The sequence below is a fragment of the Oryctolagus cuniculus genome, unplaced genomic scaffold, assembly GCF_964237555.1.
Source record: "Oryctolagus cuniculus unplaced genomic scaffold, mOryCun1.1 SCAFFOLD_64, whole genome shotgun sequence".
NCBI lineage: Eukaryota > Metazoa > Chordata > Mammalia > Lagomorpha > Leporidae > Oryctolagus > Oryctolagus cuniculus.
The window spans coordinates 65,312-137,400 of NW_027208232.1; the positions used below are offsets into that span (position 1 = coordinate 65,312).

The following is a 72,089-nucleotide window of genomic DNA, read 5'->3' on the forward strand; positions in this document are numbered from 1 at the left end:
TTAAGGGCTGATTATGAGGCCAGAGTGCTGTTTAGGACATCTGCCATTCTATGAGTCTGCTGTGTATCTCACTTCCCATGTTGGATCGTTCTCTCCCTTTTTGATTCTATCAGCTAGTATTTGCAGACACTGTTCTTGTTTATATGATCCCTTTGGTTCTTAGTCCTATCATTATGATCAATTGTGAACAGAAATTGATCACTGGGACTAGTGAGATGGCATTGGTACATGCCACTTTGATGGGATTGAATTGGAATCCCCTGGTATGTTTCTAACTCTACCATTTGAGGTAAGTCAGCTTGAGCATGTCCTGAATTGCACATCTCTTCCCTCTCTTATTCCCACTCTTATATTTAACAGCAATCACTTTTCAGTTAAGTTTCAGCACTTAAGAAGAATTGTGTATTGATTACAGTATTCAACTAAAAGTATTAAGTAGAAAAAAACAAAAACAATACTAAGAGGGATAACATATTAAGTTGCTCATCAACAGTCAGGGTGAGGGCTGATCAAGTCACCATTTCTCATAGTGTTCATTTCACTTTAACAGGCTTCCTTTTTGGTGCTCAGTTAGTTGTCACCAATCAGGGAGAACATATGGTATTTGTCCCTTTGGGATTGGCTTATTTCACTCAGCATAATGTTTTCCAAATTCCTAACAGGGATCACTTTTCAGTTAAAATTTAAACACCTAAGAATAATTGTGTGTTAATCACATTAGGAGTTTTATTGTTAATAACAGAGAGAATCAAAGAGGCAGGTACACCATGCCTGCCTTCAGGAGCAGCACTCTTGATGTGAGGAAAGCAAAGGCTTTACTTTTCTTTTTGCTTAAGATCTCTGGCTTACAGGAATAATCAGGCATGTCTTTTGAGTACACCTGTGAGGACTTGAGAGGTAGACATTTAATCCTAATTTTACCGAGGTAGTCATGTTCAGTAGCACCTGGTAAGGTCCCTTCCATTTAAGCTGTAGCCCATCTGAAGAGGATCTTTGTATGAATGGCTTGTTCAGGGAAAGGTGCTGAAGTTGGTTTGTAGAGGGTCAGCTTTCAGAGACTGGGTCCAGCATTTGGCATTTCAGGCTGCTATCCACACAGGCTGCAGAGTGATCTCTGGAAAGCACAAGCAAAATGTTTGCCCATCATTATGAGGGGATCAGGCCCCTTCCATTGTTGGGTGGTTGGGTCCCTCCATCAAACCAGAGGCAATTGGGTTGCACCTGTGAAAGGTCTCCAGTGTCTCACTGCTGTGGCTCTCCAGGGGGTGAGACCTGTAAGAACTTTATGGTGAAAGGAGCAAAGTTAACACACTGATAGTGGGGGTACCGTACTCTCCCCTCTGTTTTTTAAGCATAGTCTTAAGGCCCTGCATGGGAAATTAGTGCACAGTGACTCCTATGGTTAATTTCACAATTCACACTCTTTTGTTTGCTGTCAGTGATCACCCAAGGCTCTTGACATGAGCTGTCTAGGCTATGGAAGCCTTCTGAATCCACAAACTCAATCAATATTTAGAGAAGGCTGTAAGCAAAGTGACAGTTCTCCCTTTGAAGAGAGTACATCCTTCTTTGATGACCACTTCTTTCCACAGGAGTCTCACCCAGGGAGACTCTCCATGTATGCACACCTTTTTGCATAAGTGTCCTAACTTTCCACACCTGAAATGCTCTTTTGGGCTTTTTAGCCAGACCAGAATGCCTTTAGGGATGACTCTGAGGTCATTGAGCGTTACTTAGAGCAATTGCCATTCTATGAGTCTGCTGTATGGACTGCTTCCCATGTTCAAGCATTTACTACTCTTTAATTCTATTGATATGATCACTTTAACAATTAGTGCCTCCTATATGACCAATCTAAAACTTAATGGAATCAAATACAATCACTTTTAAACTTAATCATATATATATATATAAATATGTTAAAACTTAAAATGTCACTTTCACCATCTAGCCCAAGGGGATTTGGGATCCCATGGTGAAGTAAATCCAGATGCGAAATTATGATTTAAGCTCTCATTTTGGCTATGTTGTTACGCAGAATATGTTAGTCACTCCTTTCATAAGATCTAAAAATCAAACTACATCTTGAGGAATCCCTCAGGACAGAGTCAGTGTCACATCTTAAAGAGAATAGAGAAATGTGGGAGCAAGTCAGGCTTGCCAGAATGCCCACTGACAATGTCAAATGGACTCTTAGCAAGTGGTTTTAACCATTAAATAATAGCTTATAAAATTTTTACCGTAGGTCCAATGCCTTCTATAAATTTTAAGAATACATGTATTTAAATATATCTTAAATATCTAACATGATGTGGCTTGTTTAAACAGCAAACAGAAACATAAAACATTTTTTAGTTTCTTTCTATTATTTTTTATCTTTTATTTAATGAATATAAATTTCCAAAGTACGACTCATGGGTTACAATGGCTTTCCCCCCCATACCGTCCCTCCCACCCACAACCCTCCCCTTTCCCACTCCCTCTCCCCTTCCATTCACATCAAGATTCATTTTTGATTATCTTAATATACAGAAGATCAGCTTAGTATACCTTAAGTAAGGATTTCAACAGTTTGTTCCCACACAGAAACATAAAGTGAAAAATAATAGATGATTTTTTTTAAATGATGATGAAATCAGATCAGACCTATTGTCATGCTTAATCCCAGTGAGAGTCAAGTTGGGAATTGATAATTTCTTTTTTTTTTTTTACAGAAGATCAGTTTAGTGTACATTAAGTAAAGATTTCAATCGTTTGCACCCCCATAGAAACACAAAGTGAAATATACTGTTTGAGTACTCGTTATAGCATTAAGCCTCAGTGTACAGCACATTAAGGACAGAGATCCTACATGAGGAGTAAGTGCACAGTGACTCCTGTTGTTGACTTTACAAATTGACACTCCTGTCTATGGCATCAATAATCTCCCTATGCACCAGTCATGAGTTTCCAAGGCTATGGAAGCCCCTTGAGTTCTCCGACTCTTATCTTGTTTAGACAAGGTCATAGTCAAAGTGGAGGTTCTCTCCTCCCTTCAGAGAAAGGCACCTCCCTCTTTGAAGACCTGTTCTTTCCACTGGGATCTCACTCACAGAGATCTTTTTGCCAGAGTGTCTTGGCTTTCCATGCCTGAAATACTCTCATGGGCTTTTCAGCCAGATCCGAGTGCCTTTAGGGCTGATTCTGAGGCCAGAGTGCTATTTAGGACATCCGCCATTCTATGAGTCTGCTGAGTATCTCGCTTCCCCTGTTGGATCACTCTCCCCTTTATTTATTCTATCGGTTAGTATTAGCAGGTACTAGACTTGTTTGTGTGCTCCCTTTGACTCTTAGTCCTTTCATTATGATCAATTGTGAACTGAAATTGATCACTTGGAATAGTGAGATGGCATTGGCACATGCCACCTTGATGGGATTGAATTGGAATCCCCTGGTATGTTTCCAACTCTACCAATTGGGGCAAGTCAGCCCGAGCATGCCCCAAATTATACATCTCTTCCCTCTCTTATTCCCACTTTTATGTTTAACAGGGATCACATTTCAGTTAATTTTCAACACTTAAGAATAACTGTGTGATAATTACAGAATTAAACCAGTCATATTAAGTAGAACAGACAAAAAAAAATACTATGAGGGATAATGTATTAAGTTGTCCATTAGCAGTCAGGGCTATGCTGATCAAGTCACCATTTCTCATAGTGTCCATTTCACTTCAGGAGGTTTCCTTTTTGGTGTTCAGTCAGTTGTCACCGATCAGGGAGAACATATGGTATTTGTCCCTTTGGGACTGGCTTACTTCACTCAGCATGATGTGTTCCAGATTCCATTTTGTTGCAAATGACTGGATTTCGTTGTTTCTTACTGCAGTATAGTATTCTAAAGAATACATATCCCATAATTTCTTTATCCAGTCTACCATTGATGGGCATTTAGGTTGGTTCCAGGTCTTGGCTATTGTGAATTGTGCTGCAATAAACATTAGGGTGCAGACCGCTTTTTTGTTTATCAATTTAAACTCCCTTGGGTAAATTCCAAGGAGTGGGATGGCTGGGTCGAACGGTAGGGTTATATTCAGGTTTCTGAGGAATCTCCAGACTGATTTCCATAGTGGCTTGACCAGTTTGCATTCCCACCAACAGTGGGTTAGTGTCCCTTTTTCCCCACATCCTCGCCAGCATCTGTTGTTGGTAGATTTCTGTATGTGAGCCATTCTAACCGGGGTGAGGTGAAACCTCATTGTGCTTTTGATTTGCATTTCCCTGATTGCTAGTGACCTTGAACATTTTTTCATGTGCCTGTTGGCCATTTGGATTTCCTCTTTTGAAAAATGTCTATTGAAGTCCTTGGCCCATCTCTTAAGTGGGTTGTTGGTTTTGTTTTTGTGGAGTTTCTTGATCTCTTTGTAGATTCTGGTTATTAACCCTTTATCTGTTGCATAGTTTGCAAATTTTTTTCCCATTCTGTTGGTTAAATTTTAAAATTTTTAAATTTTAAGAATACATGTATTTAAATATATCTTAAATATCTAACATGATGTGGCTTGTTTAAACAGCAAACAGAAACATAAAACATTTTTTAGTTTCTTTCTATTGACAATTTAAAACATCTGACAAAGAGATTCAGGTCACATGAATCAAATGTATCTTCAATTAATTTTAACTATTAAATTTATGAGCAATCTTTCCTTTATAAACCAATTAAGACAGAGCTCAAAATAAATTTTCCCATGTAGACATACAATATGAACACACACATAACACAACATACAAGGCAGAACAATAAAGAAGTTTTAGTAATAGTTTCCTAAAATCTTTAGCTTTTTTTTATTACCAACCAATTAAAATTACTTTCTGTTCTTGGTCAACTTGATTAACCATACTTTCTTCCAGTTGGAACCTGTAGTGCATTATTCACTTCATCTGTTTACAGAACAATTCAAAACTACTGAATTCAATAGAAGTGGCTGGGAAAAAATCCATCAGAACCTCTAGGAGGGCAGCTAAACACAGAACCAACAATGTTTTAGTTTAGAGCAGCAAATCTGATATACAAAACTGTGGATGAGAAAAGACTTTAAATAGCTATGTTTAACATGATAAACTCATTAACCAATAAGAAGCATTTGCTTACTTTACACAGTATTTTCAAAAGTACCTGTAGGATTTTACAAAACATTTAATTCTTTTAGGCCTCTGGGCCTTTCTCATTGATAACCACCATGTCTAGTAACACAAGATCATTAGACTTTTTAACTTTCAGACATTTGTATCAGTGGCATTTTATATTATCAAAACTTAAAATTTAGCATGACTTCACATTTTAACAATACCTGTATATATGAAATATATCAAACTTATCTTAAATAAAATTTTAAAAGGAAGTAAATATTTAAAATTCAAAAAATTTATACCAATAACATGGAGAATTTTAAAGGTTTTTATATATAATATATATGTGTGTGTGTTTAATTTATGACATTACAATATAAATGTACATATATATAATTTGTAATATAAATATATAGAGAGCAACATTTTGAAATTTTTATAATGTATTTATCATCAGAAAAGAATAGTTCAGCTTTCTGTAATAATCCAGTTTCTGATCATTACAAGAATGAAGAGTAAGCCACCAAGTTGTAGCTCATAATCTCTGTTTCTCTGTGTCTCCAAGTCTACCAACCTCTAAAATTAAATAAACATACATAATTCTGGGATAGAAATCACATTAAGATCCCACTATTTTCCCACATAATTTTCAGAAAATATACTAGTATCTAAACACACAGTGGCAAATTTATCTACGTATAAAATATATGTATGCTATATATGTTACATATATTCATATATATGAATTATATATAATATATAAATTATATATATATAAATTGTATATAAAAGAATTATTACCCTTGGCTAAAATGGCCTTGAGACACTGTGTACCTGACAGTTTCCAGGGCAACTTACAGAATGTTGGGGGTGATGATGATCTTACAATAAAAGTGAAATCACCATGGCCACAGAGTCACAGAGCTAGGATTGGCCTAGAATAAAATATTTGTGCAAAAGAGTGACTCCAGTGAATTAAAAATTTTACTTAAATTTTCATTATTAATTTCAAGTTCCATGAATGTCTGTAGGCGAAGAATGAAATCTCCTGCTAATGAGTGATGGAATTGGCCTTAAATTGTTCTCATATACTGTGAAAATAAAATTTGTACATCTTCCAGAATTTGATGGCCTTACAATGTTAAAGTAAATCATGGTAGACTGAAGTTCCCTGTACTAGAATTGGCACAAATTAGGTTATTATTTATTGAGGTGGTAATAATAAATTTGAATCAACATGAAAAATAGAGAAATGTATTCAATATATTGGCAGTTGTGTGTACAAATGGTAAATTTAGTAGAAGCAGGAATAAGGTTACAAGGAGATGTAACAGATATTAATAAAAATAGCCCTAAATACACATTTAAATACAGAAAATTTGTGCTCTCTTAAATCAAAGAAAGCTTATGCCATTGAATTCAGTAATTTTAAAACCAAGATAAAATTGTCTTGATCCAATGCATGGAAATTTTAAAGAGAATGACAATTTTGATTCTCGAAACATAAAGAAGCTATAAAAAAAGTGTCCTTGAAAGTGTAAAAGAATGTAATGTTCTAAAATTATTTGATAGGCCATAAAGATGGAGGTTGCTAAGACAACTTGAACATTTAGTGCATTCGTGATATGAAAATGTAAGTGCCCAAGAGAATCATCATTCCTTGGCAGTGCTAAGATTGCTTTCCATGTGGATATTGACATACTCAGATGAAATTAATAAAATGAAAGACAAAATAAAAAATAGAAACCTGATGCACATGGAAATTAAAACTTTGCCTTGCCATTAGTAACAATGTGTATTTTAATGTGAGCCATAACTAAAAAATATGTGGATGAATATTTGGTGAAAAAACAGTCCGGAATAAACTGGAAAAATTACAGTATGATACAGACTTGCAGTTTGGAAAATTTCCACAATCAGAAAATAATTTACAGTTCCAGGAGCATCTAGAAACATTAAGAATATCCTATGCTGATGACCATGATGGTGCTGGCACTGCAATGTACTCAAATCCTATACACATGACAGTTGCTTGGACAACTTCCAGCATTTAGAGTGAGTTGATGACCACACAATTATAAATCAAACCATGGTACCCATCATTTCCCTGTTAGGAATGTCACAAATTGGGTTATTCATTACACATGCAGGTGATAGTAGTAAATGAAAAAATAAATATGCATTCAATGGAAGACATTTAATTTTGATTATATGGTGTATAAATTAGTAATTTGGAAGAAACACAGTCATAATCATATAGAGATGGGCTAATAATTGGATGGTAGAGTAGGGAGGGAGCTTACTGCTCTAGCCCAGGAGAAGATAGTTTTAAAAAAGTGGAAATAGAGTAGTCTCAGGGAAGAGTTAGGGAAAAAATGACAGAGGAAATTCTACTGACATGAGAGGGACATGGTGGACCCACATGGAGGGCATGGTGCCCACTGCTCATGACTCCAACAGTTGAGAGTCTATGCACTAGAACTGGAAAGTGAGGTGAGACAAGACCACAGTAGCCTGAGCCACCAGCAAAAATGTGGCAGGAACCTAGAGGGAATGAGGCTTATATATCTGAGGGAAAGTGTGCCAGCCAAACTAGAGGAGAGGAAAAAAAGGGACAGTACAGACACGTTTCTCTCTCTCCAATCACCTCACAAAGGCATGCAAGCTGATAGAGCAGGAGCCATTTTGGACATACATAACATCTGTGCCAGCTTGTGTCTACACCAGGCAAGCAGCCAAGTGGAGACTCCTGATGCTGGTAGGGAAAAATAACAGGAAACTAGGAACTTGTGACTGTGTGAAACTTCTGAAGCAGGACTGTGAAAAAATAAAAAACTGAGGGTGTGTAGGAAGATTCACGGTGTGACTGGGACTTTGAGCACTCTCAGTGGGAGAGGCCACAAGCTTGGGGGTTCCTGGTTACCTGATGAGAGACATTTCTGGAGAATCTGAATTTATACTGAGGACTACACAGATCCTTTATGTGGTTCTTTGGACAGAGCGGACAAATATTATACCTGCTGTGAGTCTAATTGGAGATCCTCTGAGAGTAATCTGATGTTTCTCTTATGCATTTTAGAATCTTCTCTTTTTGTTTCACTGTGGCAGTTTGATTACAATGTGTCATGGCAAGGTTGTTTTCTGATCATGTCTATTCAAAGTTCTGTTTGCTTCCTGTACTTGGATGTCTCTTTCTTTTTCCAAACCCGGAAAGTTTTCTGCTAGTATTTCACTAAAAATGTCTTCTAATCCTTTCTCTCTCACCATGCCTGCAGGAACTCCTAGAACCAGAATGTTGGTCTTATTTTTTTTTATATAGTATCCTGTAGATTCCCAACAGTCTTTTTTAGATTTCTAATCTCCTGTTCTTGTGTTTGGTTTGACTGTATACTTTCCTGTACTCTGTCTACTAAGTCTGGTATTCTCTCTTCTGCCTCACTGATTCTGTTTTTAAGGCTCTCCATTGCATTTTTTATTTGTTGTATTGAATTCTTCATTTCATTTTGATTTCTTTTTAATATCTCAGTTTCATGTTCTGTTGAATTCTTCATTTCATCTTGATTCCTCCTGATAATTTTTATTTCATGGGAGAGATTTTCTTTCATGTCCTTCATGGATTTCAGTAGTTTGTGCATTTGCTTTTGCTTACTTCTATGAAATCTTATGACCAAATTTTTGAGTTCTATTTCTTGCATTTCTTCTCTCATCATCTTCATGACCTAGTATTGGAATGTCATGTTCTTTTGGGAGCATGATGATGTTTTCCTTATTCTTGCTTCTTGGATTCTTGCATTTGGCATTTGTGGAAATACTCATCTTTTTTTTTTTTCCTGGCAGTTTTTATCATTGTATTATGACTGTAGATAAATGGACTTTCTGCTTTCACTGAATCTCTAGAGGCTTGTAGTGGGTGTGGCCAGAGAGCTCTGTTCAGTTTTCAAGGGGAAAGGGTATGCCTAAGGTGACACACCCAGGTTTGACATGGTAAATCTTTTTTTAATCAGAAGGGAGTTATATTCTGTTCAGCTGAGTTCTTCTCTTCAATGGAGACCAGTGCCTGAGTACTAAATCAAGTGGGTATAATATTCACTATGTCCCAAGGACCACATAAGGATCTGTGCTCTCAATGTGGGACCTCTGTCCTTAGTGAGAATTAACAGTAAATCTAGTCTTCAAACACCTGTTTAGCTGGGAGCCTAGGAAAAAGTGCTCAGGCAAGTAATATTGTGAAAAATTAGTTCTAAGTAATATGAAAGATAACCCAGACAAAACAGCAGTCCAGCAAATCATTCAACCTCACTGAAACTACCAGAGGCTACATCATTCATTTTCTATTAAATCTGTTTATAATAAGATTTAATTTGATGAACACTTACAAGAAGCTGTGGGGACTTAAACAGGGATGAAGAGCTATTTCTTATGGGTAGTAATGGAGGTGGAATGGATTAGTTGCACAGCTATTATCTAGATGGGAAATAAAAGAGTTACTGAAGCTAGATGCATCATAGCATTTGTAGCCCTGTTATCATGGGATAGCCAAGCAACCTAGGAAAAGTGTTCCTCCTGAGGGTATCCTGAGGAACTAACTGAATGTAAATCAGATTTATATCAATCCAGAAAGGACTTTGTAAATTGGAAGGAATAAAAGTACACATTTTCAATAAAAATGAGGGCCACCTGCAAGAGCAGGGAATAATGCAACAAAAAAAGGTTGTAAAAAATTACAAGTTAAATTAATACAAAAATGTACTACAGGGGCCAGCACTGTGTCACAGCAGGTTAATGTCCTGACCTGAAGTGCTGGCATCCCATATGGGTGCTGGTTCGAGACCCGGCTGCTCCACTTCCAATCTAACTCTCTGCTATGGCCTGAGAAATAGTAGAAGGCCCAAGTGCTTGGGTCCCTGCACCTACATGGGAGATCTGGAGGAAGCTCCTGGTTTTGGATCAGCACAGTTCTGGCCATTGTGGCCAACTAGGGAGTGAACCATTGGATGGAAAATTCTCTCTCTCTGCTTCTGCTCTTTCTGTGTAACTCTTTCAAATAAATAAACCCTTTTTTTAAAAAATTACTACATTTATGCTCCTGCTTCTCTATTGCAACGGGTACCACATGGATAGACTTCATTCCATGTTCTTGTCTCAAGGCAATTAGGAATAGAATGAAAAAGAGTAGAAAAGTGGCATCATGAATGAAAAAGGTATTATGCACTCAGTTGTCGCTCCCCCTCTTCATAGAGGAACGACACTAAACCCTGCCTAGGTTTCCTATCTGAGTCACGGCACCATTATGTCACTCCCCCTCTTCGTGGAGGAACGACACAGGACCCTGCGTTGTTCTTTTGTCTGCTCGGCCCTTCCTGGGTTTGCTGCTGGTTCTTCCCGGGTTGGCTACCGACCCTTCCACCTCCGTGGAAGGGCGGTTCCCCCTGCCACTTTCCCCACTTCCACGGGGGAGCGGCACACCGCCAGCCGACTCTCTCGGGGGCTGCTCAGATGTTATTTGGATAGATGTTCCCCTTAGATGTTCCTGGTGCATGTTGTCTCTCTCCTCCTTTATAGTCCTCTTCCACCAATCCCAACTCTGCTACCCACATGCCGAGTATGCTGCTCTCCTCCAATCAGGAGCAGGATCAGCTCCTGCAGGTCATCACTCAAGTTGGCGAGAGGCAGCTGCGTAGAAGTTGTTACTCCCTTCTCAGCGCCATATTGTGGGAGAGCAGATGCATAGAATAAGTCTTAATTCCAGTAACAGTCTAGTCCGAGTTGCTCCCCACACTCAGTAATACAGGAAAATTCAGATGAGTGTTGCAACTTATAGGGTTTCAGGTTGTCCCTTTAAAGAATGAGAGTAATGAGTGTGGCAACATCTACTTGCATATTCAAATAGACCTTGGGTAGTGGAGTCTAATCCAGATGTGCACACAGATAAGTTGAAATTTCTCATGGGTATATAGGTCACCACACACTCATTCCATTGTGTTGCACACAACACTTATTATCCAGGGCCGGGGTACACTATTCTGGCTGGAACATGTGTCACTTGATATGCCTATGGTCACATCATTGGTTTCCACTACAATAATGTGGGGAAAGAGTCCTGGGTGGCCAAAAAAGCAGCTATAAAACAAGTAACTTTGTAATTGATGAAGATGGTATTCCAAATAACTGTTGAAATAACTGTTACTCAACTTTTAAATATTTATTAACAAAATTTACACAAGAGAGCACAGTTCAGTTCATATACTTCATTCCACTCAGAATAATGAGAAACCAAAAGTTCCGGTTGAATAAGAGAAAAATTTCTGAAGAGCGGTTAACCACTCTCTGTCACAATTCATCATGAAAATTGCCCAATATTCACTAAGGTGTGATTCCACCAAAGAATTCTTCCAAACAAATTATACTTCAGGGACTTCTCTCTGTAATCTTGCTATGTTTTGGGGAAGTTTGCCTAATAATAAAGGTATTTCCCATTACAATAAATCATAGGATTTTTTCTTTCTGTGAGTTGTCAGGTAACCATTGACAGGTGACATATGGTACATGACTTTTCTATACATGTATGTTTTCTCATTTTGGAGTCTCTTCATGTGAATTGATTAATGGCAGAAAAATTTTTTCACATTCATTAAATTGACATTTTACTGTATGAATTCTCTGGTGTTAGTTGATGTTTAATTTCTTTTTTTTAAGATTTTTATTTATTTGACAGAGTTACAGACAGTGAGAGAGACAGAGATAAAGGTCTTCCTTCTGTTGGTTCACTCCTCAAATGGCCACAGTGGCCAGAGATGCACTGATCTGAAGCCAGAAGCCAGGTGCTTCTTCCTAGTCTTCCATGTGGGTGCAGAGGCCCAAGCACTTGGGCTGTCTTCTACTGCTTTCCCAGGCCACAGTAGAGATCTGGATTGAAGAGGGGCAGCTGGGACTAGAACTCGCACCCATATGGGATGCCAGCATAGCAGGTGGAGGATTAATCTATTGCTCCACGGCGCCGGCCTGATGTTTAATTTCTGGCTATGGTTTTTTGAGGTCTATTGCACTTGAAGGATATCACCTTTTTTGAGTTGCATATTTATGCAAGCCTGAATTCTATGAAAATATACTTCCACATTCATTACACTCCTAAGAAATCACTTGTGTGAATTTTCTGATGTATAATGCCATTTCTGACAAATGGCTTTTTGTCACACTAATAATATTTCTGAACTTCTTCATTTTCTTTAAAAATTTATGTTATTTATTTGAAAGACAGAGTTAGAGAGAGACAGAGAAGCAGAAAGAGGTCTTCCAACTGCTAGTTCACTCCCCAGATGGATGCAATGGCTGGAGTTGCAGCGATCCAAAACCAGGAGTCAGGAGTTTCTTCTGGGTCTCCCACGTGGGTGCAGGGCCATCTTCTACTGCTTTCCCAGGCCATAGCAGAGAGCTGGATCAGAAGAGGAGCAACTGGGACTAGAACCAGTGCCCACATGGTATGCCAGCATTTCAGGCCAGGGCTTTAACCTACTGTGCCACAGCGCTGGTCCCAACCTTTCTTCCTTATGGGAGTGCCTATTGTATGGGATGTAATTTCCAGCAAAAGGCTCTGTCACATGGTTATGTTGATTTTGCAAAAAGTCCTTCACATTCATTATATTCTTAAGTTCTCTCCCTTGTTTGATCTACATGTTATGAGGTATTCCTTCTGACAAAAGGCTTTCCCACATTTATTACAAGATTTCCACCATGTAATAAATTCTCTGATGTTATATTGTGTGATTTTGGCAGAGTTTTCCAACATTCATTCCATTCATAAGGTTTCTCCCCCATGTGAATTCTGATGTTTTATGAGGTGTTACTTATGGATAAAGGCTTTTCCATATGCATTATATCCGAAGTGTTTTCTCCCATATGAATTAGATGATGTGCAATGAGGGCTGAATTATGGGGAAAAGCTTTCCAAGTCATTATGTCCAAAAGGTTTCTCTTCCTGTGCATTTTCTGATGCATTCTGAGATGTGACTTATTGCCAAGGGCTTTTCTACAGTCATTGCATTCATGAAGTCTCTCCCTGGTGTGAATTCTGTGGTGTGATATGAGCTATGATTTATAACATATGATTTATAAAGGCTTTTCCACACTTACTAGATTCATAAGGTTTCTGCCCTGTGTGAACTGTTTTGATATGAGTATAACTTATACAAAAAGGCTTTTCCACAGTCATTACATTTATGAGCTTTCTCCCCTGTGTGAATTCACTGGTGTATGATGAGGTTTGACTTTCGTCCAAAGGCTTTTCCACAGTCATTACATTCATGAGGTTTCTCCCCTGTGTGAATTCGCTGATGTTTCCTTAGGCCTGACTTGTGTCCAAAGGCTTTTGCACAGTCATTACATTTATGAGGTTTCTCCCCTGTGTGAATTCGCTGGTGTATGAGGAGGTCTGGCTTTCGTCCAAAGGCTTTTCCACAGTCATTACATTCATGAGGTTTCTCCCCCGAGTGAATTTGCTGATGTATGATGAGGTCTGGCTTTCGTTCAAAGGCTTTTCCACAGTCATTACATTTATAAGGTTTCTCCCCCGAGTGAATTTGCTGATGTATTATGAGGTCTGGCTTTCGTCCAAAGGCTTTTCCACAGTCATTACATTTATGAGGTTTCTCCCCTGTGTGAATTTGCTGGTGTATGATGAGGTTTGACTTTCGTCCAAAGGCTTTTCCACAGTCATTACATTCATGAGGTTTCTCCTCTGTGTGAATTCGCTGGTGTATGAGGAGGGATGACTTGCTTCCAAAGGCTTTTCCACAGTCATTACATTTATGAGGTTTCTCCCCTGTGTGAATTCGCTGGTGTATGAGGAGGGATGACTTGTGTCCAAAGGCTTTTCCACAGTCATTACATTTATGAGGTTTCTCCCCTGTGTGAATTCGCTGGTGTATGATGAGGTTTGACTTGTGTCCAAAGGCTTTTCCACAGTCATTACATTTATGAGGTTTCTCCCCTGTGTGAATTCGCTGGTGTATGAGGAGGGATGACTTGTGTCCAAAGGCTTTTCCACAGTCATTACATTTATGAGGTTTCTCCCCTGTGTGAATTCGCTGGTGTATGAGGAGGGATGACTTGCGTCCAAAGGCTTTTCCACATTCATTACATTTATGAGGTTTCTCTCCTGTGTGAATTCTCTGGTGTACTATGAGGTCTGACTTCCACAGAAAGCCTTTTCCGCATTGAAGGCATTTATAAAGTTTCTCTCTTGTGTGAATTTGCTGATGGTTTATGAGGTATGACTTCTGTGTAAAGGCTTTTCTACAGTCACTACATTCATGAGGTTTCTCCCCTGTGTGAATTTGCTGATGTTTCCTGAGGACTGAATTTTGTCTAAAGGCTTTTCCACAGTCATTACATTCAGAAGGTGAATTAAAACTGAGTGATTTTCCACAAGGTTTACATGTGTAAAGTTTTTCCCTTGTATTTAGTTTCTGGTTTATTGCAAGATGTGACTGGTGAATGACAGGTTCAACATACATAATGTACTTATAAAATTTCTTTCTTGTGTGAGTTTGTTGATGCATATTGAGGCTAGAATTTTCATGGATAGCTTTTTCTATTTGCGTTGCTTTTCCAAAAGTGACAGTTGATTTATTACAGTTTTCTGCCATATGAACCCTCTCAGATTTACAGAACATCTTTCTTGTGAAGACTTTTGCTTGTCCAGTGGGTCCAAATGGCTGCTTCATGATGTGAATATTGTCAAGCTGGCTAAGAGGCTCACAGAACTGGAGAGATTTTCCAGGTATCTTAGTGTTATCAAATTTCTCTCCAGCCTGTAGTTGATCAGGCCCACTGGGGGGATACACAGTGTGACATTTATTGCATTCCTCAGGCTTCAATCCTGAATAGATTCCCTTTTTAATAATCAGTGTTGGAACATGGCTTGAATTTAAACTAAGTGTTTTCCTTAATTCAATTCTCTTGAGAGCTGATGTCTTGTTATTTTTCATAAAATCCTGATTCAGATTTTTGTCCTGACTTTCCTGGTTGATCCTAATCAGGTCATCCCTTTTCATGACCACTGAAATGAGAAAAAAGCAATCATGTCACTGAATCACATGTAACTGTTTCTCCTGCCATACTCATGTAAAGGGAATGAAGTTACTTGTTATCCAAGTGGCATAAGATGTTCACAAAATCAGTATGAGGTAATTATTTGTGACCATTATATGGTTTTTCTCCTTAATACATTAATATACCATGACGTTTCCCAGTGTTCAAACATGATCCTTTTTACTATGGGAATTTGTCAAGGATGGTAGAATGACATTTGTGCTATGATGTGTGGGATACCTGCATCTCAAAACAGTGTCAGTTTGAGCCCTGGCTACTCTGCTTTCAGTACAGCTCTCTGCCTATGTAAACTGGAAGGAAGCAGATAATGGTTCATGTGCCTGGGAACCTGTGAGAAACCAGGGAAGACTAGAGGGATTCTAGAGTTTTGGCTTCAGACTAGTTAGACCTAAGTGTTGCAGGCATCTGGGAAGTGAGCTAATAGAGGACCTCTTTCTCTCTCTTTCTCTCTCTCACTATCACTCTGCCTTTCACAAAGATGAAATAACTATAAAATATTTTAAAGAATGGGCAAATATTTAATAAAAATATTCACCCACTACCTAGCAACCATTTTTTTCCCTGTCCTTTTTTCCCAGTTTATTTTTATAAAAATTGTGTGCTTTTTGCTTCTCTGATATCTCAACCATAAACATGAAAAAGTTTTACTGATCATTTACTTGCAAGTGGAGAAGAGTGAAATGTGCCTGTACTTTAAGCAGGACAACATTTAAGGAGTAGGATTTAAATCTATGAGTGTTTCATGCTCAGTCTTCCTAGGTAAACATCATTTGTGGGATTTTTCAAATGAAAAATGACTTTGTCTCTACTCTATGACAGCTTCCCCAAATTCCTAAGGACACCCAACACCTTCAGCTTCTCAGAAGTACAACAGGTACAGAAAATTCCCAATATACCACTTTAGTTAAACACTCCCAATCAGTTTGAAGAATTTGTTTCTGCAAACTGGGATGTGTTCATCTTCTTTGAAAAGTGGTTTCTAACTCATTCTGAAATCATCAGTGCTGGTTACCTCCTCTAAAGTCTTTCTAGAAACATTCCTGTGTGATAATTTGAATTTCTGGAGGCATTTGATCAGTTGCCTCCTATTTTCACTGAAAGCTTCATTTCCTATGCTTTTCTTGTCTTTTTATTTGCTTATTTTCAATGATACTGAAAATAAGAGAGAAATCATACTTCAAACTCCACCCTAAAAGAAATCTGAGCCACTCAACATAACCCCATGAGGCTACTTGACCTTGGGTCTCAAAATCTCATTACTTTCTTGGTGAGTCTAGGATCACTTATTTTCATGTTTAATGTAAGTTCATCCTTAGTTTAGGATTTCTTTTTTCAAAGATTTACTTTATTTATTTGAAGGCTAGAATTATAGAGAGAGAGACAGAGAGAAGTCTTCCATCTGCTGGTTCACTCCCCATATGGGAACAACAACCAATGCTGGGCAAAATGAAGTTAGGAGCCAGGAGTGTCTTTCTTGTCTCCCACATGGGTACAGGGGGCCAAGGATTTGGGCCAACCTCTGCTCTTTTCTCAGGTGCATTAGCAGAGAGCTGGATTAGAAGAGGACCAGCTGGGACTTGAAATGGCACCAATATGCAATGCTAATGTTGCAGGCTGGAGCTTTAACACACTGCACCACAGTGTCATTCCTAGCTTCATAATTTCTGATGTCACAGCACAGAGGCTTACTCATGACCATCTTTTTTTTTTTAAGATTTATTTATTTGAAAGTCAGAGTTATAAGAGAGAGGAGAGGCAAAGAGAGTAAGGTCTTCCAACCAATGGTTCACTCCCCAATTGGCCACAATGGCCAGAACTGTGCTGATCTGAAGCCAGGAGCTGCTCCTGGGTCTCCCTCAGGTACAGGGGACCAAGGACTTGGACCATCCTCTACTGCTTTCCCAGGCCATAGCCAAGAGCTAGATCAGAAGTGGAGCAACTGGGTCTCAAACTGGTGCCCATATGGGATGCTGGTGCTTCAGGCTATGGTGTTAATTCACTGTGCCACAGCGCCGGCCACATGACCATCTTTTAGCATTTACTTATTTACTTACTTGAGAGTAAGAGAGACAGAATGAAAGATAAAGACAGACTGAAACAGAGGTTTGCCAACTATAGGCTCACTCCTCAAATGTTTCCAACAGACTATAATTTTCTTATTTATTTGAGAGGCACAGAGGAAAAAAAAGAAAGAGACTAAGAAAGAGAGAGTTCACATTTATTGATTCAGTCCTGAGCAAGTTCTATGCCTGGGCAAAATCATGAGTGGGAACGCAATCTGAGCAATGAGTTAGAAATAAGTTTCTGGGGGCTGGCATTGTGGCATAGCAGGTAAAGCCACCACCTGCAGTGCCAACATCACTTATGGGCACCAGTTTAAGTCCTAGCTGCTCCACTTCTGATCCAGCATTCTGCTATGGCCTGGGAAAGCAGTAGAAGATGGCCCAAGTCCTTGGACCCCTGTACTCATATGGGAGACCTGGAAGAAGCTCCTGGCTCCTAGCTTCAGATCAGTACAGCTCCAGCCACGACAGCCAATTGGGAAGTGAACCAGTGGATGGAAGACCTCTCTTTCTCTCTCTGCCTCTCCTTCTTCTCTCTCTCTGACTTTCAAATAAATAAATAAATCTTTAAAAAAAAAACAGAAACAGGCTGCCGTGGCGGCTCAATAGGCTAATCCTCTGCCTGCGGCACTGGCACACCAGGTTCTAGTCCTGGTCGGGGTGCTGGATTTTGTCCCAGTTGCCCCTCTTCCAGGCCAGCTCTCTGCTGTGGCCCAGGAGTGCAGTGGAGGATGGCTCAGGTCCTTGGGCCCTGCACCCACATGGGAGACCAGGAGAAGCACCTGGCTCCTGGCTTTGGATCAGCGTGGTGTGCCAGCCACAGCACACCGGCCATGGTGGCCATTGGAGGGTGAACCAATGGCAAAAGTAAGACCTTTCTCTCTGTCTCTTTCTCTCACTGTCCACTCTGCCTGTTAAAAAAAAAAAAAAAAAAACAGAAAAATTAATCTTAAAAAAATAAGTTTCTGTATGTTGCCTAATTAACAAGCACTGAAGGAACTAATAAGTGCATGAAGGGAAAGGTATGAAAGTGTAGAGAAGGACAAGTTAGAATTGGGGGAATGTATCAAACCTAGATAAAAGCCTTAGTAACATCAGAAAATGACTGGATTTTTTTTTTTTTAATCAAAGAACATCTTCACTAAGAACAAAAGTTAGAAAGATATTGGTATCTCCAAATGCCTGTGTCTGATGCACAAAAGCAGCTGTCATCAGGAGTAAGGCTTGAGAAAAATTCATGGAAAGAACACCAGTCAACATCTGCACACTTTCTGCCTTGGCCTCCCTGTCTCTTATGTGCAGACTGACCTGAAAGGCTCTGATTCAAGCATTCATCCACCATCCATGGCTCTTCTCCTCGCTCCAACTTGAAGATCAAGTCAGGTTTGGTAATGCAGTGCCCTATTAATGGAAACAAAGTAAGACTTTGTAAAATCACTATCTTGGGTTATTCAAAGGACTACAGCTTGGTTCAGGAGCTATGCAACAAATGTTCCAATTTGAATCTTTTGTTAAATGGTAGATATTCAGATTATTCATGGACTCAAATTCTAATCCTGCCCAATATTAAACATTATAAAGTGTTCCCTTATTTGTCAAATAGCAAGAAAATGTTATCACTGGGCGTGTGATGGGTGTCACTCACCCAAGGAGAACAGGCTGCTGTAGGTCTCCAGCATCACATCTCTGTACAGGATTTTCTGAGCATTGTTCATTTTCTGCCATTCTTCCCACGTAAAGTACACAGCCAGGTCTTCAAATGCTGTCATCACCTATAATAATACACTTCCAGTCAACATGTTAACTCTGTCACAAAATAAACACTGACAGTTGTGTATGGATATGAAGGAAAAAAGGAAGGATATGGTTTCACATTAGACTTGAGTGTCTAGAAAGCCACACGGAGCATTCAACAGAGTCAAACCCATGATCTACAGGCTGTGAGACATGCCCAAGCTGGAGGGAACCAGGAGGTTCAAATCACAAAGGCCACATCTGTCAAGGGGAATTGCACAGCAGGCTAGAAGAGGGGCAATACTGACTCTTGACTGGGCAATGTTAAGGAGAAGTATGTAGAAGCATTGAGAAAAAAGGCAAGAAACCATCAGTGAAACTACGATGGGAATGAACAGAAAACAATTTCCAGGAAAACACCATGCATATCATTTCCAATATGTCAGAGAAAAAATATATTAAAAGACAGGGCAGACATTTAGCTTAGTGTTGTTTATGATGCCACCTCAGAGTGTCTGTGATTTCCAATGCCAGCTCTAGTTTCTAGCTCCCAGATAATGCAAACCTGGGGAAGCAATGGCGATGTCACCAATGAAGGAGGCCTAGATTCCATTCCTCAATCCTGGCTTCAGTCCTGCCCCACCTGTTTGGTATGGTTATCTAGGAAGTGAATTAATGTGTCAAAGCTCTCTATCTCTCAGTCCATCAACTTTTTTCTCTATCAAGCTAATAAATATTTTTAAGTAAGATAGAAAATACAGGTAAGACAAAGAATACAAATTAGCTTTTGCCCTTGTCTATGATTATTCTAGTGATAAACAATTGAAATAACATTATACCTAATTAAAGTGAAAGCAATGGAAATACTTGCCCAAAACATTCAAATGATAAACCTTTGAAATGACATTATACATAATTAAATGAAAGCAATGGAATTATTTGCCCAAAAAGAGAACCTGGGAATGTCTGCAGTACAATCTGCATTTGTGACTCACTGAGAAAAATGCTTAGAGATTTGTTTCAGAACCTGCAATAGTCACCAGAATTGTGATCCAGCAGGCTAAGCCTCCACCATCAATGCTGGCATCCCATGTAAACAGAGGACTTGAGTCCTTGCTGCTCCAATTCCAATCTAGTTCCCTGCTAACCTGATTGAAAGAGCAGTGAAAATGGCCTGAGTATTTGGACCCTTCCACCAATGTGGGAGACCCATGGAGTCCCAGGCTCCTGGCTTTGGCCTGGCCCACTCCCAGCCATTGTGGGCATTTGGGGAATGAACACTAGATAGAAGATATATCCTTTTGTCTCCCTGTCTCTCCCAATCTCTCCAAGTCCACCTTTCAAATAAATAATCTTAAAAAAATAAATGAGCCTCCAGTAGATTCTTTTCTCCACACATTCCTTATCCTATTCCAGAATCCAATTCAACTTCTCAAAGGTATTAAGAACTCCATTACTCTAACAATTTGAAAACAAACTTAACTGATTTGTGTTCCAGCACTAGGTAACTCTTCCTCTTGCAGAATGCTAAGTGCTTACTTCATAGGTAGCACTAAAACACTGTTCAGTACATCATCTATGTGTAGAATGTTTCAGACATGACCCCAAAAATGTAGCATATTGTGCTTAGTTTCAACTCAATTCATGTAGCAAATATATATTTTGCTATAGCAACAGAAAGACAAGAGACCAAACTGCATTATTATAGATGACAGTAATGTTTCATAATCATGCCAAATTCATAATTCATTTCTGTATATCCTGTGATAACAAATTTTATATTTATTTTTCTATTTTAAAATTTTGTAAAGATTTATTTATTTATTTGAAAGTCAGAGATACACAGAGAGAGGAGAGGCAGAGAGAGAGAGAGGTCTTCCATCTGCTGGTTCAGTCCCCAGTTGGCTGCAATGGCTGGAACTGCACCAATCTGAAGCCAGGAACCAGGAGCTTCTTCTGGGTCTCCCACATGGGTTCAGGGGTGCAAGGACCTGGGCCATCTTCCACTGCTTTCCCAGGCCATAGTAGAGGGCTGGAGCAGAAGTGGAGCAGCCGGGTCTCAAACCGGTGCCTATATGGGAAGTCGATGCTTTAGACCAGGGCATTAACCCACTGAGCCACAGAGCCAGCCCCATATTTTCCATTTTAATTAACTAGTATACTGGGACTGGCACTGTGGCTAGCAGGTAAAGCCACTGCCTTCAGTGCTGGCATCCCATATTGGTGCCAGTTCAAGTCCCAGTGGCTTCACTTCCAATCCAGCTCTCTGCTATGGCCTGGGAATTCAGTAGGAGATGGCCTAAGTCCTTGGGCCCCTGAACCCATGTGGGAGACCCAGAAGCTCTTCAATTCTAGCTTTGGACCAGTGCAACTCCGGCCATTGTGGCAAACTGGGGCGTGCACCAGCAGATGGAAGACTCTCTCTCCCCCTCTGCCTCTCTGTAACTCTGACTTTCAAATAAATAAAAAAAATCTAAAAAAATAAATAAATAAACTAGCATTAAACACCTAAAATGAGTACTGACAAGCTGGGGAATAATTAAAAAAAAAAACACTTACAGGTGATATATTAATTTTCTTTCCTCTTAGAAACATGTGGAGGACCCAGAATCATACCTGGGAGAGAAGGTGAATGGCAGGAGTTCAAAGAAAACTCTAGAGGCCAACGCTGTGGCATAATGGGTAAAGCTGCTGCCTTCAGTGCCAGCATTCCATATGGGTTCTGGTTTGAGTACTGCCTCCTCAACATACAATCTAGCTTTCTGCTATGTCCTGAGAAAGCAGTGGAACATGGTCCAAGTCCCTGGGCCACTGCACCTGCATGGGAGACCCAGAAGCTCTTGGGTCTTGGCTTTGGATCGGCTGAGCTCCAGCCTTTGCAGTAATTTGGAGGGTGAGCCAGCAGATAGAAGACTTTCTCTCTCTGCAACTCTTTCAATAAATAAATGAAATCTTAAAAAAAAAAAAAAAAAAAAAAAAAAAAAAAAAAAAAAAAACCTCTGGTTTCCTTCTGCACTGAACAGTGGGGAAAAAAAGGATATAATAGAATGAATAAAGAATAATAAATACATTAACCAAGAAAACATCAGCTTCACTGTGGAGGAATACTCCTGTAAAAATAGAAATATATAGGAAAATGCATCCACCTATATTAAGTGGCACAGATTAAACAGAAGTTATCATTGGTTTAACAAAAGCATTATCTACAAATTTTGTAAAATAATAATGTAAAAGTAAAAAGAAAAGTTGAGTGTTCAAATGAATAAGGTTATCAGAGATAAACATTATGTTGTTATTAAAGTTTATACTAAAGAAAGTTAACAAATACACATAATGTATATTTAATGCAGTGCACTTTACCAGTAATGATTCCAAGTAGCACCTTTCCCTGTATTCATCCCTTCACAAAACCCTGGATTGGGGCTGGCACTGTGGCCTAGTGGGTAAAACTGCCACCTGCAAACTGGCATCCCATATAGGCACTGGTTTGATTCCCAGCTGCCCCACTTCTGATCCAGCTTTCTGCTATGGCCTGGGAAAGCAGTAGAAGATGGCCCAAGTCCTTGGGCCCCTGTACCCATGTGGAAGACCCAGAAGAATCTCCTGGATCATGGCTTTGGATTGGCACAACTCTGGCCATTGCAGCCAACTGGGAAGTGAACCAGCAGATGGAAAAGCTTTCTATCTCTCTCTCTGCCTCTCCCTCTCTCTGTGTGTAACTCTTTCAAATGAATAAATAAATCTTTTTGAAAAAGACCATGAATTTCACCATTTCAATTGATTTACCCCATGAGATACCAGTAAATGTGATAGAAATAGACAATTTGTTAAAATATTTATTTATATGAAAGAGTTACACAAAGAGAGAAGGAGAGGCAGAGAAAGAGAGAGAGGGAGAAGGAGGAATAAAGAGAGGTCTTCGAACTGCAGGTTCACTCCCCAGATGGCTGCAATGGCTGGAGCTGTGTAGATCCAAAGATATGAACCAGGAGCTTCTTTCAGGTCTCCCACAAGGGAGCAGGGGCCAAAGGACTTGGGCCATCTTCTACTGTTTTTCCAGGCTGTAGCAAAGAGCTGGATCAGAAGTGGAGCAGCCAAGTCATGAACTGACACCCATATGAAATGCTGGCACTGCAGGCGGTGTCTTTACTTGCTATGTCACAGAACCAGCCCCAGAAATAGACAATTTGTAAAGTATTTGCCTTCCCAGCTTTTCTTTTTCTGACAGTTATCTTCTGAAAAACCCTGGGGCCTGCCTGTTGAAGAGATAGTATGTAGGCTGGTGCCGTGGCTCACTAGGTTAATCCTCCGCCCGTGGCACTGGTATTCCAGGTGACAGTCTCAGTTGGGGTGCTGGTTCTGACCCAGTTGCTCCTTTTCCAGTCCAGCTCTCGGCTTTGGTCTGGGAAGGCAGTGGAGGATGGCCCAAGTTCTTGGGCTCTGCACCCACATGGGAGACCAGGAGGAAGTGCTTGTCTCCTAGCTTTGGATCAGCACAGCATACTGGCCATAGCAGCCATTTGGGGGGTGAACCAATGGAAGGAAGGCATTTCTCTCTGTCTCTCTCTCTCTCACTAACTCTGCCTGTCAAAAAAAGAAAAAAAGAGATAATACATAGCCAAGATTCAACACAAACCCCAGACACTTAAGTGAACCCTCAATCAGTTCCCCAAATGGCTAAACTCTCATTTCTGCTCCTGGACTGATCATAGGAACTGCCCAGCTGAGTACAGCCCAAAACACAGAGTCAGAACTGCAAATCAACTGGCTATTTGTTAAGCCATTGTGTTTTCTGATTTGTCCTACATCAAATGCTGATATATATCAGTAAGTATGGCAGAAAGTTGAATTACATGCAAACTACAATGCATACAACTTCAAAATTTCATTTGGAAGTTCCCATAAAACAGGGCCAGCATTGTCACATAGCAAGTAAACCTGCCGTCTGCAATACAAGCACCCCATATGAGCACTGGTTCATGTTCTGGCTCTTTTGCTTTTGATCTAGCTTCCTGCTGATGGCCTGAGAAAAGCAATGGAAGATGATCCAAATACTTGGGCAAATGCTACCAATGTGGGAGATCCAGGTGAAGATCTTGGTTCCTGACCTCATTCTTTCCTGGCCCTGCTCAATGCAGCCATCTGTGATGTTAACAAGCAGAAGGGAGATCTCTCTGGGTCTCTCCTCTATATACAATACTTTCAAATAATTTTTTTAAAAAACTTAGAAAAAAGCTCCTATAAACACAATCTTTGCCTATCAATTAGACCTTAGAGGTTTCACCTCACCCTGGTTAGAATGGCTCACATACAGAAATCTACCAACAACAGATGCTGGAGAGGATGTGGGAAAAAAGGGACACTAACCCACTATTGGTGGGAATGCAAACTGGTCAAGCCACTATGGAAGTCAGCCTGGAGATTCCTCAGAATCCTGAATATAACCCTACCATACAACCCAGCCATCCCACTCCTTGGAATTTACCCAAAGGAAATTAAATTGGCAAATAATAAAGATGTCTGCACCATAATGTTTATTGCAGCTCAATCACAATAGTTAAGACCTGGAACCAACCCAAATGCCCATCAACAGTAGACTGGATAAAGAAATTATGGGACATGTACTCTATAGAATACTACACAGCAGTCAAAAACAATGAAATCTGGTCATTTGCAACAAAATGGAGGAATCTGGAAAACATCATGCTGAGTGAATTAAGCCAGTCCCAAAGAGACAAATATCATATATTCTCCCTGATCTGTGACAACTAACCAAGCACCTACATGGAAGCCTGTTGAAGTGAAACGGACACTTTGAGAAACAGTGACTTGATCACCCCTTTTCCTAACTATTGATGAACAACTTAATACTTTATCCCTTTTAGTACTTTTTTGTTCTACTTAATACTTTGGTTGAACTCTTTAATTAACACACAATTATTCTTAGGTGTTTAACTGAAAAGTGGTCCTTGTTAAATATAAGAGTGCGAATAAGAGAGGGAGGAGATGTACAATCTGGGACATGCTCAATCAGACTTGCCCCAAATGGTAGAGTTAAAAACGTGCCAGGGGATTCCAATTCAATCCCATCAAGGTGGCATGTACCAATGCCATGTCACTAGTCAAAGTGATCAATTTCAGTTCACAATTGATCATAATGATAGGATTAAGAGTCAAAGGGATCACATAAGCAAGACTAGTATCTGCTAATATTAACTGATAGAATTAAAAAGGAGAGAACTATCCAACATAGGAAGCGGGATACACAGCAGACTCATAGAATGGCAGATGTCCTAAACAGCACTCTAGCCTCAGAATCAGCCCTTAAGGCATTTGGATCTGGCTGAAGAGCCCATGAGAGTATTTTAGGCATGGAAAGCCAAGACACACTGGAAAAAAAAAATTAAAAAAATAAGAAATAAAAGCCTAAATAAAAGATCCCTGTGAGTGATATCTCAATGGATAGAACAGGCCTTCAAAGAAGGAGCTACCTTTCTCTGAAGGCAGGAGAGAACTTCCACTTTGACTATGACCTTGTCTAAGTAAGATTGGAGTCGGTGAACTCAAAAGGCTTCCACAGCCTTGGCAACATATGACAAGAGCCTAGGGTGATTACTGATGCCATAAACAAGACTGTTAATAGTTAAATCAACAACAGGAGTCACTGTGCACTTACTCACCATGTAGGATTTCTGTACTTAATATGTTGTTCAATGTGAATTAATGCTATAACTAGTACTCAAACAGTACTTTACACTTTGTGTTTCTGTGTGGGTGCAAACTGTTGAAATCTTTACTTAATATATGCTAAATTGATCTTCTGTATATATAGATAATTGAAAATGAATCTAGATGTGAATGGAATGGGAGAAGGAGCCGGAGATGGGAGGGTTGCAGGTGGGAGGGAAGTTATGGGGGGGGGGGAAGCCATTGTAATCCAAAAGCTGTACTTCGGAAATTTATATTTATTAAATAAAAGTTAAAGAGAAAAAGAATACAGTGGGCAGAAGCATAGCCCAGGTACTAAGTATATAACAGACTAGATTTTAAAATGATGCTTGATCTTACCTATTAAAATAATTTGTGGACCATCAATGGATCATATTTTACAGTAAAATAGTAATAATTTGGTGCATTAATATGGCTGGAAAACAGGGTGAATGCCTTGTAAAGTCTTTGTGAATATTTAAAACTGCACTATCTAGAAATTCTTTACCCAAAACATCCTGAATTCATCTATCCATCATATCCAGTTATCTGTATATTTTTAACAAAGCTATATTTAAAAAAAAACTGCAGTTAAGTAGTGGTTTCTGACACAAATTAGGCAAGAGACAAATATTAGGGTGTCATGGAGCTCCTGCTTTTACTCCTCTTCTAGTCTAAATGAGAATTGCCATGAAATTATAGACAAACTCTTGAGGATTTGAGTGATGGTCTCATGGGCCATTGACTGTTGGCCCACAGCTACTGGTCATTTTTTCTATGTATAGTGCATGAATTGTGCCATGCAAATGCCTGTATCAGCACTTATCTGGTAATTGCCTTTCAGTGACTTCATTCTGCAAATTGAAGGACCTCAGTCTTGAACTTCAATCTTACATAACTTCACCTTCAATCTTACATAACTTCACCTCAGACCCAGAATAAAATTATTACTTAGCTCCCAGCATCATACAATGTAAACAGAAAATGAAGTTGTAGGCATCAAACAAGAATAGTATCATGAAATAGTGAATTCCCTTGTCCTTTCTAAAAATTATTGCTCCCCATAGTGGTAGCCACACACTTCTGACAGCAGGAGTTGCTGATTTTAGAATTATGCTGGAAAATTCTGTGGGGATTCCTGAGAAGAAAGTGGGAAGGCAGCACGCAACACTCAATTGTTGTTGATTGATCTTTTACAATTCATTGTTTTTATTTGACAGGTAGAGTTACAGACAGTAAAAGAGAGACAGAAAGGTCTTCCTTGTGCTGGTTCACTCCCCAAATGGCCGCTGTCACCAGCACTGCATTGATCCAAAGCCAGGAGCCTGGTGCATCTTCCTGGTCTCTCATGGGGGTACAGGGGCCCACGCACTTGGGCCATCCTCCACTGCCTTCCCTGGCCACAGCACAGAGCTGGACTGGAAGAGGAGTAACCAGGACTAGAACCTGGTGCCCATATGGGACACCAGTGCCACAGGTGGAGGATTAACCAAGTGAGCCATGGCACCAAACCCTAAATACACCTTCTGACCAGCATTTCTAATTTCAAGCACTTAGAAATAGGAGCTCTAACACTTGATTTTACTAAATCAATAATGAAAAATATAGTCCCTAAGATATAAAGAGAGTGAGGATCACAGACTGAAACTAATTCAGGATCCTACAAGGACTAAATTTGAGGTCAAGCTTGAGCTACTTATCACTAATAGAAGCAACCAGTGTTATCTGATCAAGTTTTACTAGATGGGAGTGGTATCCCATATTTGTGCCAGTTTGTGTCCCAGTCTCTCCACTCCTGATCCAGCTCCCTGCTATTGAACCTGGGAAAATAGCAGCAAAAGATGGCCCAAGTGTGTGGGCCTCTGCCCACACCACAGTGCCAGCCCTAAGAAGTCTTAAAAACCTAAAGAAAGAAAATGTATAATATATCAACTATAGTTGTATATAGGTATAAATTTCTGAAAAGTACATAATTTCATCCTTTTAGTCATCTAAAACTTACTTGTAAATTATATAATTAAAAAAGGATAAAAAGACATTGATTCTCATGTCTCTTCAGCATAAGACATCAACTTTTCCAGGTTCTAGATGCACTTATTCACAGAGTTTCATAGAAGTAATCAGTAATGTGGCTCAAATAACAGTCTTACCCAGGGAATCCCCCTAAATTTAAACAGGGTGCTCAATATCATTTTAGAAAAGTTCCAAAATATGTATCAGAAGAAAAAAATTATTTATTTGGTACATCTCATTTTAACTATAGTATTACCTAAATTTCCAATAGTCAGATGTACTCAAAAAATCCCACAGGTGGGAGAGATGGCCTAACACAGCAAGTAATTATTAAAATATAAATGTTAAGCTACAACTTAACTAGGGAAAATAACACTCCACAGGTCCCAAACTAAAATAATTAAGATGACATAATAAAAGGAAACTCAATGTCTTCATGCATTAAAATGTATTACATTAAACTTAATAAACAAAAAGGTGATTATTCCAGCTGTTTCCCACTTGGCAGCCCAATTTTACCTGTTGAATCTGGAAAAAAGTAAATGGCATCTCATGGTAGATTACTAAAATCTTAATGCTATAGGCCATCGATTATGTCCACCATACTTTATATCTAATATTAACATATCTGATGCTTCTTAGTAGATAAATGACCTGTCTTAACTATTACAAAAGTGGCAAATGTGTTTTTGCTCAAAGCTTTTCCAACAGCTCCTCAGTCTAGTTTGCCTTCACTTTGGAAAGACACTTTTTCTAGGGTATACATGAGCATCTCATTGACTTGGCCATCAAACATAATTTTTGCAAAGAATTTAACTGTACCCAGCTTTTATCAGGAGCACAAGAATATATCACATTGATGACTTCCTCCCTTCATGAGACTATTTGACACACTTGTGAAGAACATACAATGCTAATACCTTTTAGTCCTTCCTGGGTTTTGGTGCAATGCATGCCTCATTTAAAAAATTAATTGTCATGGATGCTACAAATCAGTCCAGCTTATATGGCCCCCCTTCCAATGAAAAGTCAAATTGAATACTGTAGGCACTATCCTTAGTGCTCTCAGTGACTTCTTCACTCAAGGAGATCATATGCCTTCTAAATTCTCTGGATCATTTGTGATATCCACTGCTTCTCAAGGGCTGTGATGCAAGGAATAACCTCTCTTGGAACCTTGCTATGTGCCAGTAAAATTAAATTAGATTTCTATTAATTGTGCTATACTGGAAAAATAGTCACCTACACACCTTGAGCCTGTGATTCTCCAAACCTTGTTATCTAGTAGGACTTTGGCCATGGATATAGAACAGTAAAACATGAGAATGGCTACTAATGCCTCCTTAATAGATGATGGACCCAAACTTGGCATACTCCATTTGGCAAAGGGGATGGCTTCCAATGTCTGCTGTCTATGTCCAGATGCCAGGGTACAGCAGGAGGTCACTATTCTAACAATAATAAAGAAAAACCATTTAAGTTCAGCTGGACACCATTCTACTGACTGTTGATTTCATTACTATTAATCTGGATGCCTTCACTGGTGACAATCCAGAGACCCAAAGTAGTCACAGCATTATCTGCTAACAAAAGCTTAAACCAAGAGTTATGGATTAATATCTGTTATAACACAATTCCTCAGAACCCATCTAGTCCAAACCTTGAGAGTTGGAAGCTGTTATACTTGGCCCACCCATATATAGGATGTTAATTGTGCCAGATGGGCTCTATATCCTTGTACTGCAGGGAAGATGTCATAGATATTGATGCTCCAAATTTATCCAGCTCCCTGCTAATGTGTCTGGGAAAGCAGCAAAGGCCTGCCCAGATGCTTGGGCCCCTGAATCCATGTGATGTCTGGAAGAAGCTCCTATCTTACAAGATCAGCCTGGTCTAGCCCCAGTCATTGCAGCCATTTTGGAGGAGAACAAACCAGAAGGAAAATCAGTCTCTCCCTTTCTCACTCTAACACTGCCTTTCAAATATATAAATAAATCTTTTAAAATGTAATAATTTCAATAGATTCCTCAGTGCTCAATCATGATGACTTTTACTATCTTAAGGACATTTTCATTTCTTTTTTAAAGATTTGTTTATTTGAAAGGCAGAGAGGAGGATGGTGTGCTGCAGTATGCAAAGCTGCCATCTGTTATACTGGCATCCTATATAGGCACCAGTTCAAGTCACACTTGTTCCACTTCTGATTTAGCTTCATGCTAATGGCCTGATAGAGTGGAAGATGGCCCAAGTACTTGGGCTCCTGCCACCCCCATGGGTGACTCAAAAGATGCTCCTGGTTTCAACCTGGCCCTTCACCGGCCATTGGAGAAATCAGGAGTGTGAAACAGATGATAGAAGATCTCTCTATGTCTCTCTCTCTCTCTCTGTAACTGTGACTTTCAAATAAAGAAGTAAATAACTTTTAAAATGATTTTAGAAAGGGCAGAGAAACACACAGAAAGTGGGTGAAGAGAGAGAGGAAGAGAGGTCTTGCATATGTTGGTTCACTCTCTAAATGTCTGCAACAGCTATGGCTGGACCAGGCTCTCAGGTCCCCTAATAAGTAGTAGATCTTGCACTTAGGTGAAAGGAACTGAAGAATTTGAGCCACTACCCTATGCTTCTCAGAGATATTAAGCAGGAAACTAGTTTGGAAGTGAAACACTGAAAACTTAGATTAGCACTGCAATATAGAATGTGGGCATCACATGCAATGACCAACAAATTAGAAAACCTGGAAGAAATCAAGACACATGCTAGGTAAAAAAATTGAGCCATGAAGACATATAGAAAACCTAAACAAACCAAAAACCAAAACAGATATTGAATCAGTAACAAAAACCCTACAAAGAAAAGCCCAAGACCAGAAAGCTTCACTGCTAAATTCTACCAGACTTTTAAAAATAGAACTAATTGGGCAGCACCGTGGCTCAATAGGCTAATCCTCCAGCTTGTGGCACTGGCACACCAGGTTCTAGTCCCAGTTGGGGCGCCGGATACTTTCCCAGGTGCCCCTCTTCCAGGCCAGCTCTCTTCTATGGCCCAGGAGTGTAGTGGAGGATGGCCCATGTGCTTGGGCCCTGCACCCCATGGGAAACCAGAAGAGGCAACTGGCTCCTGGCTTTGGATCAGCACGATGCGCTGGCTTCAGCATGCCAGCCGTGGCGGCCATTGGAGGGTGAACCAATGGCAAAGGAAGACCTTTCTGTCTGTCTCTCTCTCACTGTCCAGGCTACCTGTCCAAAAAAAAAAAAAAAAAAAAAAAAAGACTAATTCCAATTCTTCTTAAGCTATTCAAAGCAATTGAAAGAGAAGAGTATTCCCAAACTCCTTCTGTTTGGCCAGTGTCACCTTATTTTCTAAACCCAAAAATGATACAATAAAGAGAATTAAAGAACAATATCTCTGATAACCACCACAGATCCCAAAATTCTCAACAAAATACTAGCTAATAAAATCCAACAACAGATCATAAAGATAATTTACCTGGACCAAGTGGAATGTACCTATGGTATGCAGGGATAGTTCAACATATGCAAATCAATAAATGTGATATGTGACACTGGCAAACTAAAGAATAAAAACCACATGATGATCAATAGATGAAGAGAAAGTATTTGATAAAAAACAGCCTTTCATTATAAAAACCTTAAGCAAGTTGGGAATAGAAGGAACATTCCTTATCACAATCAAGGCAATATATGACAAATCTTCAACCAACATCATATTGAATGGAAATCATGGAAGCATTTCCACTAAGATCTGAAACCAAAGTTGCTCTCCCTCATTACTGCTGTTCAATACACTACTGACAGTTTTAGCCATGGCAATAATGCAAGAAAAAGAAATCAAAGGAAAACAAATTAGAAAGGAGAAAGTCCAATAATTTGTTTGCAGATGACATGATCCTAAATATTGGGAAACCAAAAGACTCCACCAAGAGATTATTGAAACTCACAAGAAAGTTTGGCAAAGTTGTAAAATATGAAATCAACACACAAAAATCAATAACCATTATATACACAAAAATGCCATGGCTGAAAAATAACTTATCAGAACAGTGCCATTCTCAATAACCATAAAATTTTTTATTACCTTGGAATAAATTTAGTCAAGGGTGTGAAAGATCTTTATAAGAAAAATTACAAAACATTAAAGAAAAAAAAGAAAACACAAAAAAAGGAAAAATCTTTGATGTTCATAAATTGGAAGAACAAATATCATCAAAATTCCCATTCTACCAATAGAAATTAGTTTTAATTTTACTTTTACAATCATTTATTTATTTGAGAAAAAGTTATAGACAGAGAGACGGAGAGACAAAAAGCGATGCCTTCTAACTGTTGGTTAATTCTCCAAATAGCTGTAATGGCTGGTGCTGGGCTGATCTGAACCCAGGAGCTAGGAGCTTCCTCCTCATCTCCTATATGGATACAGGAGCCCAAACACTTGGGCCATCTTCTTCTGCCTTCCCAGGCCATGAGCAGAGAGCTGGATCAGAGGACCAGCTGGGACCCAAACTGGCATCCATATGAGATGCCAATGCCACAGACAGAGGCTCAAACTACTATTCCACAGTGCCAGCCCCTCAAAAGCAATTTACAGATTCAACATGATCTCAATCAAAATACCAACAACATTCAGAAGGAAGACCTTTCTCTCTCTCTCTCTGTCTATAACTCTGTCAAAATAAAAAAATAAAATAAAAAAATTTAAAAAATAAAAGAACATACAGCATCACCTGATGGTTCAGGAGCATGACAAGTAGGGCCTTGTGGTGGCTTATTACTGAATACTTGCTCAAGAATTGATCTAAGGGTGTTTGTTGTCAGCCATTGTTTGATGATTATGTATTTCACCAAGGGGGTCATTTATATGCCATGCAAACTAGAATGAAGATTCATAATAAAACTCCTGAGTGTCATAAATTTTTATCAAAATTAACAGGTCAGTTAGGAGCTCTTAATAAATAGTTGGGGGGCTGGCACTGTGGTGCAGCAGGTTAAAGCCCTGGCCTACAGTGCTGACACACCATATGTGCTCCAGTTCAAGTCCCAGCTGCTCACTTCTGACTCAGCTCTCTGCTCTGGCCTGGGAAAGAAGTAGAAAGATGGCCCAAGTCCTTAGGCCCCTGCACACATGTGGGAGACCTGGAAGAATTTCCTGGCTCCTGGCTTCAGATCAGCACAGCTCTGGCCATTGTGGCCATTTGGGGAGTGAACTAGCGCTTGGCAAAGGCCAACTCTTTTCTGTTAGACCGAACTTGGATGGGACTCAATTATCCCAATGAGAGACTTCAATGATGCAAAAGCAAAGAGGTTTATTGTTCTAGCTTGATCTAGGGTCCACTCCTCCAATCATCACAGTGGTCATCTGATGAGGACCCATCCCATATACTTTGTGGGGTTTATATAGAGTTTCAGAGACATTCTACATATTATAGCACCATTCAGCAAATCATCTCATTCTGCGGGAATTTAAAGAACATCTCTTAAAATTGATTAGTAAATCCAGTGGTGGAATAGACCTAGTAAAGGTGGTTAGATGGCTTTGGGGTTGATGCTTTTTAAAATATTTGCTAAAATGTAGGGTCCAAACCGCTAGGGTGTATGTTCCAAACTACAGGGTTTTGGGATGTTATCAATCACCTTAATGGCCTAAAAGGACACCTGGAAAAGATTCAGATTCCTTTTGAAGCATTCATTAGTAGCCTCAACCAGTTTTTATATCGTCCATTTAATGGCTCCAATAATTTATGGGTACATAGGGCTGATGTTGGCAAGATCCTAAAAACACCCTTTGAACCCTGCTTCAGCAAATGAAAACACAGAAAATATATATTGGAAATAAGCTTTATTAATTTACAAACATGAAGAGAAGTTTTAAAAGGCATGCTATTTGGACAGATCATATTACTTTGCTGTAAAATTCTAAATCTAATGAAAGAGTCCAGGATTGTCTAGATTAGAGATTATCTTTTTGTTTTCCTTAAGGCTTATAAAACAAATACAAATGTCCTAAAGTGCTAGATTAACCTGAGTTTAACATTGACAGAAGGGAAAGTCATTCAGTAAAGAGGTAGAAATGCTTTCAGACTTAATATTAAGAATGTTGGTTTCCCAAATGCTTTTTCTTATCCATTCAGCTTAAGGTGAATTGGTATTTGCTGCATCAGCAGTCTGACTGCATGTCTTAGAGAATGAAAAATAGAGGTCTGTAGAGATGCCTGAAGAGTTGGTGCTTTTGTTAAGATTCTTCTCAGCTGCTGAGGAGTACGTTCCATCGAGTGCATAACTATGAATGATTCAGAAGATTTATAAGACTTAAGATACTCAGTTGTTAAGTTTATGAATTTTGTGGGAAATTATGGACTTACTGTGTCACCTGAGTTTGCTGTGTTAAAAAAATGAATACAAAGATTATTTTTAAATAAAACTTAAAGTATAGGCTTGTATTGAACAAGATGTATCTAAACTTCATAAAATGCTGTTATTTTAATATAAAACATACATAAGCATATGTTTTAAACATAAACAATTGATTATAAAAGCTTGTGTTTCTACTCAAATACACTTGTGAAAAGAAATGACAATTTATCCCCAAAATAATCTAGAATTTCCTAACAGTATCTAACTTAAATAATGAAGGAAAACATCCTAAAACATCTTTTGTTTGTGTGAACTTAATTACAGTACCTTAAATTAGCATTCTCCATCCCAAAGGCTATTAAAAGTTTTGAAAGGGAGATAAACTCCATGAGGTTGGTAGATTTTCTGTTCTAAATTCTTCATGTACTTGGGGCTGGTGATGTGGTGCAGAGGTTAATCCTCTGCCTGTGGTGCCAGCATCCAGTATGAGTACCGGTTCTAGTCCTGGCTGCCCCTCTTCCAGTCAGTTCTCTGCTATGGCCTGGGAAAGCAGTGGAAGATGGCCCAAGTGCTTGGGCCCCTGCATGGGAGACCAGGAAGAAGCAGCTGGCTCCTGGCTTTAGATCCATGTATCTCTGGCCATTGCAGCCATCTGGGGAGTGAACCAATGGAAGGAAGACTTTTCTCTCTGTCTCTCACTCTCCCTCTGTCTGTAATTCTACCTCTCAAATAAATAAATAAAATCTTAAAAAAAATATTCTTTAAATATTCATATTAATTACAACCTCTTATTTTAGAAAAATGAGGGTTAATGGTTTGTGACTTCTGCTAGTCTGTGATTGTTACAAAGTAAAACTTCTAGTCAAGGTATGAATTTGTAAATTCCTTATTGGCAATCAAATCATTATAACAAAAATTGTCACACTGAGTTAGTAGTCTTTAAATAAATACAAATTAGGAGAATATTTAGCAACTTAAAAACACCTGGTGGCTGGCACCATGGCTCACTAGGATAATCCTCCACCTTGCGGCGCTGGCACACTGGGTTCTAGTCCCGGTTGGGGCATCGGATTCTGTCCCAGTTGCCCCTCTTCCAGGCCAGCTCTCTGCTGTGGCTTGGGAGTGTACTGGAGGATGGCCCAAGTGCTTGGGCCCTGCACCCCATGGGAGACCAGGAGAAGCACCTGGCTCCTGCCATCGGATCACCATGGTGTGCTAGCCACTGCATGCCAGCTGCGGCGGCCATTGGATGGTGAACCAATGGCAAAAGGAAGACCTTTCTCTCTGTCTCTGTCTCTCACTCACTGCCCACTCTGCCTGTCCAAAAAAAAAAAAAAAAAAAAAAAAAACAACAACAAAACACACCTGGCTATCAAAATTATTCAGATGCAGACAAGGTAAGACTCCTTGTGGGGTAACCACATGCTGAATATCTGGTTTTTTATTTACATGTCACTGTCACAGGCTGAACAGCAACAGAACACAGTATGAGAATGATGAGCACTCCTCTAATTCTAGAGACATATGTGCCCTGTCAGGACTTCATTGGCCTAGCTCATCAAAAGACTCAGGAATAAATGTTTCTGTTTTCAAGAGAATTGTGGGGCCGGTGCCATGGCACAGTAGGTTAATCTTCCACCTGTGGCACTGGCATCCCATATAGGCACTGGTTCTAGTCCCAGCTACTCCTCTTTCACTACAGCTCTCTGCTATGGCCTGGGAAAGCAGTAAAATGTGGCCCAAGTGCTTGGGCCCCTGCACCCATGGGCAACTAGGAAGAAGCATCTGGCTCCTGGCATTGGATCAAGCAGCTCTGGCTGTTGTGGCCATTTGGGGAGTGAACCAGTGGATGGAAGACCTTTCTCTCTGTCTCTACCTCTCACTGTCTGTAACTCTGCCTCTCAAAGAAATAAACAAAATCCTTCAAAAAGTCTGTTAAAGTGAATTACAACCACCATTGTATGTTTTCTTTCACAACTTCAAGTGGACATAGCTCATAAAATAAAATAAATCATAGGCTGATGCCATGGCTCACTTGGCTAATCCTTCACTTGTGGCACCAGCACCCAGGTTCTAGTCCCAGTTGGGGTGCTGGGTACTAGTCCCATTTGCTCCTCTTCCTGGGCCCAGGAGGGCAGTGGAGGGTGGCGCAAGTGCTTGGTTCTCTGCACCCACACAGGATAACTGGAGGAAGTACTTGACTCCGGGCTTTGGATCGGCAGAGCACTAGCCATAGTGGCCATTAGGGGAGTGAACCAACGGAAGGAAGACCTTTCTCTGTCTCTATCTCACTGTCTATAACTCTGTCAAATATAAATAAACAAATAAGCAAATAAATAAATAAATCATAGTTTCATAAACACTAAAGCTTAGACAATTGGTACCAATGAATAGCTTCTTTCATAGTCTCTCTTTATAAATAATTAATAAACCAATTATTTTCTTCCTACTCTGCAAAGCCAGTCAACGTAATTGATTTCGAATTTAGAGTTTCCAAATCACCCAGAAATGCACAATGTTAATGCTTCTGCAGCGTTATAAGAGCATAAAATAATACAATTTTTAATTCTTGCACTTTTTAACATTAGAGAGTTCTAAGAAATTAAATGGCATTTTTTTCTAACCCATGTAAGACTAACAATGTGCAGAAAAACATAGGGATTTTTCTTATGCAGATAAATAATTGTGCTTTGCCTAGAATCATGCTTCAACTGTGGTTATTTTTCCCCTCCACTGAAGCCAGGAAGAAGAGAGTCCTGTGAAACTAATGAAATGCCCCTGGTGTTCTTAAATGATTACTTTCTGGCAGGAACTTCCAAGGAACAACACCACAGTCATAGTGAACTTCTTCTATGGTTGGAATCTTCTCTTTGCTTCCAGGAGACCAAGAGAAGCCACCTGGAGATCTCAGGGGAAGGTCACGTGGGAATGGAGAGTCATTCATCTCCTCTGGAAGCAGTTGTGTCTGTGAAATTTTTTGCTCATAGTAAATTTGACAGGTCTCTATCCATTGATAAAGAAGAGACTCATAAAAATTAGTAATACATAAAAAAAAATCATTGAAATCTCATTTTTTTCTGCCACAGGCAAGTGGAACAACATCTCTCACAGTAAAACAGACTGTAAAGAGTCTATCCAATATCTCTGGCTCTCCTCACATTCTAAGGACAGACCTTGGAGAACTTCCAGCTGCCTCTTCCAGAAAGGTAAATCAATAAATAAATTGTTAATAAAAAGAAAAAGGAGGGCCGGCGCCATGGCTCACTAGGCTAATCCTCCGCCTAGCAGCACCGGCACACCGGGTTCTAGTCCCGGTCGGGGCGCCGGATTCTGTCCCGGTTGCCCCTCTTCCAGGCCAGCTCTCTGCTGTGGCCAGGGAGTGCAGTGGAGGATGGCCCAAGTGCTTGGGCCCTGCACCCCATGGGAGACCAGGAAAAGCACCTGGCTCCTGGCTCCTGCCATCGGATCAGCGCGGTGCGCCGGCCGCAGCACGCTGGCCGCGGCGGCCATTGGAGGGTGAACCAACGGCAAAGGAAGACCTTTCTCTCTGTCTCTCTCTCACTGTCCACTCTGCCTGTCAAAAAAAAAAAAAAAAAAGAAAAAGGAAGTAACTTTTTCTGTATTTCTGGATAGGATTCCTGTCTTTGAATCAATATCTCATGATTTTTATTCATTTTTCCTTCTTTGGAATTGGAGTAGGAGTAGGCAAAAACATGCATGAAAGAAGGGGGGAAAAAGCTTAAAGTACTAGATTGTAAAGTAGGAACAAATGGACAGGAAGGCTGGAGGTGAAGGGGTAAAGACTAGGTTAGGGAAAAAAGCCAGCTTATTAAATCCTTAAAAAGAGAAAGGAAGAAAGGAGGGGGCAATAGAGAAGTATGGTTATGTTCTTCTGGAATTACCATCTTATGCAATCTGTTCTCTTTGTATTAATAAAAATAAAAATGTTTAACAACTGAAAGTTCATTCCTTTATTGCATCATTACTACCTCATTCCAACACTCTATGAAAGCAGAATCCAAAGGCAGGCATGGGTTGCAGGGTGGAAGTGACAGTGCTAGCTCTATTTCTCTAATGTCAACCTCTGCACCCCAACTTCTGATCCAACAAAGTTCTATACAGTACCCAGAATCAGCTTCATAAAATAAACCACTTAGGGCAAAAGCTCAGAAAAAACCAATGTCCCCATTATTCTTTGCCTATGAAGCACTCATAAAAATTAGCATGCTGCTAAAGAAAATGAGATTGTGGCCCAGCTATGTATAAAGAACATAGGGATGCAAAGTCAGGAGGCAGTTTGGTGTTTTATGAGCACCCAAAGTGAACTGCAGATGATGGAAGGGGGTGCATTACAGAATGGGAGCTGAGTAGGCAGCCCAGCCAGTAGTGACCACCAAGCCTTTAACCTGAGATTTGTGAGTATTTGTGAAGTGTACAAATGAGTTCTACCTATAACAACAGTAATTACTTTTGCCTTAGGACACAAGGCAAAGCACACTTTTTTCAATTTTTATCTGTTTTTCATTTTATTTGAAAGGTAGAGGGAGATGGAGAGGGAGAGAGATTTCTTCCATTTTCTGGCACACACCCAAATGCTCACAACAGCAGGCAATGTTCAGCATGAAGCCAGGATCCCAGAACTCCATGCAGGCCTGGGTGAGTTCAGTTGATTCTGAGGACACACAGTCTTCAGTGACACCTGTCTTTATAAAGACACATCTCAATACAAAATAAAACTCCCTACTCAGGACTCTTGAGATCCAAGAGAAAACTCAAATATTTTCCAGATGAGTGCAAAACAGAAATCTGGAGCCAACAAGTTCCCTGCCTACCTGAGAATCAGCCTGCTCACCAGGGAGATCTAGGGAAGAGGACTAAGCAAAGCCACTTGGGACCTGTGCCCAGAGTCTTATCTCTTGAGTGAGCATAAAGGCAGCCCAGTCATTGGGCACTGGCAGTTTTGGACCACCTTAATCCTGAAGTGGCTACACAAACTAGTCAACTCCAATTTGGGCTGAGTTATCAGACTGGAAGTCTTGTCAAAGATTGTCACCCATTAAGGAATCTGGACACAGGAATGGCCAAAAAAGAACCATCAGGAGATGCGCACAACAGGAGTCAGAGTACTAAGTGGGTAATAAATGCACAGATCCTAGACCAAGGCAACAGGCAATGCCAACCTTCTCTTTTGTTGCAAAGTTTTCTTATTTTATCTTAAAGGCCTTGAGAAACAGATCTGTAGACATCTCATGTGTAAGACAAACATGCATCATTCATAATTGGCCTATAAATATTAGCATTCTTGGCCTGATCAATAAGCCTCAGGAACTAGCTCAGGGAGGGGCAAGGAAAGGGAATCACTTCTGTCTCGTTTCTAGGGAAGTACACTTCCTCCACGAACTGCTTCTTACAAAATATTTCTCCAATTTTCCAGGAGAAATACATCAACTCTGAAAAGGCTACTTGTTTTTCCATAGAGCCCAACACCTGTCTTGGGAATCACCTGTGATGCCAGGTAGATGGATAAGAAAGCCAATTGGAATCATCTACTAGAAGACAAGATACTTTACCCAAATCACTATATTTTACTCTACAGAAAAATGCAAACTGAATCTCAAAGAACTCCAGTCGATCAATCCCCCTGGTTTAAGCAAAGGGCATATTTGCATTACTCTAGATATGCAGGCCTCTCTTTCTGCTGTACCTTCATGTGGACTATCTGCATAGGGATACAGAGTGAGGGGGAGGCTGCAGCAGTAAAAATGGTCAATGTTTCAATTATGAAACTGATTTTTCATTATCTCAAATTCAATCATAAAAATTCTGCTCTAAGCAAGACACACATAAAGCCAAGCGCATCCCTTTCTCAACAAAAATTTAATGCTAACTGCATATTTAGGAGTGTACTATTGCATTTAATTCCAGTACTTCTCTACATCTTATTTCTTAAGATTTTATTTATTTGAGAGGTCGAATTATAGACAGTGAGAGGAAGAGACAGAGATAAAAGTCTTCCATCTGCTGGTTCATTCCCCAAATGACTATAACAGATGGAGCTGCACTGATCTAAAACCAGGAGCCAGGAGCTTCTTCTCTGTTCCTCCTTGGGTACAGGGGCCTAAGCACTTCAGCCATCTTCTACTACTTTCCCATGTCATAGCAGAGAGCTGGATCTGAAGAGCAGAATCTGGGACTAGAATGGTGCCTATATAGGATGCCAGTGCCACAGGCAGAGGATTAAACTACAAAGCCACAGTACCAGCCCCTCTATATCTTATAAGGACATCTTATCTGTAAGAAGAAAACTGAAAAGTGAGTCCAGTATATCACAAATTATGTTAGAAATTATCTCTAATTTAAAAAAAAAAAAAAGGAAAACCCTATAATAGAAATCTGCACAAATGACCTGTGTCCTATTACTTTATCCTTTGGAATACTTTTCAAGATTTCTTCTGGCCTTCCCATCTTCCCTTGTTCCTCATACCCTTTCAACATCACTGCCTCTCTGTCCCTGCTGCTCTCTCCCTTTGGAAGCAGTCTTGTGGACTGTCAATCATTATTTCAAAATGTATTGTAGGAAGGGCCTGAATGGCCTTCTAACGTCCCTTAAATATTTCTATAAAACAGACGATAGAGGGGCTGCTACTGTGTCCCAGCAGGGAAAGCTGCTGCCTGCACTGCTGGCATCCCATGTGGGTGCTGCTTTGAGTCTCGGCTGCTCCATTTCTGATCCAGCTCTCTTCTAAGGTCTGGGGAAGCAGTAGAAGATGACCCAAGACCTTGGGCCCCTGCACCCATGTGGGATAACTGGAAGAGGCTCCCGGCTCTTGGCTTCAGTTCAGGGTAGCTCCAGCCATTGCAGCCATCTGGGAGTAAACAAGAAGATGGAAGGCCTTTCTCCCTCTCTCTCTCTCTCTGCCTCTGCTTCTCTCTAACTCTCTTTCAAATAAAAATAATAATAACAATAATAATAATAAAAAAAAAACAGACAGTAGAGCATAGTGGGAAAGCTGTTGCCTGTGATGCTGGTATTCCATGTTGTGCACGAGTTCATGTCCCAGCTGCTCTACTTCTGATCCAGCTCTCTCATGTGCCTAGGAAAGCTACAAAGTTTGCTGCCTATGCTCCTACTCCCACATGGGAAATGTCTGGCTCCTGACTTTAATCCAGTTTCAACCCCAGGTGCTGTGGCCATTAGGGGTGTGAAACAGTGGAGAAATGATTTACATCTCTCTTTCTCTCTTTGTAACTCTGCCTTTCAAATAAATGAATATTTTTAATTTTTTAAAAAATTTAACAAATGGCCCTAAATATTCTGACTCATCTTGACATGTAACAAGAGCCAAAAAAGTTGCTGCTGACTTTATGTAGTGCCTCCTCAATCCATTCTATAAGGAAAAAAATATGTATTTCTTTTGCTCTCCAAGCACTCAAATCCAAAAGAAATAATACTACCCAGTACGGCTCTCTTTAAGGCTGCTCTTGCACTGAAGAAAAGTAAAGGAGCAAGGGGCCCAAACCCTGTGTGGCCGGCTGGCAGTCCCCTCCTCACTCTGCATCTGAGTTTCTGGTTAGAGATGGAGACAAAGGCAACTCCAGATGCTGCAGTGGTCCACAAACAGCCTCAATCACAGACATGCCTTGTGTGTGTGCAACAGAAGGAGAGCACAAAGCACTATGTAAGGGAGGAATACAATGAACAAAAAGGAAAGGATGTGAATGGACATAGCCAAGAATTTCCCCACTCTGCTGATCATGATCTCAAGGATGTACAGGCCAGAATTCCATTTCACTTTGGAAAGCCCACTCCTTGAAGTTTGCTCCTCCTAGGTGTATTCTTCTGTGAGGAATCTGTCCTCCTGTGAGAGAGGGCACCACCACAAATTGAAAACCAGTCAAAAAGCAGAGTGATGGCTTTAATTCTCAGAGGTGAATGGACAACCACATCTATGAATTCTGCATTAAAAAATAAGCTTCCTTCTGCTCTAGGAATCTGATGTAGGTTTGGGCTAAAATGAGAAACACAGAGACCAGCTGGGTCTGTTAGGTGAGAAGAAAGGAAGCTTGATTTCCAGTTGTTACTTTGTAGCTTGTTACTTTTGAGAGGATTTCATTTTCCACTTCTACTTGAAGAAATGGAAAGGTAGAATCAGTGCCAGCCTAACACACAGCAGCTTTAGCCACTGATGACATCACAGCTTGCTACCCAAAAGTGGCAGCCAAAATAAACTCAACAAATGAGAACCAAAATAAAACAGAAGAGTCTACCATAATACCAACAGTTGTTCAGCAGATATTACCCAGATCTTGACACACAAGTCACCAGGATAAAGGGTAGGGCTGGCTTTGTGGCACAGTGGATTAAACCACCACGAAATAAAATGCTGGGATCCAATATGAGTGTCCATCCTTTAAAAAAGATTTATTTATTTGAAAGTCAGAGTTTTGGGGGCCAGTGCTGTGGCACAGCTGGTTGAGACACTGGCCTGCATCCCATATGGTCCCTGGTTCAGGTCTTGGCTGCTCCACTTCCAATCCAGCTGCCTGCTAATGTGCTTGGGAAAGTGGCACAGTATGGCCCAAGTCCTTGGTCCCCTATATCCACGTGGGAAATCTGAAGAAGCTACTGGCTCCTGGTTTCAGATCAGCTCAGATCTGGCCACTGTGGCTATTTGGGGAGTGAACCAGCAGACTGAAGACCTCTCTATCTGTCTCTATCTCTATCAGTAACTCTGTCAAATAAATAAAATACATCTTAAAAAAATGTCAGAGTTATGAAGAGGAGGGAGAGTCAGATGGGATGCCGTTGTGGACTAGCAGGTAAAGCTGCTGCCTGCAGTGCTGGCATCTGGTATAGGCACCAGTTCATGTCCTGGCTGCTCCACTTCTGATCCAGTTCTCTGCTAGTGGCCCTGGAAAAGTAGAAGATGGTCCAATACCTGGGTCCTTGACACCCAAGTGGGAGACCTGGATGAAGCTCTTGGTGCCTGGCTTGGGCCTGGCCCAGTCTTGGCCATTGCAGCCATCTAGGAAGTAGACCAGCAGATGAAAATCTCTTTCTCATTCTCTCCCTTTCTCTATCTCTGCCTTGTAAATAAATAAATAAATAAATGCTAAAAAAGAGAGAGATCTTCCATCTGAGATGGCTGCCATGGCCAGGGCTGAAGCACACAGAAACCAGGAGCCAGGCACTTCATCTGGGTCTCCCACATGGGTTACAATGGCCCCAACACTTGAGTCATCTGCTGCTGCTTTTCTCAAACCATCAGCAGGGAGCTAGGTTAGAAGTGGAGAACTGGGACATGAACGGCTGTTCATCTGGGAAGCTGGCATTGCAGATCGTGGCTTTCCCCATTGTGCCACAATGCCAGCCCGAGTCACAGCTGTTCCACTTCTGATCCAGCTCCCTGTAATGCAACTAGGGAAGCAGAAACAGATGGCACAAGTACTTGGGTCCTTGCACCAATGTGGGACACTGGGTTGGACTTCCAGGCTGGGCCAGCATTATTCATTGCAGTCTCTTGAGTGAACCAACTGATGCAAGATCCCCATCCTTCTGTCTCTGCCTCTTTCTCTGTAACTCTGCCTTTAAAATAAAATTTTTAAATCATAATAAAATAAAGAGAGAGGGTGAGAGAGTAGCCACAGTAAAGTAACAGAGCAAAGCTACAGTTGTGCTGTCCCTCAGCAGCCTTCTGCCTTAAGTGGGAAGACTCCAGCTTACAGACACTGACATAAAAGACACATTCACAACACATTCCAAAACAAGAGATGAGAGGTTTACAAGGCATATTGACTTTATGATGACTTTCATTCATTAGGTACACTGGGTTTAGATATATGCCTTTTGTGCAGCCAAGTTAACCCAGGGTCTAATTCAAAGAGACGTACTGAGGAAGATGTGCTGCCAGGGGAGAGAGCTGCAATATCCCACTGCTCTTGTAACATCATAAAGAGAAGGAAAAGAAACGGCGCCACGGCTCACTAGGCTAATCCTCCTCCTTGCGGCACCGGCACACTGGGTTCTAGTCCTGGTTGGGGTGCCGGATTCTGTCCCAGTTGCCCCTCTTCCAGGCCAGCCTTCTGCTATGGCCCGGGAGTGCAGTGGAGGATGGCCCAGGTGCTTGGGCCCTGCACCCCATGGGAGACCAGGAGAAGCACCTGCCTCCTGCATTTGGATCAGCATGGTGTGCCAGCCACGGTGGCCACTGGAGGGTGAAGCAACGGCAAAGGAAGACCTTTCTCTCTGTCTCTTTCTCACTGTCCACTCTGCCTGTTTAAAAAAAAAAAAAAGAGAGAGAGAGAGAGAAGGAAAAGGGCTACTTATGTCCATGGTTATAAGGAGGACAGAAGCACAAACATTTCAGAAAGGGGGACCAAATTACAAATATAGTAATTTTAGGAAAATAAAAGGAAGTAAATTTCAGAATATAATGTGGGGTAGAAACACACCATCAGCTCATCAATTCTCAAGGGATCCAGGAAAACTGCCCTGCCTACCCACAGACCAAATGTTTCAAAACACATTTTTTGATTAAATTCAGAAGATTACAGGACTCAGCACTCTGGGTGTTCAAATGCCAAATTAAGTTTTAGTTTCCACTATGGGCAGATGTAGCCAATCATTCAGATCATGAGAAAAACTTTTCCATAAGAAGGAACATGAAATATTCAGTCACACAGAATAACTGTGCTTAGTGCTCAAAGTGAACCCCAAGATAAGCACCCAGAAAACCTGTTAGGTCTTGGGGCCAGCACAGTGGTGTAGCATGTAAATATTTATTTATTTATTTAAAAGGCAGAGTTACAGAGAGGCAGAGGCACAGAGAGAGGTCTTTCATGCACTGATTCACTCCCCAAATGGCTGCAATGGCCAGAGCTGGATCTATCTGAAGCCAGGAGCCAGAAGCTTCTGTCAGGTCTCCCAAGCTGTGCAGAACCCAAGAACTTGGGCCATCTTCCACTGCTTTCCCAGGCCATGCCAGGAAGCTGGATCTCAAACAAGCACCCATACGGGATGCCAGCACTGTAGGTGGCAGCCTCACCTGCCATGCCACAGTGCCAGCCCTCAAAATAATCCTATTTTAAAAAGCATTTTAAATGAGGGATGGGAGAGTTTGTTTATCCAAAGCAAGGATAGCATAAGATAACTACTACACAGAAGAAGCTCCTGGCTCCTGGCTTTGGATCGGCACAGCTCCGACCACTGTAGCCAATTGGGGAGTGAACCAGCAGATGAAGACTTCTCTCTCTCTGCCTCTCCTCTCTGTAACTCTGACTTTCAAGTAAAATAAATAAATCTTAAAAAAAAATAAGATAACTACTAGTACTCATTAACTTAAAAAATATTGAAATTTAATGAAATTCAAAATATAACCAAAATCATCATCTACTACACATTATAATCTTTATTTTGAGAGTCATATTAGAAAAAATTTAACCCCTCCCCCTCTTTGAAAAATGCACATGGGACTGGTGTAGTAGGTTAAGCAGACCCTGGCAGTGCCAGCACCCCACATGGGCACTGGTTCAAAACCTGGCTGCTTCATTTCCAATATAGCTCCCTACTAATTCACCTGGGAAAGCAGAGGATAATGGCCCAAGTGTTTGGGCCCCTGAAATCAAGTGTGAGAACCAGAAGAAGCTCCTAGCTTCTGGTTTTAGCCTGGCCCAGCCCAAGTCATTGTGGCCATTTGAGGAGTGAACCAATGGATGGAAGACCTCTCTGTGTCTCTCTGTAAATCTGCCTTTCAAGTAAATAAAATGCATTAAAAAAACCCTATACAATGTAGTATTTGGTGATTCCCTCATACAAGGAAAGCTCAGATAAACTGTAGAGGAATCCTCCTGGCTTGATGCAATTCAGAAGGAGGATTGCTTCTGTCACCCTATGCTAGACATCAATGAGAGTTATTAATGGGAAGATGAATGGACACATCAGACTGCTTCCTCACATGGCACCTTTTCTTAAAGACATCACTGCTGCATTACCAGATTATGTCTCTCATGTGAAATATGTCTCTCCTAAAAATTTTAAAGAACTTGCCAGAAACTTATTGCAGAGCAGGGAATGATGTGCCAAGGACAGTGAGTTAGCCTGAGTAGTCCAGGAATCCTGTTCTTGGCTGTTTTCAAGTTCGTATTAACGTACACACAACATAGTTGCTGAGAAAGTGTCTTACAGTTGTTTCCTGGGTGTGAAGCAGCTCTTCTCAGCAGAAACACATCACTGCTTGTCCACTCGCAAGCACTGTGATAGGGAGTACATGGGAGAAAAGGTCAAAACACACTGGGTTTGAGAGGAAGAATGCTGTCACCCTAGCAACCTCTATCCAGGATTCCCTTTCTATTCTTACTTCCTAGGTAACCCTTACTATGCTAAATGAGTTTCACAGATTAGTAATCTGGTGACAACAGGACTCTAACAGAATCTATGAATCACTCAGTTAATCAAGTGAAAACTTCATTACACTGAAAGTTAGTCTATAGCAATAGTTTTCAGGGCCACATCTCTCTTTTTTTCAAAGATGTTTTATTTATTTATTTGAGAGGTAGAATTACAGATAGTGAGATGGATAGACAGACAGAAAGGTCTTCCTTCTGCTGGTTCACTCCCCAGTTGGTCAAAATGGCCAGAAGAGCTGCACTGTTCTAAAGCCAGGAGCCAGGAGCTTCTTCTGGGTCTCCCACATGGGTGCAGAGGCCCAAGCACTTGGGCCATCTTCTACTGCCTTCCCAGGCCATAGCAGAGAGCTGGATCAGAGGAGCAGCTGGGACTCAAACTGGTTCCCATATGGGATGCTGGCACCACAGGCAGAGGATTAACCTACTGAGCCACAGTGCCAGCCCAAAGCCACATCTTTTACCGTACTGTGTGGGCATCTCTGTGGGGGAGAGGGGCACATTTTCTCTTTTCTTCCTTACCCATCTTCACATTAACACCTTGTACAAAGGCGTCCACAGACCAGTCATTTTGAAAATCTATCACTAATATCCTCCCGTGTTGAAAATGTCATGGGGTTAAACACAGAACCCAGAATAAGAAAAGTAACTTGAAGCTGGTGTTGTGGCTGAGTGGGTAAAACCATATGGGTGCTGGTTCCAGACCTGGCTGCTCCACTTCTGATCCAGCTCTCTGCTGTGGCCTGGGAAAGCAGTAGAAGATGGCCCAAGTGCTAGGTCCCCTATACCTGTGTGAGAGACCTGGAAGAAGTTCGTGGCTTCTGGCTTCAGATCCATGCAGTTCTGGCCATTGTGACCATCTGGGGAGTAAACCAGCAGATGGGAGCTCTCTCTCTCTCTCTCTCTCTGTGTGTCTTTGCCTCTCTGTAACTCTGCCTTTAAAATAAATAAATAATTTTTTTTTTAAAGTAACTGGCCGGCGCCATGGCTCACTTGGTTAATCCTCTGCCTGAAGCGCCGGCATCCCATATGCACACCGGATTCTGTCCCATTTGCTCCTCTTCCAGTCCAGTTCTCTACTGTGGCCCAAGTGCTTGGGCCCCTGCACCTATGTGGGAGACCAGGAGGAAGCACCTGGCTCCTGGCTTCAGATCAGCACAGCGCGCCAGGCATAGTGGCCATTTGGGGGGTGACTATCGGAAGGAAGACCTTCCTCTCTAACTCTTCCTGTCAAATTAAAAAAAAAAAAAGTAACTGCCCCCTTAATTAAAACCGTATGGACTGTAAGATAATCAGCTTGGTGGAGCATTGAGTGACTGTAAAGAACTAGACAAGAAAAACTGATACTTTTCTGTATTTATGTTTTCGTAGCTCTCCACTATGAAAATCCAGCTTGAAGTAGCTCATTATTAACTCACACGGTAGACTTGCATTAATTTCAGTTCACTTCTCACTTTGCAAAGGGATTAGCAGCAGGTAATAAAAGTTCACATCCCTAATAACATGAGAAGAAAGAAGGGTTGAAGACAGAAATCGAAAAGCAGGAAAATAAATCAGCTAGGTTTCCATGGCCTCAAGCTCCAGATTGAAAAAGAGTCTGTTAATTAAACACGGAGGAGCGATCAATCCACAAAGCTACTGCACAAGCTTCACGTGCTGCTGGGAAAGTCAGCCAAACACACAGCGCCCCAGCTGAAAATGTGTCCGTGGGGTCCAGCATGGGGGCCAGGAGCCAGAGCCTACTCTGATCTTCCATCTCCACCTCTCCACTGCCTCAGGCTCTGGCTCAGGGCCGCTGAGCCCCGCCCAGCTGGAATTACCAAGGGATATAGCCGGAGGCCAGCCACAAGGCATTCTCTGACCCACCCAAAGTGAGAACTGGGCTTATTTAAATCTAGGGAATGGGACTCCTTCCTTCAGCGTGCTCTCAACTGCCCTGCTGGTGCCGTTCCTCATCCAGTGTACTTTAAGGAGAATTTGAGCGAGGCAGCCCGTGGGACTGGCCGAGCATCGGGAGACTGGGAAGCGGCGGTGGGAGACACAACACCTGGGCCCCAGACTTGACTCCGCTGGAGAAGCTCCCAGCATCACTGAGAAGCAAGTGATCGAGGTCTGGGAGCCGCCACCCACCATCGCACCCTCCCCTCTCCCACACACACATCTGTGCCCCTCCTGTTCTCCATACTTGCTGTGGAAAATCTCGGGAGCACATCCCCTTCCTTCAGGACACACGGGGAGCAAAGCGGAGAGTGTGGGACAGGAGAAGTCGCTGGAACTTGGGGCCCACGGTGGCAGATGCAGAGGCACAGAAGCAGTGGGCGGCAGGTCTGGGGTGTGTGCTCCCGAACCGCGTGCAATTGCACTTGCACAGCAAGTCTCCCCAGTGAATGTGGGAGAAGGAGCAGCGCGGCCTCTCAGGGACCTCTCTGATCAGTAAATGAACTTCTGTTCCCAGCCCCGAGCCACAGGGAAAGGCACGCATGCGCACATTCTCCCACATGCACACGCACAGGCGATCAGAGCAGGAAACGTTAGAGCACCGGGTGACTCTGGGAAATGGAGTCCAGGCCAGGGCATTCCTAGATAGACTTACTGGCCCTCTCCTAGGGCTTCAGTGTGGGGTGGGTGGAGACAGGCTGGGAACCAGAGAGCGTTTGCTTTTGTTTACATCCCTCCTTCCCTTCCTTCCCACCCCAGATCTCAAGGGTCAGCTGCTGTTCTTCCTTTCTTGAATAAAATCTTAAGAAGTGACAGCCACTGCTGCTGAGTCCCAAATCCCGGTTCCCTCACACACGCTGTTTCCCTCAGGAAAATCCCCTGTTGCTTTATTCCTGGACAGCTTCTCTCAAGTAACCCATGACAAGGATTTCAATGTAACTCTCAGCACAGGTGTACACAGTTTAACATCTAGATTTGAGAATACGATTTTTACTTGTGTCTTTTATTTGTGGTTCTTTTCAAAGCATTTTACACCACCCTCTAATTCACCAAGTACAAAAAAAAAAAAAAAAAAAAAAAGAGAACTGGATACAGGACTAACATTGCCAAGTATCTTCTAGGGGCCAGATTAACAGAGTAAATGCCTTACTTTGTATCAATTATACCTTGGGTTAATTCTGGAGACCATATTCTCAATTTACAAAGAGAAAGCTGAGGTGGAAAGAGATTAGAATTGAATTTGCCCATGGAAGTATGGTAAAAAAAAAAAAAGTCTAGGTTAAAGGCCAACCAACATGAAATATTGGCTTAAGAAGTCTTTCGGGACCAGCACTGTGGCATAGTGGGCTAAACCTCCGCCTTCAGCACCGACATTCTATACGGGGGCTAGTTCAAGTCCCTGCTGCTCCACTTCCAATACAGCTTTCTGCTGTAGCCTGGGAAAGCAGCAGAAGATGGCCCAAATGCCTGGGACCCTGCATCCACATCAGAGACCCAGAATTTCCTGGCTCCTGGCTTTGGATCAGCTTAACTATGGCTATTGCAGCCATTTGGGGAGTGAACCAGTGCATGGAAGACTTCTCTCTCTCTCGCTCTCTCTCTCTCTCGCTCTGCCTCTGCCTCTCTGTAACTCTGCCTTTCAAATAAAAAAAATCTTCTTTTAAAAAAAGAAATATTTCTTTTATCTTGGAGCTCAGTTTCTAAAACCCCAGATTTCTCATCTCTAAAATAAAAAGTGAGGGAGAGGAAGAGTATCTACAATCCTAATCTTCACTGTAGAGAAACACATAGGATTATAACTTATCTAAAAAAGAAAGGAGGTTCAAAATTGCTATTGCTGTATGGTTATTTTTCTCATGCTTAATATCAAGATAGCATATAAATATTATGCATTCTTAGGTATATTTGTGGTGTTTGATTTTTAAGATTTTAAGTAGAAATGTAAATGGAAGCAGGATGACATGGAGTTCTGTATGTGATTACTTCTGTCAATTCTAATTCATGGGATTTGAATTGCTGGATTAGGAATGCTTAAATGTATCCATTCATTTCACACTAATGTTTATTATGTCAGGTGATATTCTTTGTGTAGACTGCTTTTTCTTGCCAGATTGAAAATTCAGGAGGGCAAGAAACATGTTTGCTTTGACATTGAAACTCAGCATCTTGATAGAGTCATTCTTTTAGTTGAATGAATAAATGAGGCTATAAAAATTAAACAAATACAATTTCTGATCCCCAATAACTACCTAGTTGAAGAGACAATGAAATAGATATCTATTTGATAACACACACAATTAGATGAATGTATAATTTGTTGCTCAGAGACAACTTTGATAATAAAAGAGACATATTCATAATGACACAGGGTTGAAATGTATAAACAGAAACCATCCAGGGCCAAGCAGGTTAAATGTTCACCCTAGCTTTGTAAGGTATTCCATTCATTATTTAGTAAGCATTTACTGAGCATTCTTTTGTGTGGTGTGTTGAAAGAACTACCAGCCACATGATTTTCCTAGTTATTGGAGTAAGAGAACCTGAGCAATCAGAAAAATGTTTGGATGAACTAAGAGGCTTTACACAAAGGTAAGAAAAACAAAAAGCAGAGAGGTCAATTAAAAAGTATATCAAAGGTAATTTAGTAGGACCTGAACCAAGGTATGGTGGTAGTGGGAATGAAGAAGAAGCAACAGATTACAGGGAGATCCAAAAGGCAGAAACAACAGGATTTCAATGGTAGATGAAGGCAGGAGGGAACTCATGTGTAAATCTTCATTTGGATTTTATTATTTAATGGACAAGGAGTTCTCAGTACATTCATGTTCATCAGTAATTAAATGCTACCTCCAACTGACATAAACTTCCCCTAAATCCAAGACACAATCTCATGGGTAGCTACTATATATAAGCCTTATGTTGATCATCAAGCCAAATATTTTTCACTGCTACAATCTACAATGGTCCTCATTATGATGCAGTTACTTAGAAACTAAAAGACATAATCCATTTCTATAAGAAAGGTCTAAATAAAAAAGTAAAATTCAGGGGCTGGCGCTGTGGCACAGCAGGTTAACACCCAGGCCTGAAGTACTGGCATCCCATATGGGCCCCTGTTCAAGACCTGGCTGCTCCACTTTCAATCCAGCTCTCTGCTATGGCCTAGGAAAGCAGTAGAGGATACTTGGTCCGCTGCACCCACATGGGAGACCTGGAGGAAGCTCCTGGCTGCTGGCTTTGAATCAGCACACTTCTGGCCATTGTGGCCAATTGGAGAGTGAACCATCAGATAGAAGACCTCTCTCTCTCTCTCTCTCTCTCTCTCCCTGCCTCCCCTCTCTCTGCGTAACTCTGATTTTGAAATAAATGCTAATAAATATTTTTAAAAAGGAGTAGTAATGCGCAATATTTATAAAAAGGCCAGCGCCGTGGCTCAATAGGCTAATCCTCCAACTTGCGGCACCGGCACACTGGATTCTAGTCCTGGTCAGGGCACCAGATTCTGTCCCAGTTGCCCCTCTTCCAGGCCAGCTCTCTGCTGTGGCCAGGGAGTGCAGTGGAGGATGGCCCAAGTGCTTGGGCCCTGCACCCCATGGGAGACCAGGAGAAGCACCTGGCTCCTGCCTTCGGATCAGCGCGGTACGCAGGCCAAAACACGCTGGCCGCGGCGGCCATGGGAGGGTTTAACCAATGGTAAAAGGAAGACCTTTCTCTCTATCTCTCTCTCTCACTGTCCACTCTGCCTGTCAAAAAAAAAATTTATGAAAAAAAGTTAAGTTAAAAAACCCACAAAATCATATATTTCAAAGCTAAATTTGGAATACCACACTAATTCACAATTTATAGATTCATCAACCTTAGGTAACTAAAGCACAATTAAGCAGGAAAGAAGTAAAAAAAATTCCTTGGGGAGGGCCCAGCACTATGGCATTGTGGTTAAAGCTGCCACCTGCAGTGTGGCATCCCATATGGGCATCAGTTCAAGTCCTGGCTGCTCCACTTCTGATCCAGCTCTCTGCTATGGCCTGGGAAAGCAGTAGAAGATGACCCAAGGCCTTGGGCCCCTGCACCCATGTGGGAGACCTGAAGAGGCTCCTGGCTCCTGGCTTCAGATTGACACAGCTCCGACCATAGCAGCCAATTGGGAATGAACCAACGGATGGAGGACCTTTCCCTCTCTTTCTTCCTCTCCTTCTCTTTCTGTGTAACTATTTCAAATAAATAAATAAATCTTTAAAAAAACAATTTCCTGGAATAGCCAAAATGCATATTATAAAGTCCAAGTAAGGTGTCTAGCCACTGGCTCTCCATATCATGACTCATAAAAACTCACTGTCCTGGCTATTCTGATATGAGTGGATGGACACAAAGCAGAAAAGAAAGCAATAGGTTTGAGCAGTGAATAAATGGAAAGGGCTCCAACAACAATGCTGCAGAGCTCTGTGGCTCCTAACTGAATGGGATATGCAGGCAGGCATCTCCTTAATTTCTGCCATGCTCTCAGTTGTCATAGGACCATAGAACTGAGCACAAGAATCAGAGCTTTCAAGGCCAACATCCACAATTCACTTAGTGATAGTGGAGCTCTGTAGCTTCGCTTCATGAGTACAACTAAACCTCCACACTTGATATGTCATCCTGTTAGGATCCACTGGAACTGGAGAGTGTATGGGGTCAGAGGGAGTAGAGGAGCATGGTGTGTGGGTCTCATGGTGGTGGTAGCTGTGCAGAGGGAGGGGTGGAGGAGGAGAAGAGGAAGAGCCCCTAGCACTGTGGGAACGAGGAGCAGAGGAGGAAGGGAGACAGGGGTGACTTGTCTGCATTATGCCTGGTACTCTCCTGGGTATGACTGATGCAATACGAATAATGTGAATATCATGATTACCCTAAAGTTGATTTCAGTCCTGGTGGACAAATGACAAGGACATAGATAATTCAAAACAATGTGACAAAAGTTGTGGGTGCAGAATACAATCACCTATATCATTTGTGGATGCCATGCCCATCAGGCAGGAACCCATCAGGTTAAGGTCAGATCTCAGGGCTGGCATTGTGGTGTAGAGGGTAAAGCTACCCCCAACAGTGCCAGCACACCATATGGGCACTGGTTCAATTCCCAGCTGCTCCACTTCTGATCCAGAACTCTGCGGTGGACTGGGAAAGCAGATGGCACAAGCCCTTGGGCCCCTGCACCCTCATGGGAAGACCTGGAGGAATCTCCTGGCTCCTGGGTTCTGAGCAGTGCAGCTCCAGCTATTGCAGCCACCAACTGTGAAGTGAACCAGTGTATGGAAGACCTCTTCTCTCTCTGCCTCTCCTTCTATCTCTGTGTAACTCTGACTTTCAAATAAATAAATAAATCTTTTTTTAAAAAAGAGTCAGATCTCAGAGGTAGCAGAGCCCAGAAATGACACCATGGTATGAAATGAAAATAGGCAGATGGTAGGTAGAAGCTTGGTAACTAAAGCTGGGATCAGCACATGGATCTTGACTGGCAGGCTGTCAAACCAATCATCAACTTGGACTAGGCTGGGATCTCCCAACTTCTATCCTAGTGCCCATGTCTTGGCAGAGAGGCATAACCAAGAAAGAGAAAATCATCTCTGGCCTTGGCTGAGGGGACTGTGGGAGCTCCCCACATTTGAAGCCAGAATCTTTTTAACCCTGAGATTCCCTCTTTCATAGGAAGGCTCATTCCTGACCTTGTCTTCTTAGCATAAACCTCTCAAGCCACCAGACCTCCCATAGCCCCACATCACCGGGCACATGTGAATGTGAATGGCTGAATGAACAGAATCTTGAGGTATCATGTAAATGGAAGACTCATGAATCTATTCTCACCTTATGGGTGTACTTGAAGGTGAGAAAACTGAGGCAGGGGACTTTGGTCATGTTCAACCATAGAGTCTTCCTTACAAAGCAAAAAAAAAAAAAAAAAAAAAAAAAGAAAAGAAAACAAAACAAAACAAAACACAGAAAATCCTGTTCACACTTCAGAAGTGCCCAGCCATCCACCCCTGAGTACATGCTCCTGGAACAATGACAAATCCCCTAAGACCAGAGTTGGGCAGGCACTGTCTTGACAGTGTAGAAAACATTTGGGGAGGAAAGGCCCTGCTCCTCTAGAGCCCATTGGTTAAAGGATCCAGCAAAAGACTCAGAGGCTTGCCACATCACACATCTGCCCACAGAATAGGATGGTCACAGATGTGCTGTGAGCTGTGGCCTCGTGGTACTGGCTGCAGCTGTTGACACATCAGGGATGGCTGGTGGCAGTGGTTTGAGCTAATCCTGCCTCTGTCTGGCCAGCATTGCAGTATGCATGGAGCGAGTCTGCTCCTGGAGTGCCTGATGAGGCCAAGGGATGTGTGTAGACCTACAGGCAGAGGAAGTATGCAGCACTGGCCTCAAGGTTGGAAAGTTGCCATAGCAATAATATTTTCAGAAGGTGATGTGGCAGGGGTAGCCCTGCAAGGCAGGGTGGACTCCTGACTACATGTCCATCCCCTTATGCTCCTCTGAACTTAGAGGAGCCTGAATTGAGTACAACAAGCTGGGTGGGTGATATTGAGAGACCACCAGATGAGATTCTGGTTAATGTATGCAGGTTATGGGTCATAATGACAACTTGATGTGCAATGTTGGGTGCTGTCCCATGTGTTCACTCACATGCCTGATATGAATGAGGGTCAGACAGAGGGAGAGTGGGCAATGGGATTTTCTTTTCTTTCTTTCTTTCTTTCTTTCTTTCTTTCTTTCTTTCTTTCTTTCTTTCTTTCTTTCTTTCTTTCTTTCTTTTTTTGAAAGGCAGAGTGGACAGTGAGAGAGAGACAGAGAGAAAGGTCTTCCTTTTGCTGTTGATTCACCCTCCAATGGCCGCCGTGGCCAGCGCGCTGTGGCCGGCACACCACGCTGATCTGATGGCAGGAGCCAGGTACTTCTCCTGGTCTCCCATGGGGTGCAGGGCCCAAGCACTTAGGCCATCCTCCACTGCACTCCCTAGCCACAGCAGAGAGCTGGCCTAGGAAGAGGTGCAACCGGGACAGAATCCGGTGCCCAGACCAGGACTAGAATCCGGTGTGCCAGCGCCACAAGGTGGAGGATTAGCCTAGTGAGCTATGGCACCACCCGCGCCATGGGATTTTCAAGAAGAACCTATGAGCAAGTGAAGCAGGCTGATTTCTTGCCTGGGGCTACTAGAGAAGAAGAAAGGTTTGCAGGCTAGAAAATGAGCAAAGAGACAGGAAACACAGCATCTCCTTTGCCCCTTCCCCAAGATGCACACCCAAGGTTAGCAATTGCCTTCCTCTTAAATCTGAATTGGTGCCAGTAATGATGTTGGAACTTGTGAATAAAGGGCCTAATGTGGCTAATATTCTGCTTATCTTTCCTACACATGGCCCAACAAATGATATTTGCTTAAAACAAATATAGGCATGCACATAGCTTGAGACTTGACTGAGAGTTCTTGCAAAATATAAGTACTCCTTGCTGACTTGAAAGATGCTAAATGTGTGGCTCCATATTGGGATTGGGAGTTCTGTCATTAGAGCTGGATTTTGCCATTGGTGATGCACATCATTTTCTCAACTAGGTCTCTGACAACTCCTATGGCATTCACCCTTGCTAGACATTTCCTCAGGTTCCCAGCTGAAAGGCAGCCAAACATGAATCCCATTATCTAAAGACTGGCATCTGTGGTCTCTTTGCGTGAGACCCTCAGCTGTCAGGCTGGAAGAGCAACAGCATCTCTCCACAAGAAACACTGGAGACAGGCCTGATGAGCCTGTCTGTTTATTAGCAATCAGGCTCAGAATTTATAGGGGAAGAGGGGAAGAAAAAACCTTGGGTGGCAACAGCAAGTCTATAGAGTAGAAGGGGCAACATGCCAAAAGGCCTCCAACTAATTGACTTCTAGGTCACTTAGCACACATAGGCCCCTGGGCTCCTTTGTGCAACCAGCCCATGTCTGGGAGTTGCTTATCAGCTCTCTGTTTATGAACCACAAAAGCATAGCCACAAGGCTTCCAACAGGAAGAGGGGATGTAGAAAATGGGCCGGGAGCTCCTGCCACTTGCCAGCAGCCAGGCTGTGGGGTCCCTCCTGGGAGGCATAGCACACCATGCCCTCTCATCCTCCCACATGGGCAGGGCAGGCAGTCCCATGGGATCACCCACAGAAATCTATCCGAACTGCAAAAGATTGTGATTGGCTAAATTTTATTATAGAATTTATATCAGAAATTTCCCACCAAAGTCTGCTCTATTCTGACTTTGTCAAACACAGTGATGGAGAAAGGACAAAAATCCTTATGTCCATGTTGATCTCTCACCTACACAACAAGCAGTCCCCTGTTTCTCTGACTTGCTAATACAGCCTCTCCCCCCCCCCCCCGCCTTGACCAGCCTTGCTCTGCCTCAACTTTTGGACACAACACTATGTGAAAACTCTGCTATCAGCCTGAGATCTCCCCCACTCCTCCCAAGCTGTCTCCCTCCATCTCAGTGCTCAGCCTCAGAGCCCAGCCTCAGCCCAAACCCCTCCCAGCTCACACTGTGACCTCAAAGGACCTTTAAATCTAGCCCAAGCTCTTCTCTATCTCAGCAGCCCTGCTTTAGCTCAGACCTCCAAGCTCCTTCCCACCACTTTGTGCTATATAAAGCACCAGTCTGTAAGACAGGGGGTTCTCTCTTTGCTGTGTTTGCTGGGAACTCTCTGCCATGCATTCACCTTGGAGTGAATCAACCTTCTGAATAAACCTGGTCTGCCTGTGGCTCCATGCTCTGTCTCCTCTTTCTTGGCACACAGCTTGTCTTGTTTTGTGGACTTGTGCATGGAGATTTAAGATTACTACCCCAATCCCCGACCATTTAAAAGCTAATTTATAAATATGGACTTGGAATGTGGCTCCATTAATGTGTGTCTGTGATCTTCGAAGTTCTTTTGGCTGCTTTTATTGGGAGGTGACTGTCAGGAAATAAACTGCTAGGAAGAGATTGATGAGATTTCCTTTGAATTCTGTGGTGCTTCACTGAAACTTGGAACACTTTGGTGATCTAAGATGAAAAGCTCATTAACAATTCTTGCTCAAAGATGCTAAAAATAATCAGCTATCTAGATCATAGACCTTGGATAAATGTTCTCTCCAACTTGAAATTTCTTTTCTTTTCTTTTTAATTTGACAGGTAGAGTTACAGACAGTGAGAGAGAGAGCGAGAGCGAGAGCGAGAGCGAGAGTGAGAGAGAGAGAGAGAGAGAGAGAGAAAGGTGTTCCTTCTGTTGGTTCACTCCCCAAATGGCTGCAATGGCCGGAGCTGCACCAATCTGCAGCCAGGAGCCAGGTGCTTCTTCCTTGTCTCCCATGCAGGTTCAGGGGCCCAACCACTTGGGTCATCCTCCACTGCCCTCCTGGGCCACAGCAGAGCTGGACTGGGAGGGGAGCAGCTGGGACTAGAACCTGGTGCCCATAGGGGATGCCAGCACTGCAGACAGAGCATTAACCAAGTGAAATTTCTAGAGAAGACTTCACTTAAATGTTTTCAGCATTGATGTTTTCAGAAAGGAAATACAAAGAGCTACCCTTTTCCTTTGACTTAGCTGAACTTAGTTGTGGGAAGGAAGGGGAATGTGGAACCCAGTGACTGGTGATGTCTGGAGACCTAAGCTCCTAATGGCTACTCCCATGATTTCCTACAGCTTTTAAATCTGAGTGAAATCAGGTGAGAAACTCTAGTGTGTAAGCAAAGCACTCTGACAATCAATATGTGGTCCACAGTAGAGACTAGGGTACCTGAGGAGTCAAATAGTCATTTTTCAGCATGGTGATTGCCTTAGAGCCATGAGCTTCAGCCCCCTGGGTGTAAGAAATTCCCAATTTTTGGTCCCCCAAATCCAGAGAGGATTCCATACAGCTCATGACAAGAGAAGTTTTGACCAAACATGTGAAGCCCTTTTTGCATTCTTGATAGGATTTCTCAGGATAAAGGTTCTAAGCATTTTGACCTTGAGATATCTAGCTGGACCCTTGAATATGTCAAAGGATAATTTGGTATTTTCTAAAAACACTTGAAATCAGTTTAGCAGAAAATATTCTTAAATACAGATCTTAGGCTACTTTAGACACTAATTTCCAGAATGCTGCGGCAAAGAAAAAAACTAAAAATCCCATTAAACTGCTAGTAGAGGGGCCAGTGCTGTGGCACAGTGGGTTAAAGCCCTGGCTTGACACTCCAGCATTCCATATGGGCACCAGTTTGAGTCCTGGGAGCTCCACTGTTGATCCAGCTCCCTATTCATGTTCCTGAGAAAGCAACAGAGGATGGCTCAGGTCCTCGGGCCTCTACATCCACATGGGAGACCCAGAAGAAGTTCCTGGATCCTAGCTTCAGATCAGCTCAGCTCCAACTGTTTCAGCCACTTGGGGAGTGAACCAGCAAATGCAAGTGTTCTCTCTCTCTGTCTCTGTCTCTCTCTGTAACTGTCTTTCAAATACATAGAATTAGTTACATGAGATTGAATTAATCATATTTATGGATTTCTATGTTTTTATTTAAATTTTTTGGTTCTGCATTTCAGTGTTTCATCTAAATTCAGGAAGATTTCTACAATTTCTATTGGTTACTATACTTTAGTATAGTTTTATAAATAGATGGAAATGTTTACCTTTCTACCTACTTAATTCCTCTGAAATGCAAAACTTTTTTGATTTCTTGTGGCAACGTTATTGTATGAGCTCAGTAAGAATCCATTACCAGGGCCGGCACTGTGGCATAGCAAGCAAAGTCGCTACCTGCAGTGCTGGCATCCCATATGGGCAATGATTCAGGTCCCGACTGCTCCACTTCTGATCTGGCTATCTGCTATGGCCTGGGAAAGCAATGGAAGATGGCTCAAGCCCTTGGGCCCCTGCACCAGTGTGGGAGAACCAGAAGAAGCTCCTGGCTTCAGATCAGCCCAGCTCTGGCCATTGTGGCCATTTGGAAGAGTGAACAAGCAGATGGAAGACATCTTTCTCTCCCTCTTGCCTCTGCCTCTTTGTAATTCTGGCTTTCAAGTAAAAATGAATAAATTTTAAAAAAGAAGAATCTATTATCATCATACCACAATATCCTTGAAAACGTTAGCATATACAAAAATTATGCACAGAATATCTGGCATCATGAACTCCTACCCTTGCAATTAGTGAATAGTGTTTTCACTTCTTAGTGAACCCCAAAACTTGAAAATACCAGATATTGCTGGTAAAAAAGAAAATATAAGCCTGTCTTGGATTCAATTTTTAACTTTCAGAATTTTTGGATCAGACATTATACATATTTAATGTAAGTAGTTAGCACACTGTAATACTTCTTTCAGATCACAACTCTGTTCATTGTTTTTGTTTTATTTCAAAGATTTAGTTTTTCATTTATTTGAAAGGCAGAATTACAGACAAAGAGGGAGAGACAGAGAAAGAGAGGTCTTCCATCCATGGTATACTCCACAAATGGCTGCAATATATGGAATGGGGCAAGGCTGAAGCCAGGAATCAGGAACTTCATCTGAGTCTTCCCCATGGGTGACAGGGGTCCAAGCACTTATGTCATCTTCTACTGCTTTCCCAGGTCCATTAGCATGGAGCCAAATAAGAAGTGACTCAAATTGGCACTCGTATGGGATGTAGGCATCAAAGATGGCAGCTGAACCACTGGGCCACAATACCAGCCCATGTTCATGGGCCTGAAAACTTTCACTGAGGTTAATAAGCATTTCCTGTGTACTTATATGATGTTAATTATGGTATTCTGCTTTTCGCTTGTAACCTTGTTCATTGTTTTAACATATAACTTCTGTATAGCTTATATGCATAGATGTAACTCAATTTGTTATCATCTTGTTGGTTTTGCTAAACACTTTTATTTTGAACTTTGGGCCTATTGAATGGCATACTTCTGCAGAAGTACAATTCCCAGCAAAATAATCCTGGCTAGGTACTTCAGGGCAACGACTTCTGTATACAGAACAGATAGATCTAAGTTTAGCAATGGACTACAGATAAAGTTAGCCTGATGACCACTCCTAAATCTTCATTGTTAATCAAATGTGACTAAAAACATATTTACACTGAATTCTTCTCATCAAATGTTTCTATCTTGACATGGGTCTGCATGAAAAACCAGGTCAAATACAACTTTGCAACAAGAGACAGATGGAACATGATTGATCAGCTGTGATTTCAGAACTAGATCTTGATCACATGGAAGAAACAAAAGTCAAGATGTAGTGAGTCACTGGTGTGAACTCTAAAGCAAATTAGATTAAGCAAAGAAGTTATAAAGATTTTTAATGAATGATGGATAGTAACTGGCACAAAAAGACTCTGCTAGAACTACAATCTCTAGAGTGCCCTCCCATTTTGAAAAAGAGATGAGAACTAGATATGATACTTAATATTCTCACACCTAATGCTACATCTATATGCTATTTAAAATGATTGTCATTCTATGAGTCTGCTGTGTGGACTGCTTCCGAACTCAACATGTCTTAGAATGCAATGTCTGGCCTCATTCTAAGTCTTTTTTATTTTTGCTAAATATTTATTTATTTATTTATTTGAAAGATAGCCTTACAAAGAGAGAGAGGGAGAGACAGAGAGATCTTCCATCTGCTGGTTCACTCCCCAAATTGCTGCAACAGCCAGAGACGGGCCCACCCAAGTCAAGAGCCAAGAGCTTCTCCAGGTCTCCCAAGTGGTTGTAGGAACTGAGGACTTGGACCATCCTCTGCTCATTTCCCAGGTGCATTATCAAAGATGGATCAGAAGTGGAGCATCTGGGACTCAAACCCATGTCCATATGATGCTGCCAAGACAGGCGGTGGCTTTATCCTCTACACTAAAGTGGAAGCCCCATGCACACAAAGTCTTAATCAGTGACTCTTCCTGGTTTTAAACTGAAAGTTTTCAGGCAGAAAAATCACTAATTTCTCTGGTTTCATTTGAGGTACAGAAATACTAGCATGTTGCTTTTATTACTACTGTAGAATGGTGATGCACCTGCAAGATAAAGCTATGCAGAAACTGGCTGTGTAAACCTTCTATTTATGCAGAAGATCACTACAGCTAAACCCAGAACTTGGGAGTTTTTTCTTAAAGAAACACCTACAGCAGCTGCTGTTGTGGTGCAACAGGTAAAGTTGCCAACTATGACTCCAGCATCCTATATGAGTACTGATTTTAGTCTTGGCTGCTGCACTTCCAATCCAACACTTTGCTAATGGCCCTTCAAAAGCAGTGGAAGATGTCCCAAGTACTTGTGCCCTGGCTGCCCAGGCAGGAGACCATGAAGAAGCTCCTGACTCCTGGATTTGGCATGATTAAGCCCTGGCTGATGCCACCATCTGGGGAAGTGAAACAGCAGGTGGAAGATCTCTCCCTCTCTCTCTCTCTGTTAATTAATAAGTAAGCAAATAAAGAAATTAAAGAAATGCCTACAACCTCCTCTCTTTTCATCCTTAAAATACCCTCACATTACCCCATAAATTTCATGAAGCACTCCAGGCTCTCAATGTTATCTGGATAATTTCTCTTCAAATGCAAAAAGAATTGGTTGACTTTTCCAAACACTTTGTATTGAAGAGACTACTTATTTTTCTTCATCTGTTCTAGACACCTTAAAAGCCAATTGACTGGCCAGCTCCACAGCTCAATAGACTAATGCTCTGCCTGCGGCACCAGCACACCAGGTTCTAGTCCCAGTTGGGGCGCTGGATTCTGTCCCAGTTGCTCCTCTTCCAGTCCAGCTCTCTGCTGTGTCCCGGGAAGGCAGTGGAGAATGGCCCAAGTGCTTGGGCCCTGCATCCACATGGGAGACCAGGAGAAGCACCTGGCTTCGGATCAACGCGGTGCGCTGGCCACAGCAGCCATTCGAGTGTGAACCAATAGAAGGAAGACCTTTCTCTCTGTCCACTCTGCCTGTCCAAAAAAAAAAAAAAAAAGTCAATTGACTATAGGTTAATGACTTGTTCTCTATTCTGCCCCATTGCTTAATGTATCTGCTTTAGTGCCAGTGATATGCTATTTTGATTACTATAGCTTTGTAAAATATATTAAGTAGTGTGACCATTCCAGCTTTCTTCTTTTACTTTAATATTGACTTGACTATTCATTATCCTTCACAGTTCTGTACAATTCTGGGGACTTTAAAATATTTTGTTAAAGAGGGGCTGGTTGGCACTGTGGTTTAGTGGGTAAAACCACCACCTGCAGTACCAGCATCCCATAAGTGTGCCAGTTCAAGTACCGACTACTCCACTTATGATTCAGCTCTCTGCTATGGTCTAGGATAGCAATGGAAGATGGCCCAAGTCCTTGGAGACCTGGAAGAAATCCTGTTTCTTGGTTTTGGATCAGCACCCTGATACAGCCTTTGTGGCCATCTGTGGAGTGAACCAGTGGATGGAACACTTGATTCTCTGTCTCTGTCTCTGCAATTCTTTCAAATAAATAAATCTTTTAAAAAGTTTTGTTAAAGAATAGCATTGAAACTTTGCAATTGCACTGAGTCTGTATATTGATTTGGATAGTAAGAATATCCTAATACTATTCTAACTTATGAACTTGAGTAATGTTTCAATTATTTCTGTTGTATTCAATTTCTTTACCAACATTATAAAATATTCAGCATTCAGATAATTATCTTCCTAGATTAAATTCACTCCTATATATTTATTTTTTCTGCTAGAATTTGTTTTTCAAAAAATTGGTTCTTAGGTTATATAAATTCTCTTAATTTTGTATTCTATAACAGCTGCAAAGAAAAAAGCATCTGGCAAAACAAACCCAGATTCATTATTTAAAAATTTCAAGAGAGAGGGCCAGGGGCTGATGCTGTGGTGCAGCAGACTAACGCCCTGGCCTAAAGCACCAGCATCCCATATGGGTGCCAGTTCTAGAACCAGCTGCTCCTCTTCCAATCCAGCTCTCTGTTGATGGCCTGGGAAAGCAGTAGAAGATGGCCCAAGTCCTTGGGCCCCTGCACCCAAGTGAGGACCTGGAAGAAGCTCCTGGCTCCTGGCTTTGGATCAGCGAAGCTCCAACTGTTGCGGCCATCTGGGGAGTGAACCATTGGATGGAAGACCTCTCTCTCTCTCTCTCTCTCTCTCTCTCACCATCTGGGGAGTGAACCACTGGATGGAAGACCTCTTTCTCTCTTTCTCTCTCTCTCTCTCCCTCTTTCTCTCTCTCTCTCTGCCTCTCTTCTCTCTGTGTAACTCTATTAAATAAATAAATCTTTAAAAAAGAGAGAGAGACAGGGCCAGTGTTGCAGTACAGATGGTTAGGCCACTGTCTACAGCACCAGCATCCCACATGGTCACTGATTCAAGTCCCAGCTGCTTCACTTCTGATCCAGGTCTCTGCTACTGTGCCAGGGAAAGCAGCAGTGGATGGCCCAACTGCTTGCACCTATGTTGGAGACTTGGATGAAGCTCCTGGCTCCTGGCTTTGACCTGGCCCAGCCCTGCCATCAGTTGGGCATTCATTTGGGGAGTTGAACTAGTGAATGGAAGATCTCTGCCTCTGCTCTGTCTTTGTAACTCTGACTTTCAAATACTAAATAAATCTTTTAAAAAAAGAAATGCATCTCAATAAAATAAAGGCCATAAATGACAAGCTCACAGCTAACACCACAGTCAACAGTGAAAATTTGAAAACTTTTCCTCTTAGGCAGACATCGTGGAATACTGGGAAAAGTCACCATCTAATGCCAACCTCTCATATGGCATTGGTTTGTGTCCCAGATGCTCCACTTCTGATGAAGCTCCCTTTTAATGACCAGGAAATGTCAAAAGAAGATTCTCCAAATGCTTGGGCCCTTGTAACCCATGTGAGCCCCAAAAGAAGCCCCTGTCTTTCAGCTGGCCCAAGGCTGGCCATTGCAGCCATCAGGAATGAACCAGAGCATGGAAGATTTCTCTCTGTCTCTCCTGACTCCTTGAAAATATAAACATTTCCAGGGCCAGCACTTGGTGCAGTGGATTAAGCCCTGGCCTGAAGTGTCAGCATCCCATATTGGTGCTGGTTCTAGTCCAGCTGTTTCTCTTCTGATCCAGCTCTCTGCTGTGGCCTGAGAAAGCAGTAGAAGATGTCCCAAGTCTTTGGGCCCCTGCACCCATGTGGGAGACCTGGAGGAAGCTCCTGGCTCCTGGCCTCTGATGGCATAGCTCTAGCTGTTACAGCCATCTGGGGAGTGAACCAGCAGATGGAAGACCCCTCTATCTCTCTCTGCCTTTCCTCTTTCTGTGTAACTCTAACTTTGAAATAAATAAATAAATCTTAAAAAAAGAAAAGAAAAACATTTCCTATAACAACAAAATATACAAGGATGTCTACTCTCATCACCTCAATTGTGTATAGGACTGAAACATCTAGTGGGAGCAATTAGTGAGAAAAAGAAATAAAACTGGACCTTAGCTATTTAGAAAACCCTAATGATTCCATGAGAGGCTATTCATTGTCCTGAATTGTGCAGCATGTCAAGCCATTGTTTGTGTTGCCAGCATTCCCTATCAGAGCACCAGCTCTAATCCCAGCTACTTTGCTTCTGATCCAGTTTCTTGCTAATATGCCTGGGAAAGCAGCAGAGGATGGTCCAAGCCTTATGTGCCTGTTACCCAATGTAAGAGACAATGATGGCTGCTGGCTTCAGCCTGCCAAAGATCTGCCTGTTGTAGCCATTCAAGAAATAAACTGTCATTCTTACTCTCTCTCCCCATCTGTCTCTGCCTATCTCAGGGTCTCCTGCTTTTAAGACAAATAGGGACCAGCACTGTGGCAGAGGAGGTTAAGTGGCCTCCTGTAATAACAGCATCTCATAGGGATACCAGTGTGGGTTCCATCTGCTCAACTTCCATTCCAGTTCTCAGGTAATACACCTGGGTCCAAGGTCCAAGTGCCTGGGCCCCTGCAACCACATGGGAGACCTGGAAAGAAGCTCCTGGCTCCTGGCTTTGACCTGTCCCAGCCCTGGTTATTGCAGAAGTGAACCAGCAGATGGAAAAACTGATCCTCTCTCTCTTTCTCTCTCTGTAACTGCCTTTCAAGTAAATAAATATTATAGCAAGCAAACATAGCAAATAAATATTTTTCAAGATTTCTTTCATTTATTTGAAAGGCAGAGTTACAGGGAGATAGAGAGATTTTTGATCTTGGTTCACTGCCCACGTCTACAGTGGCATGGCTGGGGAGCCAGAAGCATAGGTTGCAGAGGCCCAAGCACCTGAACCATCTTTCCCTGATTTTCCAGTGCATTAGCAAGAAGCTGGATAGGAAGTAGAAGAGCCAGGACTCTAATCAGTGCACACGTGGTATAGCGGAATGGCAGGTGGTTGCTGGACTAAAATAGATATATCTTTAAAAAGGAAAATTAAAAAAAAACTATTAAATCCAAAAATGCATTCCATAAAGTTGCAGGATACAGAATCAACCAGGTTGTAGTAATTGTGCTACATCAAAAATGTTTGAAGCAATGCAGATTTATCTTGGAGAAGGACAGACTGAAAGATTAATGCCAACTGGTGCCGCAGCTCAATAGGCTAATCCTCCACCTGCAGCACTGGTACACAAGGTTCTAGTCCTGGTCGAGGTGCCGGGTTCTGTTCCAGTTGCCCCTCTTCCAGTCCAGCTCTCTGCTGTGGCCTGGGAGTGCAGTGGAGGATGGCCTAAGTGCTTGGGCCCTGCACCCCATGGGAGACCAGGAGAAGCACCTGGCTCCTGCCATTGGATCAGCGTGGTGCACCGGCCACAGTGCACCAGCTGCAGCGGCCATTGGAGGGTGAACCAATGGCAAAAGGAAGACCTTTCTCTCTGTCTCTCTCTCTCAATGTTCACTTTGCCTATAAAAAAAATTAATGCCTTGCTAGTGAATAAATGCAGAATCTGATGTTACAGAGTAAAAGATACAAGCATTATGAACGTGTATTGTTTCCTAGGCTGCCATAAAATCATGACAAAATAGGTGACTTAAAACAACTAAAATGGGATAGGCATATAAAAATGTGGAATAAATATATATTCTTTTTCTGTTCTTGAGGCCGGAAGTCTGATATCAGGGTGTTGGCAGTGCCATGTTTCTTCTAATGGCTCTGGAGAAGAATGCCACCTTGCCTTTACCTGGCTTTTGATGATTGCCTGCAATCATTGATATTCAGTGGCTAGAAGCGTATCTCTCTAATTTCTGCCCCTGTTGTCATGACATCTCCTTTCTGTGTGTCCTCATATGGCTTTATTTTTTTTAATATTTTATTTTTTTGACAGGTAGAGTTACAGACAATGAGAAGCAGAGACAGAGATAAAGATCTTCCATCTGCTGGTTGACTCCCCAAATGTTGGCAACAGCAGGAGCTGGGATGATCCAAAGCCACAAGTCAGGAGCTTCCTCCAAGTCTCCCACATGGGTGCAGGGGCCCAAGGACTTGGACTATCTTGTACTGCTTTCCCAGGCCATCAGCAGAGAGCTGGATAGGAAGAGGAGCAGCTGGGACTATAACTGGTGCCCATATGGGATGCCGGTGCCACAGGTGGAGATTAAACTTCTGTGCCACAGCACTGGCCCCTGTATGATCTGCTTATAAAAACAATACATATTGGGGGCCAGCACTGTGGTGTAGCAGGTAGGGCTTCCACCTGTAGTGCCAGTATCCCTTATGAGCACCACTTTGAGTGCCGGCTGCTCCACTTTTGATCCAGCTCTCTGCTGTGGCCTGAGAAATCAGTAGAAAATGACCCAAGCCCTTGGTCCCCTGCCCCCACATGGGGGACCTGGAAGAAGCTCTTGGCTCCTGGCTTTGGATTGGCACAGCTCCGGCCATTGCAGCCAATTGGCGAGTGAACCAGTGGACGGAAGATCTCTCTCTCTGCCTCTCCTTCTCTCTCTGTGTGTAACTCTGACTTTCAAATAAATAAATAAATAAATCTTCAAAAGTAAAAAAAGTAGAAAATGAGATTTTGACAAAACATAAAATGTCTTTTCCTCATTTAATAATCAGAAATGTAAAATATTCTCTTGTAGTCTGTTTATTTTAACAAGCTGCTCAACCAGATAACTTGGAAATCAAACCTGATGATAAAGTACTAAAATTTAATTAGAAATTAGAATAATGTTGTTTCCAAAGGCTTGGACTCTGTCCCAAGTGTGGGGAGTGGGTCCCTGTGGGGAGCAGGGCCCATCTCCTGCAACATGGTGAAATAAGTACTGAGACTACCAAGACTAGACTAGACTACTGACACTATTGAGACTAACTCTATGCGCCTGATCTCCCACCATATGACGCTCTGAGGAAGTAAACAAATCTTACACAGCTGCTTCGTCAATTAGCTGATTCCTGATCCAACCTCTGATTGGAGGAGAACAGCATGCTCAGCGCGTGGGCAGCAGAGCACGGATTGGTGGAAGAGGACTATAAAGGCAAGATAGAAGCGGCATGGAGGGATTCGCTTATGCGCCACAGACATCTCACAAAATGCACTGAAAGAATAACAAGAATGCAGACACACACCAACTGGAATGCGGTTAGAATGTGGTTAGCACCGGAGCAAACTTGAGCACACAATGCAGAGTCATTCGCTTAAACAACAGTGTCCAGTCTGGTGTAGCTCCCCCCGTGAGCCCGCGGGGGAGCGACAAGTGGTTCCATGACTCAGATACAGATGGGGGAAAAAGCCGCAGGGAGAGAGATAAAAAGCGGCAGGGACAAAAAGCCGCGGGGAGCAAGAGACAAAAAGCCGCGGGGGAAAAATAGAGAAATAAGAAAGCTGGAGAAAGGAAAATAAGAAAAAGCCGCAGGAAGAAAACCGCAGGGAGAGAAAGAAAGCTGAGGGAAAAAAAGCTGTGGGGGGATAAGAGAGTCAGGAAATAGAAAAAAAAAAATAAGAAAGTCTCCCCACAACATGGCGATGAGAGGGCTTGGATTCGGACTGCCTAGGGTGATAAGCACCTGTGGGCAACTCTAGCAGAGCAGAGTATGTGCCGCGGGGCACCGAAGACAGGCGTGTATGAACACCACAAAGAATAAAAAGAAGGGGGAGCTGTGGGGAGCAGGGCCCATCTCCCCACAGCAAGTGCCAATTAAAATAATGAGGACATGGTTTTGGGGAGAATAAAACAGAGCAGTTAATCCTTTGCAAACGAGGACACAGAAGTCTATCAAATCTCAATGATAGTTACCAAATAATCAGGCCCTTGCTGCTTGCTGCTCAGATGGTCAATTCATCAGAGTGTTGGTAAAAGGAAAGGGTTAATTTAAAAAATCCAGTACTCTTGAGGGAAAGAGATCCCCCAATCCAAAGTGAGCTCTTTCCCAACAAGCCAACAGGACAGTTGCAGAGTGAGGTTGGAAATAGAACAATGAGTCTATTTGATTAACAATTATGCAGATTTTCATGCTTTGTTCTGATGAGGGTCCTACCTTGGCAGAGGAGTGTAGCATGGATCCCTCAGCTGGCAGTTCTTGATACGGAGCTCAACATCAGTTGGGAGAGCTCAACATCAGTTGGGAGGAGACTTTCTGTAGCTGGGTCAAAAGTCTGCCATTCCAAATCATCCCCTTTCAGTGGACTCCTAAAATTCTTATGAAAACAATATTCACAAAACTAGGGTTAGAGTAGATGCCTTCATGAAGGTAAAATGTGGGAAGGGAAGGTGCCTTTATTATGGCTAATAATTCCTCACTGTCAAGTTTTCTGATCCATATGTATGGAATAGGGGAATTGACTCCATTCTGGCTACTTTCTGCTGAATGAAAGTAATGTAGGGGAATTTTTGGAATGGAAAATTGACATTGTTTTGACCCTTGCTTTCTCCCTTTGAAGAGAGATAAAGGCAAGAACATTTGTTTAGCTTCTGGCTCATATGTTCATTTGTAAAGTTTCTGTAACATAGTGACTTTAAACCCTAAGTAAATTCCCAATAACATTATTAGAATGTTAGTCCTCATTTAAAATTCCTCCTAAAATAGACCTGGTTCCAGATGGTATCCAGGAAATGAATTTGAAAGCCAGTCTCTACCTCCTTGGGAAAGGGGAGCCACACAGGTAGTTTCCACGTTTTACCTTGAAGGTGCCTTATCATTTCACAGTAATAATAAAAGCAACAACATATTAACATTACTCTACCTAAACAGCAAATCATAAAACTGTTGGCAGCTTTCACTAAGAATTTTTAACCTCAAGTAAGTAAAGCCATTGACTAGGGCTCAGTTTGTAGGTCAGACATAGTATTAAACTGGATGGGCATGTTAGCTAGGAAAATGATCCCAGAGCTATTGGGATTTTATACACAATATCTTGTTTTGATGGAGGCACAAATTTCTTCTTTGGATGGCCATGAGGGTGTTTCAAGCCATTTGGCTTTGGGGGATTGCCTTCCTCAGTAGGGAAATTTAAGCTCAGTTCTATCTCTCCTTCACCATCCAATAGGCACCTGCATAATAAGAAAAAGCATAGTTTCCTACCGCTTTCTCTCTATATAACCCTGCTGTTTAAATAAAGAAAATCAATCTTTAAAAAAAAATGAGTTCCAGATCCGAATTTCTAAAGGGGATGTCAATCACATACAGGCTTGCTGGACTATAGTGTTCCAAGCATCCATGCACATGTTCCTCGGAAGGCTTTAGAAGAAAGGTGGCTGACACTCATCGTTTTTAGATTAATGAGCAGGTCGTGTGACTGTGAGCTGGGAACCTCCCTGTTGTTTATGAGGTTGCAATAGTGAGATGGGCTGTCCAAGAGTGAACTGCTCTGCCTCTCCATAGTACATCATCAGTGGCTGTTATTCTTACATGCATTAGGCAGTCTTGGCTAGCAATGTCCAGATTTTTAAATATTTAAATTTTTAAATTTGAGTCAGTATTCTGAGTCCTACTTCTTGCTTCTTGATTACCAGGAATTCCAAGACCTATCTCAGATCTGAAAACCCCAGTATGGGTGCTGTATATAGATTCTAGCATAATGTGAGAGTGTAAGATGAGAGAACTCCAAACATTGTATTTAGTTAGTATACTTTAGAAATAGTGGCAGTCTGTAGAGGTTGCAAATCTACCTACCAGGGTGGTGAGACATTTAAGGGATTTTAATAATTCCCCAAAATTTATTAAAAGGAAAAACAGCAACATGATAAAGGCTGGCTTCCCATGAGTCCTAACCCTATTCATCTTCCTGCACTATACACCCTCACCCATCCATGATCCGTACCCACCCTGCATAGCTTGTCTGGGCCACAGCTGAGAGAAATTTGATGGGGAGCTGATGACAAATATCCTAAGCAGCATATTGACAAAGGAATCAGCCCATAAGACCTTTGGATCTAGCTGAAAAGCCCATGACATCATTTCAGGCAAGAAAAGCTAAGACACCGTGGCAAAAAAAAAAAAAAAAAAAAAAAAAAAAAAAAAAAAAAAAAAAAAAAAATCTACATGAAGAATCTCTGTGAGTTAGACCTCAGTGGAAAGAAGGGGCCATCAAAGGATGTACCTTTCTCTGAAGGGAGAAGAGAACTTTGCTTATGGCCCTGTCTGAATACCGACAGAGTTTGTGGACTCAAAAAGCTTCCATAGCCTTGGCAGCACATGAGAAGAGCCTCAGGTGATCACTGACTTCATAATTAAGAGTGTCAATTGTTAAATCAACAACAGGGGTCACTGTGCACTTGCTTACCATGTAGGACCTCTGTCCTTAATGAGTTGTACTATGAGAATTAATGGTAAAACTTGTCATCTTCAAAAGTACTTTATACATTGTGTGTCTGTGTACGAGCAAACTGTTGAAATCTTTACTTAGTGTAGAGTTGGTCTTTGGTATATAAAGATAATTAAAAATGAATCCTTATGAAGAATGGGATTGGAGAGGGAGTAGAAGGTGGGACAGGGAGAAGTGGGGGTGGGAGGGTGGGTATGGGGGAAGAACTGTTGTATTCCTAAAACTGTATCCATGAAATTTGTATTCATTAAGTAAATGCTTTATAAAAGGAAAGGAAAGGAGAGGAGAGGAGAGGAGAGGAGAGGAGAGGAGAGGAGAGGAGAGGAGAGGAGAGGAGAGGAGGAGGGGAAGGGGAGGGGAAGGGGAGGGGAAGGGGAGGGGAAGGGGAGGGGAAGGGGAGGGGAAGGGGAAGGGGAGGGGAAGGGGAAGGGAAGGGGAGGGGAAGGGGAAGGGAAGGGGAAGGAAGGGAAGGGAAAGGAAGGGAATGGGAGGGGAGGGGAGGGGAGGGAAGGAAAAAAAAGAGCCAAGAATGGGACAAATATCCCTAAAGCTCCTGCATTTTCTAAATTGACAAGGACTCCTGTCTCCTTGGGCATCAACAGCCACAGACACAGTTGCTGGATAGTTTAAGTGATTTAAATGTTTACTCCATTGCATTTACCAGATCTCTCACAAAACCTCTACTATAGGAAACCCACTTAACAGGGGCTGATGCTGTGGCATATTGGGTAAAGCAGCCACCCACAGTGCCAGCATCACATTTGGGTGCCAGTTAGGGCCACCCCCTACTGCTTCAGTTGTGATCTAGCTCTCTGCTGTGGCCTGGGAGAACAGTGGAGGATGGCTCAGGTGCTTGGGCATGCATCCATGGTGGAGGGGGTCTGGGAGGAATCTCCTGACTCCTAGATTCAGATCA

At 41.9% G+C, this 72,089-nt stretch overlaps 1 protein-coding gene across 2 annotated transcripts; it reads right to left on the reverse strand.

The window, feature by feature from the left end:
* Positions 1-11,291: 11,291 nt before the first annotated feature.
* Positions 11,292-49,002, reverse strand: LOC103346775 (zinc finger protein 717). 2 transcript variants are annotated; one of them, XM_070067691.1, is made up of 5 exons: positions 48,692-49,002; positions 46,287-46,354; positions 18,927-19,053; positions 18,590-18,682; positions 11,292-15,165 (listed from the first exon to the last, which is right to left on the reverse strand). In XM_070067691.1, the coding sequence occupies exons 3-5, from the start codon at positions 19,048-19,050 to the stop codon at positions 13,349-13,351; spliced, it is 2,034 nt and encodes a 677-aa protein (XP_069923792.1). In that variant the 5' UTR covers positions 19,051-19,053; positions 46,287-46,354; positions 48,692-49,002; the 3' UTR covers positions 11,292-13,348. The 2 variants fall into 2 exon arrangements, with proteins under 2 accessions (XP_069923792.1, XP_069923791.1); XM_070067690.1 differs by lacking the exon at positions 46,287-46,354.
* Positions 49,003-72,089: the final 23,087 nt, after the last annotated feature.

Excerpts from the sequence above, each read along its gene's own strand:
- LOC103346775 (XM_070067690.1), bottom strand. The coding sequence starts at position 48,718 with ATGTGCTCCCGAGATTTTCCACAGCAA. Across the intron at positions 19,054-48,691 it reads CCCGAGATTTTCCACAGCAA|GTGATGACAGCATTTGAAGA; the intron begins GTATGGAGAACA and ends GTATTATTATAG. Across the intron at positions 15,166-18,589 it reads CTTGAATCAGAGCCTTTCAG|TGGTCATGAAAAGGGATGAC; the intron begins GTCAGTCTGCAC and ends TTCTCATTTCAG.